Source organism: Hydra vulgaris, chromosome 12 (assembly GCF_038396675.1).
Source record: "Hydra vulgaris chromosome 12, alternate assembly HydraT2T_AEP".
Classification (NCBI taxonomy): domain Eukaryota; kingdom Metazoa; phylum Cnidaria; class Hydrozoa; order Anthoathecata; family Hydridae; genus Hydra; species Hydra vulgaris.
In genome coordinates, this window is record NC_088931.1 from 34,572,454 (window position 1) to 34,644,542 (window position 72,089).

General features: G+C 28.0%; 4 protein-coding genes across 4 annotated transcripts; 1 reads left to right on the top strand and 3 right to left on the bottom strand.

The window, feature by feature from the left end:
- Positions 1-21,366: 21,366 nt before the first annotated feature.
- LOC100209785 (neprilysin-4) lies at positions 21,367-35,371 on the bottom strand. The gene is made up of 16 exons (XM_065813037.1): positions 34,638-35,371; positions 34,452-34,505; positions 32,711-32,845; positions 32,345-32,425; positions 32,115-32,245; positions 31,676-31,898; positions 31,201-31,299; positions 30,791-30,868; positions 29,978-30,140; positions 29,840-29,894; positions 29,564-29,631; positions 29,241-29,371; positions 28,574-28,639; positions 22,411-22,503; positions 21,994-22,070; positions 21,367-21,739 (listed from the first exon to the last, which is right to left on the bottom strand). Exons 1-16 carry the CDS (start codon positions 35,214-35,216, stop codon positions 21,622-21,624), a joined length of 2,151 nt encoding a protein of 716 aa, XP_065669109.1. The 5' UTR covers positions 35,217-35,371; the 3' UTR covers positions 21,367-21,621.
- A 1,845-nt stretch (positions 35,372-37,216) lies between these two features.
- LOC136088078 (uncharacterized) lies at positions 37,217-39,594 on the top strand. The gene is made up of 2 exons (XM_065811734.1): positions 37,217-37,453; positions 37,703-39,594. Exons 1-2 carry the CDS (start codon positions 37,217-37,219, stop codon positions 39,167-39,169), a joined length of 1,704 nt encoding a protein of 567 aa, XP_065667806.1. The 3' UTR covers positions 39,170-39,594.
- A 6,476-nt stretch (positions 39,595-46,070) lies between these two features.
- On the bottom strand, positions 46,071-49,737 carry LOC105844045 (protein boule-like). Its single transcript, XM_065811147.1, has 5 exons — positions 49,592-49,737; positions 49,349-49,441; positions 49,011-49,254; positions 48,042-48,286; positions 46,071-46,932 (listed from the first exon to the last, which is right to left on the bottom strand). The coding sequence occupies exons 1-5, from the start codon at positions 49,610-49,612 to the stop codon at positions 46,816-46,818; spliced, it is 720 nt and encodes a 239-aa protein (XP_065667219.1). The 5' UTR covers positions 49,613-49,737; the 3' UTR covers positions 46,071-46,815.
- An 11,075-nt stretch (positions 49,738-60,812) lies between these two features.
- LOC100213259 (uncharacterized) lies at positions 60,813-65,227 on the bottom strand. Its single transcript, XM_065813038.1, has 4 exons — positions 64,468-65,227; positions 64,171-64,287; positions 63,855-64,064; positions 60,813-63,607 (listed from the first exon to the last, which is right to left on the bottom strand). Exons 1-4 carry the CDS (start codon positions 65,144-65,146, stop codon positions 61,635-61,637), a joined length of 2,979 nt encoding a protein of 992 aa, XP_065669110.1. The 5' UTR covers positions 65,147-65,227; the 3' UTR covers positions 60,813-61,634.
- Between the last annotated feature and the right edge of the window lie 6,862 nt (positions 65,228-72,089).

Sequence of the window (72,089 nt, forward strand, 5' to 3'; positions counted from 1 at the left end):
GAAAGAATCGAACTGTCTTATTTCTATATTATTTAAAGTATTCTTAGAGCTATCGAAATTGAATGCAAAAAAGTCGAAACCAAAAGCAACGGTGTCGAAATTGAATGAAGCATTATCGAAATATACTGGTACAATGTCAAAATTGAATTATACGTTCTCGAAATGAAGTGGGAAACCTTGTAATGTAAAGAGCTTTTTTGTTAGTTGAGTTGCTTAGCTTTACTTTTGAGATAAGAACATGTAACGCAGTTTCACATGAATAATCATTCATGAATTATTCATGCGAAACTGCGTTGGTCATCATTGAATAAATCATTTTGTTCAAAGTATCCAGTTACTCTTTTAGCAATTGTTCATTCTAACACTTTTGTTAGTGGAGATAATATAATAAGTTAGCGGAGATACTATTGTAATACTTAGATAACTATTGATATCATGAATTTCGCCTTTTTGTTTATAAAGTGGCTTAATACTACCAATTCTGAAGTCATCTGGAATACTACCTGTTTCTAGACATTTGTTGAGCATAATCATTAATGGATCAGTGATTAAATCATATGAATTTTAAATAATTTTCGTTGGATCATCTGAATAACCACAGCTGCTTTTTTCTTTTAAGTTTTTAATCGCATCAATGATTTCATATTTATTAATAGAAAGAAATGAGAAATTTAATTATTTCTTTAATCTTATTAGCTATTTTAAGATTATTGAAAAGTTAATAAAGTTATAAAAATCATTAAGTACACAATTGTCCTCAAATTTAAATTCAACTAAGTATACTTTTTTTTCATAGACTTTACGATAAAGAAAATATTCCATTAAAACTTCCTGGTCTTTATATTGGCAACTCTAAAATAATTAGAGAGTCATCATTAAAGCTTTTATGAGTGATACTTGACGAAAACTTGACATAAAGAACACATAAGAACGATAGAAGATAAAATTTCAAAAAATATTGGCATACTATACAAAGCTAAGCCATTTTAAACCAAAACTACTTCAAAATCTTATATTTCTCCATCATACATTAGATTAACTATGCAAATATTGCATAGTGCAACGCTATTGTAAGTAAAGTAAAAAAATTGCTAAGTAAACAAAAACACCCTGTCAGAATTATTTCAAGTGCAGATTCACACATTTTTAAGAACTATTTAAAAATCATCACATACTCAATGTTTTCCAGTTAAACCTTTATCAAATTCTTATGTTTATGCACAAACTTCAGAATAAAGTAACTCCTATAATATTTAATACACTTTTCAAAAAAATTAATTACATTTACCCTACAAGATTTTCTAATTACAAATATGAGCAGCCTAAAATGCACTATTTTGTTACTAAATTTTCTGTTGCCACCAAATTATGAAACACTTAATTAAATAACCAGCTGAAAATTTGTTTTTCACTTTCTCTATTCAAACAAAAACTCAAACGAAATCTTCTTAACGATGGTAATGAATTAAATTTAAATTTTTTTTTTTTTTTTTTCCAAGTTTTTTTTTTTTTTTTTTTTATTTTTAAAAACTATCTTATTAACTTGTCTCTAATTAAAATTTTCTCTAAATTATCCTAATAACTTATCTTTAGTTTTTAGGTGTGTTTATTTAATTTATTTTTTTTTCAAGGTTTTCTTTTGGATTATAGATTAGTAACTGATCTTAACAAACTTGTAAATATTTTTAAATAATTTTTAAATGGTACAAAGTAATTGTATGTTTACCTTTTAATGGCTGTACACGCTTGCTGATGAAAGCACGTTGAGGCGTAGTGATAAGGCAAATATTGTCTTCTTCAAGCCCCGGTCAATAAGATTTTATTTATGTAACACTGCATTGTATTCTTTTTTTTAATTACGAAATAAATAAATAAATATTTTCAAATTTATGATAAAAAGTTTTGTTAAATAATAGGTAGTTGTATTTAATAAAACTTTTAATGAAACTTATTTTTTCAATCTAAAATATTTAAAGCGGATAGTGAAGTTATAGATGTGGTTTCGAAAATAAATTTTTAAATATGGACAATTCCATTTTTAACTTACGCTACACGCACAACAACTTTATCAACTATTTGCTTATTTAAACTGTAAATTAAACTTTTAGCTATTTTGTATGAAAATTGTTAGTCTAAAGAATAAAATAGGCTAAAAAGTTTTGAGACTGGTCGAAAGAGGGTAAACTTATTAATGAAAACGCCACTTAACTTACGTTACACGGAAAACTAGATAAAAAATTGCTTCAACTTTTAGGTCAGATTTCTGCAAATCAGTAAAGCGGTTTGTATTAGAAACTTTCACAAGATGTTAAGAATTCTATGCCAATTTAAAAAATTTATAAAATTTTATCAGAGGTAAGAAAAATAAACTAGTTTTTTTTGATACTATATCTCTAACTTACGTTACATCACTTACGTTACCTTGCGATTATTATCGTGGATTTTTTACTTCCATTATTTCGTTATTCAAAACTTTAAATGCAAAAACGTAACATTTAATATTCTTTCGCATATATTATTTAAAAACTTAAGTTTTTTAACTAAATTTTAAAGAAAACAAAACTTTGTCATGTTTATGTTAATTTACGTTACGTGAAAATTGCAAAAGTTCATTCGTTATTTTCTTAAAATATATATATTTTATAAAGTATAAAACCTGACCAGCAACAATTTGAACGTGATAGCCCCATTTTCACGCTAATTTAATTCCGATTATGCAAGTAAATTCAGGGCTAGAATAACATTTTACAATGATACCTTCTTTATCATGCGACAATGAGGAAAACCGTAACTTTTGGAGGCATAAAAAATACTTAAATAAATTAATTTTAGTATTAAAGATGTATCTTAAACAAACTTTCATGTGTCTGCATCAATATATATATTTATATATACATATATATATATATATATATATATATATATATATATATATATATATATATATATATATATATATATATAATATATATAATATATTATGGCAACAAACATACCTTGCGCTAGTAAAACAGTTACCCTCATTTTCTTTGTGTCAATAAAAGTGCCTGTTGTTTTTCTGAGAAGTTGTGCATATTATATTATTTTTACACCATAAAATATTATATTTACATCATATTTTTCAGACCTTCATTTTGCGGATTAAGCAATATTTGATTTTAGTATTAAAGATATATGCTATCAGCGTTATTTTATCAAGTGAAAACTACTTTTGATATCAACATAACCTAATAAACAAACAATCAAACTTTATTCGTTCTAAAAACTACATTCTGGTTAAAATATAAAGCTAAGAATATAAATTTCTATCTTGTTATATTTATGTATATCTGGTGATGGTTTTCACAGTGCAAATATCCAAAAAAAAACCCAGCAGATAGACTGAGCTGTGACAACTGTAAAGAAAATGTACCACGGAAAATGCATCTTCGACAATTTTTGTGAGGGTGCGGTTGTGCCTCACAATGGGGGCACAACCGTTTTTTCACTAAGGGTAATTTTTTGTGTAATAACATTTTCAAAAACCGTTTTATTTTTAGTTGTTACAATCCAAGGCTTATTAATTTGATTATTGCGATTAATGCTATTAATGTGATTATTAAAATAAACAGTAAAAAATACACATTTCCTTTTTATTTTCATATAATATTAATCTTAACGTTGCGAGGACGGTTATGCCCCCACTTTCCCTTTATATAAAACTATGTATATATTATTTATTTCAAGTTACCAGAATGATTATTTTTAATTGCCATATTACTTATTTTTATAAACCAGATTAACTATTTTTAATTGCTAAAATTATCCATTTTTAATACCCAAATAGTGAAATGTCATCAAACTATAAAATGTCTAATACAAACAATAAATGGTATTTAAATGAAAATTTACCACTAAAAATTGCAAAGACTCTAGGACTTAAACAAACTTTAGTCTATTCAATTATTGAAGAATAAATAAAAGCGGTTTGCCGATAGAACGGCAGTTAAATGGTTGTTCTAGAAACAAAAAATTAACAGACGAATCCAAGATACTAATCAATAATTGGATTAATAATAATTGTGAAATAACTCTTAGTGAAATTAAGCAAAGACGTTTTGAACAAATGTTCATTTCGGTCATTCTACTATAGAGAGATGAACACTTTGTCTTCTATAAATGATATTATAACTATTCTTTATTGTTAAAGTAGCCTATAGCCTATAGTCTATAGCCTATAGCCTATAGTCTATAGTCTATAGCCATTCGATGGGAATTAGAAGAGTAGGTTCTTTAGCTGGAAAGAGGGACACGCAAACAGTAACAAAAATTTTATTTTATTTGTCTAGTATTAGCACAATTTGCTGGTAATGAAATTGTTAGAGTTATTTTAATTTTAGAAAAATTTCTTTTTCATAAGTTTTCTGTTGTTCGAGATAAAATAGTACGTTCTGGGCATTCTTTTATGTTTTTACCTTCATATTCTCTCTTTTTAAATCCTATTGAGAACATGCTTTCCGAATAGAAACTGTTTATAAGAAAATGTTTATCTGAAGAGGAACTGTTTTAACATTTTCAAAATGGTGCATTAAATGTTATTTGCACCAATTGCAATAAATATTTTGGGCACATTTAAGTTTATGATTCCGTGCTTAAGAAGAGAACTAATTATGGCTAAATAATTTGATATTTGTTTTGCTTTTTTTTTATAGGGTTTCTCATCTCATTTTGACACTGTATCACCTCATTTCAACATTGTATCATTCAATTTTGACAGTATATTGATACATTTCGACACTGTATCACCTCATTACAACATTGTACCTTTCGATTTTGATAGTATATTGATACATTTTTACACTGTTGCATCAAATTTCGACAATTTGAAAACATATTTTAAATAAAAATTTTCAAACTTATGATGAAAATTCATGTTAAATAATAATGGGTTGTGTTTAGTCGGGGCAATAAAATAATTAATGTGGTCATTTTTTTAATTCTAAAATATTTAAAGTGGATACTGAAATCATGGATGTGGTTTTAAATACATATGTGAAATGATTTATGTGGATATTAGTTATTTCAAGTTACCATAATAATTGTTTTTAATTGCCATATTCATTACTTCCAAATGCCCCCCCCTCCCCCAAAAAGAAAAAAAAAATTCACGTTTCGGAAAATATCTCAGCAATAATAAATTGTTATCAAGCTATAAAGTCATTTTTTTATCTAGAAAACAAAAATATTTTTATTATCCAAAATATTTGTCTTTAACATACAGTCAGAGTTCCTAGTAAAAGTTTAAACATCAATATCAAAATTTATAAATAGCAATGCTGAATCAAACAATCAACAATGAAAACCGTTCATGGATAATTGAATTTTACCATCAGAATTTGCATATATTCTTGGGTTTAAACGAACTGCTAATCAGATATTAAAAAATATAAAAATGGTTTGCCGAAAGAACGGCAATTAAATGGTACTTCTAAAAACAAAAAACTAATTGAAAAACCGAAGATACTAATCAAAATTGCGGAATAGTTCTTAAGGAAATTAAACAAATCTTTTTGAACAAAAATCCATTTCACTACTCATTCTACAATAGCAAGATGCATTGTTAGTTTTAATTATACTTTGAAACGTGTTCACGATTTTCATGAGAGAAGAAATTCTCAAGACGTTATTGATAAAAGAGCTATTTATACACAAAGATTCATGAAAATTTTGTCTTATATAAATGACAATAAAGTATGCATTATTCTTTTATTTTTTTATATGCGTTAGTCTTTTAATGCAAATTAGAAGGGAACGTTCTTTAGCTGGAAAAAAAGCCACGCAAACAGAGATCAATATACGGTCCATAAAAATATATCCGGTCCATGAAATGAGCAAAAGTGGAACTTTGAAATATGAAACACAAACAAGAGCATTTAATACAGAGATTTTTATTTTATTCGACTATTATTATCACAATTAGTTGGTAATGAAATTGCTAGAGCTATCCTAATTTTAGAAAATATTCGTTTTTATAAGGCTGCTATTGTTCAAGATAAAATAATACGTGCTGTGCATTCTTTGATGTTTTTATCTCCACATGTTCCCTTTTTAAATCCTTTTGAAAATAGAAACTTTTTCTAAATGAAAGCAATTTATCAAAATATGTTCGTCTGGAACTGAAGAGGAACTAATTGAAAATATGAAAAACGAAATTGAAAGTTACTAGCAGCTACTTATTACTAGTAACTAATTGTGTAAATAAGTAATAAGCAATATTTTTGATTTCTTCTAACTTAAAACTTGAAAAATTATACATTACAAGTTGTTATTAAAAATTTAAATAAATTTGTAAAATAGTTTGAAAAATTTTGACCTATGGTTACTAAAAGTTAATCAAAGAGCTGACCAACTAGGTGATACACTTTGAAAGAAAGATTAAGTTATCAATAAATTCAAAAAAAAGAATAGACAAACTTGAAACAAATAAAGGCAAAAACCAAATAGAAGATATCAACATTAATATTCCTAATGTACAGAATTTATAAAGCCAAATGGTATCAAGCAATAAGAATAGCATAGCAAAGAATTTCAAGCAGCTATTGCTGTAGCAGTAACTAAAAACAACGAAGAAAAAAAAAATCGTGAGACCAATATTATAATAACTGGAATCACGCCCATTTAAATGTAACAAATGACGAAGAAACAACCTTTTAAATCTTAAGCTGCCTTGAAATTGGCAAAGAACAAGTTAAAAAAAACTACACGATTAATAAAAAAAGGCAACCAAACTCATACCAATACAAATTTGATAAAAGTTGAGTTCCACTCAGCAAAAACAGTTATCACTGCTTCAGCAAAAGCAGTTATCACAGCAACAGTTACCACAGCAACAGTTACCACAGCAACAGTTACCACAGCAACAGTTATCACTGCTTCAGCAAAAGCAAAAGTTCTAAAAGATTACTCTCCAATATTTTTATAAATAAAGATTTAACAAAAAAAGAAAGAATACATGACAAAAATCTTAGAAAAAAAGAAATGACCTTAATGACAAACTCAAATACACACTTGACAGAAATATTAAGCTTAGATATGACGTTGATTTAAATCATGAAAATTAAAAATATTACTATGGCATAAGGGATCAACAATTGAAAAAAATATATAATAAGTAATGACTCTATTTTGTGCCGTCATTTAATTACTCAAATAAGCTTAACATTAACAACACAACACCAACTAATTATACCAATAAACTAAATGATAATGATCTTTTATTTATTCAACCTGAAACTTTTGATACAGAAAAAGTGACTTCAGTTAAAAATGTCTTTAATAATAGTAGCAACATTCACACAATTTACAACTTAGATAACCTTATTCTCTCTTTTAATTTTCAAAGAAAAAAATACTATTGATTTTGCATTTAGATATAAATTCAATAAAGTCAAATACATCACAGAAATCAAACCAATATTAGATTTAAGTTTGATAGATATGATAACGCTTAATGAAACCAAACTGAACAATACATAGCTAAATAAAGAGTTTCTTTCAAATAATTATAAGACTAAGCGTAGAGACAAAAAAAAACAGCATTAAAGGAGGTGGCATTCTCATCAACATAAAAAAAAAAACTTGAAAGTTTTATTTTTGAATAGCAGTTTTGAATATGAGATTATTCATTTCCAAGTGATGCGCAACAAATTGAAAAATAATTTTATCTGCTGCTATAAGCCACCAAATATTAATTCTCAATACTTTAAAAACTATGTAGAAAGCTTGTTATTAAACCTCAACCGAAATGAACCAGTATTTATAATCGGTGATCTAAATCATGATCTCAGCTCCCAAATGTGGAATGCAACTTAATAAATTTTTTACTAATAACAACTTAAAAAATAATGTCTATAAACCTACTAGAGTTACAACTAAATTTGATAAAAAAAGAACCGAAAAATTTTAAAAACTCAAAAGACTTTTATGATTACTACTCAAAATCAAAATTAAATCTTTGAAGATATTCCTTTTCCTTTTAAGATATTCCCTTTCCTTTGAAGATTTTCTCTTTGCTTTGAAGATATTCCCTTTGCTTTGAAGATATTCCCTTTGCTTTGAAGATATTCCCTTTGCTTTGAAGATATTCCCTTTTACTTTGAAGATATTCCTTTTGCTTTGAAGATATTCTCTTTGCTTTGAAGATATTCCCGTTGCTTTAAAGATATTCCCTTTCCTATGAAGATATTCCTTTTCTTGATTATATACTTTACAACAACAACAAGACCTTCTTAAACGTTGAAAAGTCATTATTTTTCAACAAATTCTTAAGTACATTCAAATCTAGTTTTAAACATGCAACAGAAACCAAGCGTAACTTTTTTAACAGAAACCAAACGTAACTTTATACGGGGCTGCACTATATAGTGCAGGCTTGTAACTTTCTAGAAATCCTTAATGATATCTAAAATATTATTAAAAAAAGCTACACTGCTGAAACTTACCCGGTGGAAAAAAGATCGCTAGATAATACAAGACGTGTTTAAAATGTTTAAAACATGTGTTACAACGTATTTTATACGTCTTAATCGCGTCTTTTACCCAAACGTAGCAACTAGCTAGCTAATACTAGCTAGTCGCTAGCTCACCCCCAGGTATATTTTCTGAGGAGTTAAAATTTATTTATCTAGTTACTAAAATTGCTTTTTTTTGTTCGGAGCGTGATTACGCCTCAAACTTAAGTTTGATTAATTTATTCTTTGATAACATTACTAGTGTATACCATTTTTTGTTTACAAAATATTTATATAGAATAGAATTAAATGAAAGTAAATTGGATATTGACAGTTTTATTTTTTATGAAAATATATGACAAAACAATTTCAAGTTTCCGTACGCGATTTTTCGGAAATGTCCGTCATCAATTAGTTTGTTTTCAAAAAAACATCAAAAATCTAATTTGTAATTTTAACATAGAAAACAAAAGTTTTTCAAATTGTTTGATTCTTATATTTTTGTATTTAGCGTTTTAAAAACTTTATCTAAATATTTATTCAAACATATAGATTCTTAACCTTAAAAAATTATAATTTTTTTCGAGAAGAATCCAATCTTATGGGAAAGATCTAGGAAAATGCAATCTATGCAGTAAGTCTTTTATAGTCTTGTCATTAGTTGTACTAAAAAATCTTTGATATGTTTTTTAACGCAAAAACAAAATAGTATTTACTTAAACAATTTATCTTAATATTAACGTTACTTGCTGTTTACATTTAGAAGATCTGAACGAAAAATAACTTTTCTTTCTTTTATACTTTCTTTAGTTTTTTGTATATTTTTATTTTGAATCTGAAAGTTATTTCCAGGGCTGTGGAGTCGGAATCGGATTCAGAGTTGCAGAGTCGGAACCACGACATTTTTAGCTTAGTCTGAGTCACTAAACAAAATTGCGACTTCGACTCCAATAGTCAAACTTCTCGGTATTGCGCGGTCATGTACAAAATATTTAACGTTCGAAGAATTCACGGCTGCTCCAAATTCAAAGAATTTAAAGCAGCCGCGGCGCAGTGGGAGCGCACTTGCCTCAAAAACAATAGATCCGTGGTTCAAACTCCACCTCTGGGAAAGTTTTGCGACATCGGTTAGGAAGGAGACATGAACTTCCAATTAAATACTCATCCGCGGTGCTCTGTGATAAGATCTTAAGGACTTTTTGGGGCACCTAAATAAAAGAAAAAAGAAAATTTTTTTTTTATCTACTTGGCAAAGAATCTTTTTTTTCTTTGGAGTCGGAGTTGAAGTCGGAGTCGTACTCTGAAAATTTCAACTATTGGAGTCGGAGTTGATACTTTTTTTTTACGACTCAAAAACCTCTGGTTATTTCTATAAAAATGCACACTCACATCAATTTAAAGGTTTTTTTCGCGTCATTTTTTTTCATTTGATCTAATTTTGTATTTGTAATTGTACCTGGTAAAATATACTGCTATATACGGATATTATTGTTTAATGCAATGGGATTTAAAGTGCAATAAATAACATAAATACATCTTGTAAGTCGTTACAAGCATGATATTGCAGTGATATAACAAAATAGTCCAAAGTTTCCTTGATTGAAATTATAAAGTTTTCTTTATACTAAATCAGTAATAAAATCAAAAGGTTGAAAAATAGTTCAGGCGCAAATTAAATATAGATAATTACAATCATAAACATCAAAAGTAGTATTTTACTTAGTGATTTTTAATTAATAAAAAAAAAAATGTCATAATAGTTCAAGCACTTGTACAACTTATTATTTGTAGAACATTTTTTTTTTAATTTTATTTAGGTGCCCCAAGAAGTCCTTACGGTCTTATCACAGAGCACCACGGATGAGCATTTAATTGAAAGTTCACACCTCCTTCCAAACCGATATCGCAAAACTTGCCCAGAGGTGGAGATTAAACCACGGATTCTTTGTTTCTGAGAAAAGTACGTTACCACTGCTTATAAATTTTATTTTACTCGAACAATTTTAATCCTATTATAGGTCTTGAATGAATTGTTTCCTGTTGTACTATTTAGAACTATTGTTTCAGACTTAACTAACCTTTGTAGGGGTGAGTATGCATTCTTGATCCTAAATTCCAGGAAGCTTTAAGTTATTTACTAACTCCTAAAATAATAAAAACTAAAAAACTAATATAGATTATAAATATATATAAACTATATAACTATATATAAACAAGATATAAACTGTATAAATAAACTAGAATAAACAAGATATAAACTATAATAAATAATACAACATATATAAACAATATATAAACTATATAAACTATATATAAACAAGTATAAATAAATATATATAAACTTAAATTGGTTTTATAATTTTATATTTTTTTATTTGGTTTGTTTTTTCCCCCTGGATTTTAGAATCAAAGATGCATACTCTTTCCTACAATTGAAAACATTGCTGATGTTTTACTGAGTAGATCAAGTTAGTAAAATAACAGTTTTAAAGGCTCCAAAACTATTAATGCTAATCGTCTAGTGCAAAAGTATATTACAAAAAGTACGTTCAAAAAAGCTTTACTTGACTTTTTTAATCAGAACAAAACTCGCCTTCCTGAACCAAACTCCTAATTCAAGTCTAGTTATTATATTATCTGATGTAACTACTTGGTGCCATAAGGAAGACCAGAGCTAGTTTTTTTGTTTTTACTCTTTAAGATCTTCTTCACATTTTTTTTAAATATCTAATAGTCGTTTTAATGATTATGAATTTTAACTTGCATTTATTTTCTCAACAGCAACTATTGAAAAAAAAACAATTCGACTGGAAAAAAAAAACTGGATGGAAGTTGTAAATCAATTGTCAATGAAATCTTAACCAATAACTTTTTTTTAGATTTACTACATTTTTTGTAAAGTAAAATGGAAGCAATGTACCAACAGTTATGTTTTTGTTCAAGAAACACATTATTACCGATATCTCCAATGCGCATTTCCGATAAGAAAACACGAAGTAATGCTTACTTCAGTACCCCTCGAATTAAATCGGAATTGTACGGAAAACATTCACTTTGCTATCTAGGTTCATTAATTTGGAGCTTGGTCCAAATAGACGTTTCTTACTCAACTAACATAATATGTTAAAAAAAAAAAAATAAAGCAATTAAATGCCTATGCAAAATATGTGATAAGTAAAAGAAAGAAAAATCATGATAAGAAAGAAAGACAAAAAAAATTTAAACAGTTATTATAATTAGAACAAATTTACACGTGGTAGCCATTGTCACTATTATCGGTTTATATAGTTCAGTACTTTACTGTGACTTAGTTTATATAATATCTTTGTAAAATCTACCAATGTTTTTAGTTTTTAAAAATTAAGTTAAATAAATAAATTCCCATTTAAGCTATATTTCTCAATCTGAGAATGTTTAAGGCTTAAGAGCATAGTGTTTTATTATGGTTTTTTTGGCCCCGAATAATGTACACCCGATAGTGCCAAAAGTTCAATAACACGAAGAAAAAAACGCAACAATAAATATGTTTTGTAAAAAAAGATCAAAATCTACTAATTATTTTGGCTTTCTTTGCGGTCAATTGTATCTCACTATAAAGCTCTCAACCCAGTTTTAGCTTGGTTTTACATTTTTGAATAGTGTCTTTAATTGTTTTAATAAAAAAGGTTCTTGAACCAGATTTGTTACTTCATCTGCTAAACGACTCTATTTCATTTTTGGAATGTAATGGAATTTTCGGAGTCTTTGTTTTCAATTTTCAAAATTCGATTTTTGGCATTGTTGCCAAATGACGTCAGGTTTAGAGGTCGATGGATTTTTTTCAAGAGTGGTATAGCATGATAGGTGGGTTGCGGTATTGGTTCCGTATTTTTTATTTTTCGGTTAATTGAATTATTTGAATAAGTGTACTATAAGAAAAGTTATAAGTTATTTAAGTTGCTTTTAATAAATCTACTGACAAAATAAACTTAATAATCATCAAAAATGGCGGTATGAATAACACCATCAACTTTAGTATAAATGAGATTAAAAAACAAAAGTATTTACAAAGTTGTGTTAGGCATCACACAATGCAATTTTCCAGCATACATCAGAGAAAAAATCATTTGCGTGAAGTTAACAAAAGAATAGTATTATCAAAGTTACGGTTTAAATTTGATTCCAAAACCATAGGAAAATATTTTAATACCACGTTGCTGGAATATAAATAAAATTATAAAAAAATTAAAAACAAGTTCAAAAGTTGTACAAAAAAATATTTTCTTCTGATAACAAAATGAAGCTATTTAGATAATAAAATAGCTGAGCACACAATTGTGTGTATAATACTGTGTATTAAGTGTCTGTATCAGTTGAGCAGTTTTTTACTTTACATGAATAAAAAATTAATTTATTAGTGGGTGGTACCAATCAGGGGCGGGTCCAAACCATTTAGTAAAGAGGCAGGGAGGGGCAATTTTTAGGGTTTTCTTTGATTTGGTGGATCCAAATCATGTAGTATTTACATTAGGTTTGTTTAAAAAAGTGAAAATGTTGCTAAACTATATTAAGACATAAAACATATTCTTTACACTTTTTTATTCATATAAATGTGAGTGTGTGTACCTTAAAAGTAAAAATATCTCAGAGTAGTTCAGTTACGGAACTTTAGAAGAAACTGAGAAAAAAAAAAAAATTTAAACACATGCACTCTTTCAAAAACACATACAATTCTGCAATTGCCCTGGTAAGAAAAATTAGTAAAAATATACTTTAACTTGTATACATTACTTTCATGAGAAAAAAACGTTTGGTTTTGTTTTTTTGAAAAGAAGATCTACTGGTTATGCATTGTTTAGAAACCTACATGCAAACTTAGTCGAATGTCTCAAGTTTAGTAAAAAGTATTTTCAGAAAAACCACTTGTTTTTTTCTTCTACAATGTGCTTTCCACAAAGCAGACAGTCATATTAAAAGTCAGAGAATTACAATGACTTATTTTTTATTTATTAAACATTTTTAAAAAAAGTAGAAATCTACACCTGACACTTCCGAAATTTTTAGAGATATATAGTTTGGCATTTTTCTTTTATTTTAGGCATAAAACCAGTATATGTTTCGAATCTTTTGGTTTTGTGAAAAAGTCGTATTTTTTTGACACCCTAATTATCTTGTTTTATTCTTATTCCATTCTACTCTTATCCATTCATTACCCATTCATTCCATATCCTATCCAATATATATTTAAAAAATGCATTTTTCAGCTCGAGAAAAGTTGAGCTGTTTCTTCCAGATTTCTGCTTCAACTCTTTTTTTCAACAAGAAATTATTTTTATCCTAACAGAGGCAGAACTAGTGTCCTGGTCTTATTAAGTAGGTTTTGGTGTCTATATCAGCGGGTGAGCTTCCTGTAAAGAAGGTTAGAAGTCCACCTAGCTTCATCAGCTAAAGGTTCTTGGGACACGATTTTTTTCGGGAATTGCATCTAAAGTAATTATTTAGCTTTTAAATGTCTTTAAAGCAATTTGAAACGAATAAATGTGTCAATAAATTAAACTTTTTTCATTTTCTCAATAAAATTTTTTTTTGTTTTTAACTTTTTGTTATAAAATAATTAACATTTATAATTTTATAAACTATTTTAGTATAGTAGTTATAGATTACAGAACATAAGATCTACAAATTGTTTTGTAGATCTTATATTCTGTAATCTATAACTACTAATAACCGGATCATTTGATCCACCCGTATTAAATACGAGTCGTTTAAAGGTACTGGTTTTAAATTTTTATAAAACAATTAGTTTAGTTTTCTTGTATCTGGAGCGGTTTTATCGGAAGAATGTCTTTAATTCAGTGAATTTCATTAGTGTCTTTAATTCCTTTTTTCTCGGAGAAATGACCTTTTAAGACTTGAACATTTAGTGAAAAAAATTTTGATTTTATTTCGAGTAAAACTGTATGTTTAAGATTGTTCTATTTAAAAAATTTTGTTTAAAATAAAAAAAACAGATTTAACTGTCCTATGAGTAATCATAAAAATAAACATTGTCAAAAGTACGAACTTTAAGTAGAATGTATAAGAACTTTGTTTAAAGACCCTTTAAAACAATTTGTTTAAAGTTTGAAACAACTAACCTAATGACCATAATTTTTTTATCCTCGGTTTTTAACAATATAACAACCAGTTTTAAAATAAAAATATATACACAAACATGCATTAAAATAAAATAAAAAAAAACTGACATGTTCAGTAATAGTTGATATAATATATTTTTTACGATAGTGCAAAAATTTGTTAACATAGAGATATTATTAACATAAGAATATAAGTTATTGCAAAAAAAATAAATTTTTTGCTAAACTGTCTGTTATGCAACAATGTATATTTGCTTGATTTTTTCATTTTGCAAGGATAAAAGGTTCTAATTCTCTAAACATGTTCGAACCGTAGATTACAACCAATTAGGAGAAGATTGCCTAACATGATTATTTTTCTAAGATAGTATAACCTTCATTGGGAGACTACTGATTTTTTTATAAATGTTTTTGGATAAGTATTTATATAAAATCAACAGTGTTATCTATTTTTATTTAGTAATTAATTGATATTCTCTTCTTTTTTTTTATTGATTAAAAAATTTAGCACCAGCGTTAGAAATTTTTATTATCAAACATTTTTCAATTACGTCAGAACGTAACAAGATGTGTATGTGAGATGGGGGCGCATTGATCGCCAGTGCAGTATAATCTTTTAGCTTTTACTCGTTTATTTTTGCCTTATTTTGACTGAGATTGCAATTTAATTAACCATCATCCTACCCTTTATTGATTAATCGTAATATTTTTGATAAGATCAACTTCTGCGTTAAGAAAATAGAAAATACAGTTTTTCATTATGAAAAGTGATTTTTTGAAAGTAGTAAAAAAATTTAAATAAATTTTTAATTGGATTTCCATATGACTTTTCAACCATTTTATTTTAAACTTATATGTGTTAAGTGTATAATAAATTTATTTTTTTAAGTTGGTTACAATATTTACCGAAGTTATTGGTATCAATATATCAACTATACCTATTGGAGCACAATGATCCTTGACTATGTGGGGCTCATTGATCGGAGGATCAATGTGCCCCATATAACTTATATTAAAAGTTTACAATTAGTTTACATAATATTAGTATGTAAAATACTTTTTTTAAACAAATGTTCTATTTTAAACTTTTTTTAAATTTTCAGATTTTTAAATGGTTAGGTATAGAAATAAAAACAGACAGAGTTGCTATACCATGTGATACAATGAAAGCAGCTGTTAATGAAGTTTTAGAGGGCAGACCAGTGAATGTTGTAGCTCGCAAGTTTAACATAAATCGAATGACTTTAAAAAAAATATTGTCATAAAAAGAACCTTAATCCAAATAAATCTTTTAAACCTAATTACAACAATAAACAAGTTTTTACTGCAGAAGATGAGAAAAGTTTATCAAATTATTTACTACAATTAACGGGTGATGCGGAAGTTATCGGACAAAATAAAAACGTCAATAACTTATTTATAAATAAAAAAACAAACTGCTATTATTTTTTTTTTATATAAAGCATTTATTTTTTAATAAAAATATATTATTTTTTATATGAAAAAACACCACCATTTGCAATTGATCTCAATTTTGCTCTGACGCCTTTCATATGCGACTGTAAAAAGTTTAAATCAATTTCTTGTAGTTTTAGTTTAATGCGATCAATCAAAACTTGCTCTGTTGAAGCTTGCCAATCTCCCTCGTAAACCTTCTGTGCCAAATGTCCCCAAAAATTTTCAATTGGTCGTGCTTGAGGCACATTTGGGGGATTGGATTCTTTATCAAAGTAATAGACATATTGGTCCATCCAATTTAGAGAATCTTTAGAATAATGAGAACTTGCTAAATCTGGCCAAAATAAATAGTTAAAGTCTCCATGATTCTTGTGAATAAATGGAGGAAGTCGTTTTTCTAAACATTCACTAATATAGATTGATGAATTGATCGCTACAGCCTTGGAAGTGCGAAACAATGGCTCGGACATACGACGGTCAGATATGGCTATCCACAATTTTTTTGGAAATTTCTCTTTTCCTATAAAACGAACACATTCTGGGCATGTCTTTTTGTTGTTTGTGTAGTATCCAGAATTTCCAGGCATGTTGTCCCCTGCAAAACAAAAGTATTTTTCGTCATCGATGACTAGAAGCGATTTTGTGTTATAGAGTTGGTTAACTAGTTTCCTGCTTCTTTTCTTTGCCTTTATTTGTTGTTCTATAGTGTATTTTGGAGTCTTTTCACGTTTTCTATATTTAATATTCATTTTTTTTTAACTGACGACCAATTGTCGATTGATTTACACCGAATTTAATACCTATTTTTCTCTGACTGACCCCTTTTTGATTGTTGACAAGTCTCGTTAATTCGGCTTTCTTTTCTCTAGTCCAGGATGTCGGACGACCAGGGTGCTTTCTATCAGAAAACGATTGAACAGTTTCAAGTCTTTTTAGGTTATCATATATTGTACTTCGAGCAAATCCTTCCTTTTCAAAATGATTTACGATTTTTTTTTAATATAAATTAGGTTTATTTACAAAAAACATTTTTAGTCGCTTTCGAAAAGATTCTGGCTCAGCTGCATTTAACCTCATTTTAAATAATTGTGTTTCAAATAATAAAGTTTATATTTTATAGAACGTTTATGCCTACGCATAAAAGCACAAAAACTAATGATTATGCTCAAATAATGAAATTAGGATTTGTCCGATAACTTCTGCATCATCCGTTAGTCAACACAATTATTGGCATATGAGTTTGCTGTAAAAAAAATAATAAGATCTGCCCATCATCATGGATTAAAAATAAATTTGTAGGGATTGATTTGTTTCAAGGTTTTATAAAAAGACAACCAGAGTTGTCTTTATGAACATCTTTATGAAGCAACTTGTTTTACTCGATCAACTGCCTTTAACCGACATACTGTAGGAGAATTTTTTCAAAATCTAAAAGCAGTAAGAAGTCGATATAAATTTGATCCTTATTGCATATATAACGATGATGAAACTGGTTTAACAACGGTACAAAAGTCAGTAAAAGTGTTAGCAGGTAAAGGAAGCAAACATGTCGGAAGAATCACATCTGCAGAGGAACATTAATAACTGTATGTTGTGCTTCAAATGTAATCGGAAACTCTATTATACTATATAAACTTTTTTTTTTCCTAGGGCCAAATTTCATGATTACATGATAAATGAAAGTCCTCCTAGATGCGTGGGGTTTGCAAATCCTTCTGGTTAGATAAATTCAGACATTGTTACAGAATGGATAAAACATTTTGTGAGATATTCAAACTGCTCTCATGAATCTCCAGTTTTTTTACTTCTGGACAGCCATAAAAGTCATATTTTTGTTAAAGCTGTGGATCTTGCAATTCAACATGGAATTACTATGCTATGTTTTCCTCCCCATTACACCGATAAATTACAACCATTGGATAGAACTGGTTTCGGACCATTAAAAAGGTTTTACAATGCTGCGTGTGACAATTAGATGGTCACAAATTCAAGACCTATGACCATTTACGATATTGTTTCAATAGTTTGCGAACCATATACAAAAGCTTTCTCGTCATCTAATATACAGAGAGGATTTCAAGCAACTGGTATTGAACCATTTAATCCAGAAATTTTTGAAGACGATGAATATTAACCATCATCAGTTACACATCGTGCTGTTCCAAATTCAGTAAACACGATTCTTGTGGAACCTGAAATGACTGTAGCACATGTTGATGGCATGGAGCCTGAAATACCTGTAGTACATCATGAAACAAGTTTTTTGAACAAAGTGTTGCCAAACATTGCTTCATTACTCTCACCTGAAGTTTTGAAACCTTACCCGAAAGCATTTGCTAGAAAAAGAAATGTTAAAAGTAGGCAACTAATAACAAGGATTTTAACTGATACTCCAATTAGAAATTAAATTCGTTTGTCAGAAGAAAAGAAAACCTTAAAACAAATCAACCAACAAAAGAAACTCATCACAAAAAATAAAAAAAGGGGAGCAGGTAAAAACTACTTGCTTAGGAATAAAAAACAATTTAAAGTAAAAGCAGCTTCGCGACTAGACTTTGACAAATGATGATAATATAAAAAGATAATTATTTAAACTTTAATCCTAATAAAAGTCTTGTATGAAACTTACATATTCTTTGTAAACTTTAAAAAACTTGAAACTTTAAAAAGCTATATGTTAGAAGTATATAACGGGCTTATTTTCATAGGTAAAATTGTGGTCATTCTTCTAAAAAATATTTATTCAAATGAAAACTTTGTACACTGGTGTGTAGGTTGTAATACCTGTCAGGTATTATGTAATGATATATATTTTTTTATAATTTTTTCTTTTTTTTAGATGTACTATATAATATACACTAATACCCAATCAACTAAAGCATTTGTAGCACTTAGGTATGACAGTATTAAACATGTAAATAATGTTACTCATATAAGATCAAAGCGCCCCAAGTTGGATATCATAGTACCCCTTTGCATGGGGTACGTTGATCTTTTGTAAGGGTTGTTGTAATGTTGAAATATATCATGTTCATCAATTTTTTTTTATTAAAACATTTATGTTTACTTAAAGACAGATTACTCTAGTTTAGTTTAGTAATTAATAAGCTTTTATGTCTACATTTGACTCGATATCTCGACTACTCGATATCTCGAACTTTTGTGTATCCCGAACTTTATTTCCGGTCCCTTGCGCTTATTTGAGCCAAAATCCTCCCGATATCTCGAACTCTCTATACCTTGAACTTTTTTCCCGGTCCCCTGAGAGTTTTAGATACCTAGAGTCAACTGTATATCGGGTTGTTTGCATTTTACAAAATGCTGCTACAGCAGTTAATGCGCCCCCATCTCCCCTAAAGTATGTTTAAATACATTTAATTCATTGGATTATATGAGAAAAAAATATTAGCTGTTATAATGCTATTTAAATTATGACAGTCGTGGATGAAGTTGCTAAAGATGATATGTTTCGAGACGCCTAAGATGAGATGCATTTTATCTTTACGAAGAGTGCAAATTTGTTAGAGATATTCTCTACTCAAGCAAAAAAAATTAAAAAAAGAAGCTTTTTTAGAGAAAAGATTTATTAGTATTTTGATTGAATAATACTTCTTAATGTTATGATCATGATATTTACTTTTTTACTTAGTACAGTCTTTAAAGAGATCGCGTTATTTAGATATTCCACAATAAAATTTTAATGAAGTTTCGTAGGAGTTTCAAATGAAATTTTAATGGAGGAAGCAATTTTAAAGGCTAAAAATGGTAGGCAAATTTGTTAGAGATATTCTCAACTCAAGCAAAAAAAATTAAAAAAAGAAGCTTTTTTAGAGAAAAGATTTATTAGTATTTTGATTGAATAATACTTCTTAATGTTATGATCATGATATTTACTTTTTTACTTAGTACAGTCTTTAAAGAGATCGCGTTATTTAGATATTCCACAATAAAATTTTAATGAAGTTTCGTAGGAGTTTCAAATGAAATTTTAATGGAGGAAGCAATTTTAAAGGCTAAAAATGGTTGTCTGTGATCAAGTAAAGCCAGAAAAGTGTATAATGTGCCATGCTCGACTCTTTTTCTTTGTATAAATGGCGTAAATAAGTTTTCATCTAAAAAGCACTTTGACAGGTTTTATAACACTTTTGATGAAGAGTTGGAGGAAGAGTTACTGACATATATAAGGATCATTTAGGAAAGATCTTTTGGTTTTTCTTTAATGGATTTTCGACGCTTAGCCTATCAATTTACTGATAAAATTGGCATGCAGCACAGGTTCAACAATGAAAAATAATTGGCAGAAAAAAAGTGACTATATACATTTTTTCAACGTCATCATAGTATTACTCAAACCTGAAGCAACATCTTATGCACAAGCATGTGAGTTCAACCGTCCAGAATATGTAGTTGGGACAAATCTGGTATGAAAACCGCTTAGCAACAATTGATAAAAACCCATGCTATAAATGAAAAGCTTCAAGTCTTACCAATGCAGAACATGATAAAAATTTAACTGTTGTTTGTACTGTTAATGCAGTGGGAAACTACGTTCCTCCATTTTTTATTTTCCCAAGAAAAAGAATGATTCTTTTTTTAGGGACAATGCTCTACCATGGTCTGTTTTGTCGGTTACAGCAGCTCCAGTTAAAAAGAAAAAGGGTAAAAAAAAAAAAATAGTAGAAAAGGCTCACAAATATTGAAACCAACATCATACAAACAAAAATTACTTGAAAATCAGAATGCAAAAGAAAAAATTGCATCAATTATAAGAAAGTTACTAAAAGTCAAAGTATCAAAAAAAAAAGTTAAATTACCAGCTGAACCAAATAATTATTCTGTTAAGATTATCAGCTGATCCAAGCAATTATTGTGGTAAAAGCGTTATTTCAGTTTTTACAAAAATAGTGAAACTTTATATTGTTAACCTGTCGACAAATAAAAGATCCTCATTAGTTTTTAGTTAAGTTTTACTTAAAATAATTTAACTGTATATTCCACTTTTACTTCATTAAAATTGTTATAAGCTTTAAGTTTAATAAAAAAATAAAATGAAAACACTAAAAAGTATAAAACGTTGGAAAAATTTTTTAATCAATAAAATAGTATTCATTTTTTATCATAAATGAATATTGATTTATAATTAATTCTATTTTGTGACCCAGGTTGATACGCTTTTAACAAAAAGTATTTGTTTGAAAATGGGATTTAACGAGCGATTTTAACCTGAATATTAGAAACTTGAAACAAAATACTTGTCAACAATCAAACTTGTCAACAATTATATCTATTAAATGATTAAACCGTTTTTATCAACTCTTTATTCTAAAATATTTTATTTACAAAATAGTTGTAGTAAATTTTATTAAAAAACTTTTGTTCAATAATAATTATAACGGTGTGTATATACTAATATTTATAAGTGTAAATTAATAATTTTTTTAGAAAATAAAATTAATTGATTGAAATAGTTTGAATATATTATAACATGAAGTTGACCTATTACATAATTAGTAATTAATAACCACGTGATTAGACATTTGTATAGTAAAACAAAACTTCTACCATACAACACATTTTGTTTCAGGATCCATTTTCATTCTGGTGCCGTCTTTGACTTTTTTTCTGCATTGAAATGCTTCTGCAAATTCTTCTAAATTTGACAACGTTCCGATCACTCTGAATTAATATATACATATACATATATATATATATATATATATATATATATATATATATATATATATATATATATATATATAATATATATATATATATATATATATATATATATATATATTTATATATATATGTATATATTTATATATATATATATACTTATATTATATACTTATATATATATATATATATATATATATATATATATATATATATATAACAATAATAATTTCTATAGTTGTTTATAATTTTACCTGAATTTTGAGGGAGAATGAATCTCGCTCAACGTTGCTATATATTCTGTTTTAGGTCTAACGTTGGCACAGTATTCCTAAATAAAATCATATTATTGTCTCAACATTTTTCATAAAAACTGAAAAAAAAATTAAGGTTTAGAGTCATATAAACCTCGAAAAAGGTTGTTGCCAGAAGATCTTCTAAACTTAATAAAAAGCTTATCTGAACTAAACTAGCATTTGTTCGATGAACAGATGATTTCTCTTATCATAGTAAAATAATTCATAGTAAAAATAAATCATAGTAAAAAAATTCTGTTATCATAGTAAAATTACCTAATTACTCTGATTCTGCTTTGTTTGATTGAAAAAAAAAAAAAAATTTCACAAAAAAACTATCTGTACCAAAATAACATTACCTAAACTAAATATTACCTGTGCATATCCAATAAAAAATAGTTGCTCGTTATTGTACGGAAGGTTTGGTAGAATATCGTCTGTACTCCCATTTAAAAATTCTTTGTATGCCTAAACATTAATTTAGTCAAAATAGTAAACATAAAAAAGGAAGTAAAAATTAAAATTTTTTTATGTATTTAAGAAGCTTGAACATGAATTGGTTTGTTTTTTTTTTAAATTTACTTTGGCTCTTAAATTAGTTCTTAAATTTAAGCATTGCAATAAGTTTAAGGAAAGAAAAGTTTATTAGCATATCGGCCACTATAATTGATGACATCTGCACTTGTGGCGTTCTCAACGCCGTTAATGCAAGTTTCTCAAACTTTTTTGTCTTGTTTGTTCTCAGTGATAACAAACATATTTTTTCCGGTCTGCAACACTTGTTTATAAACAATATAATATGTTAAGTTTTAAAAGATATGTTAAGTTTAAACAATATCTATATATATATATACTGTTTAAAACTTAACATATCTTTTGCGATGGAGTATGAAAATATTTATATATATTTTCTACAAAAAAATAATATATATATATATATATATATATATATATATATATATATATATATATATATATATATATATATATATATATATATATATATATTCAAATAAAATGTATATAATAATCTATGGTAATTTAAAGACCTGAATTTGAGTTCAATAGTTTTATGGCATTATAAAATAGGGGTGGCTCACATCACAGTTATGTTTGAATTTTGAGCTTAGACTTTTAAATAAACCTTAAGAGCTTTAACTTTAAAAGTCTTACTAGTCGTATGTCGATTTGTGTGTTCTTCACACTCATACTAATAAAAACTTTCATATAAAATGGAAAAAACTGGTTTTAAACTTGAAATAACTAATTTTTTTCGACCTTTAAAATGTTTGCAGACATAAGACTGGTTAGAAAATAAACATATAACTTAAAACTTGTTTGAAAAAGTTGTTTTCTCATTTTTTATTTAGTTAATATAGTTGTTTTCTCATTTTCTCATGTTTTATCTTCATTGAGAGCAGCACTATTTTATACCAAAATATGGTTCATCAACTAGAAAGCAAAATTTTATATCGAAACTTGAGTAATTAAAAAAAAAAATTAACTTTGTTTGATTTTAGACAAACTAAAGCGCTAGGAGAGAAAAATAAAATTTTTTTTTTAAATTATTCGGGCTAAAAAAATGCAGTGAAACATAACCTTTTTATAAAAAAACGCAAAATTCGTGTATTTTCCAGTACATGCATTAACTGCGTTGAGTTTGCTGAATTTGTATTTTAAACCAATCGTAGATTTATATTTTTTATAACTTTTTGTTGTAATTCATGTCAAGCTTAATAAACCGTCGCACTAAGCGTCGCATTCCTACTAAAAAAGAAAATAGGTAAATAATCCGAGAATCATTTAATATTTTAAAATAATTTTTACACAGGATGTCATGTATATATATTTTAGCGCATATTTAAAAAAAATTCAAACATTAGAAAAAACTGGAGTTTTTTTCTTACTTTTTGGATTAATTTAGTTTACTGGTAATAAAGAGTTGTAAACCGATAGTACTCTATATTGAACATTGAAGCATGTTTATTTATTAAAACACTTTGTTTTTTTTCACTACAATAAAAAAAGGTTTTAGGCAAATATTTTGAGTCGCTTCTCTAAACAGTTCAAACTTTTAAAAATGAATTGAAGTAATCTTTTACTACTGAGGTTGCTAGAATATTTTATAAAAAGTCGATTTGTTGCATAAAATTTGTATTAAATAAAAACCTCGTAAAATTTTTGTTGACTTTTTTTACGTTTTTAATTGATTAATAATTTTTAATTGACATTTTTAATTGATTGGTGTATCAATTTTTGTTTGATTAATATACCAATATATATCTTAATTGATTAATATAACATATCTTTTTTGATTGAATAATATATCATATAATGAATAATATATTAGTTGATAATATATAAATAGAATGCAAAAGATTGGTTTTTATCATAAGCAATTCACAAATTTATCTAAAACATATTTTTTTAATCCTAAAATTCCCTCATATATAAGATAAATATTAAAATTTTAAATTGCAGTTACTAATCTAATTCCGTAAAAAAATTTAAAATGTTAAAAATTGAAAAAAATCTTTTAGAAATGTTAAAATCGTATTTTCGCTTAATGACGTATAGTGACGCTTAGTGTGCACAGTGGGCCAGTGACTGGACAAAAGTATAAAAACCAAAGTCAGAATTTTAATATGTTATATTTTATCTTATAAATTTTGCGTATAGTTAACAAAATACTTTTTTTTATTGCTACATCTTGCTTTAATACTTAAATATTTTGAAGCTTATATATGTTTTCTTTAATAATTTCATAAACCTGGCTGTCACTAGGCGCCACTTCGGTTTTCTTTCACATTTGAACATCTCTTACCAAACAAAAAATTTGTAATGTATATATATATATATATATATATATATATATATATATATATATATATATATATATATATATATATATATATATATATATATATATATATATATATATATATATATATATATGTATATCATCGTGTATATATATATATATATATATATATATATATGTATATATATATATATGTATATCATCGTATATATATATATATATATAAATATATATATATATATATATATATATATATATATATATATGTATATATATATATGTAAATATATATATGTATATATATATATGTATATCATCGTATATATATATATATATATATATATATATATATATATATATATATTGCATATATATGTATATATATATATATATATTGCATATATATGTATATACGATATATATACATATATATATATATATATATATATATATATATATATATATATATATATATATATATATATATATATATTGTATATATATGTATATATATATATTGCATATATATGTATATACGATATATATAAACCGCTATGCGTTACTAATATTTTTGGATGCTTTTATTTAAAATAAGTTTATATATTTATTTATTTTTTTTTAAAAAAACAAAAAAATGTTATCGATTTTCGGCAGAATGAGAATAAAAATGCAAAATACAAAAGACAAAGAAAACAAACAGAAAAAAAGAAGTTTTTAATTTTTTAATTTTATTTCAATACACATTAATATAAGTAGGTACACGATTTGCTAAATAGGTAAATTGCTAAATAGGTAATATATATTTGTTCGAGTGTTGATAAATAAGCCTATTATTTGTTTTTGTGTTTTTGTTATTGCTGTTGTTTTTGAGTTATTTAGAGTTTTTTGAGTTATTAGAGTTTACATTGGTTTCGGAACAAAGTTAGTTTTATACATAGTTTTAAATGTTTAATTAATGAAGAACAGTAAAAATAAACAACTCCCCAGATCTACATTACCATTTGAAGATTCATCTTCAAAAACAAAGAAGAGAAAAGTTGCAAATTTGTCAGCTTCAAATTCTTGTGAGCTGTTGTTTGCTAGTGGCACACACCTGTGGAAATAAGGTAGAAGAAAAGATGCTTAGATAGTAATAAAGTTGACGGATAACAAAGATGCTAAACTAGATCATTCTGATAATGCGTCTGAAGAAGCGTTGGCTCTTTTGTAAGATAATGAGATAAGCAAATTTCAATATATGCGCTTAAGAAACAATGCAAAAAGCAAAAAAAGTAATTTAAAAAGTATCCAGCATAAAATGATGTACGTGAGGGTAAAAGAGAGGTGTTTGCCAAGTCGTGAATCATAGACAGCAACAGATTACTCTGCAGTAGTAAGCGACCGGGGCCAGGACCGAAGCTAGGTTTAATAACACATAGCCATGACTAGGGCCAGGTTTATGATCAGGGCTGCATTAATATAGATAGATCCTATAAAAATGTTATTTTTAATTAGAATTTTTGATATGAATTTTATTTAAAAACAATATTTTATATGATCAATCAATTTTAATGCAGCCCCGGCCGGTTTTATGACCGGGGTTGCATTTATATTGATAGATCCTATAAAAGTATTTTTTTAATTATAACTCATATCATAAGTTTTAATTAAAAGTAAAATTTTTATTGGATCTATCAATATTAATGCAGCACTGATCATAAACTCATCCCCGGTTGTTGCTGTGTTATCAAACCTGGGCCCCGGTCATAGCCCCGGTCGCTTACTTCTGTGCAGGCATCAATTTCCAAGCATTGGTAGATCATACTGTGCTGCGGCTGTTGGAAGTACAACATGATTTAAGTTATTAATTCATTTGTTTTTGATAGGCTAATTCTGCGGTCAAAGGTAGGTTTTGATGGGTAAACTGGGTAAAACATTTATACACAAGTTACTGATGAACTAGAAAACATAAGTTTCGTCCAAAAAGCAAGTTTGCTTTTTACCTGCTTTGAACAACTTGAATTAACAAGATTCTCTGGTCGATTGGAGAAGATTGTTTGGAGAAATCCACATCCGTTATCAACATTAAACTACCGAATTGTGCAGTTTAGGTTTGTAAAGGAGACAACTGATGTAATGAATGCAGAGCATCAATTTCTTGAAAACGCTTTTGGAAACTTGACTACAACTGATGTGCCTAATTATGAAAACTTAACTGTTCTTCACATAGTTGATGTTACTATGATAGGTAGAAAAGTTGCCACTGCGGTATCTACAGCTACTAATTTAGTTCAGTGCTGCTCAGTTTGTGGTTCAACACCAAGTCAAATGAACCACCTTAATATCGTTTGCAGTTTGCCATAAACTCCAACCGAATTGAAGTATGGCTTGTCAATACTTTAAGCACGGATTCGTAGCATGGAGGGTTTGTTTAAAGTCAGCTACAAAGCTGAAGTGAAGAAATGGGCATCAAGGTCAGATGCAGACAAAGAAAAAGTTAAAGCTGTAAAGAATTGAATTCAATCTAGGTTCAGAAATGAAGTTGGGCTGGTGGTTGATATCCCTAAGTTTGGTGGTTCTGGATCATCAAATAATGGCAGTACTGCCCGACGTTTCTTCAGAAATGCTGAACAAACAGCAACAATTAGCAATGTTGATGAGCGTTTAATTAAAAGGATATATGTTTCGCTGATATATTAAAAGACTATTGCTTAGAAACAGCACAGCTATTTATACAACTTTATCCCTGGTACTACATGCCACAGAGTTTGCACAAAAACTAGATACATGGATGGCAGGTTGTTGATCAGATGGTGTTGCCAATTGGGATGATGAGTGAAGGGGCCTTAGAAGCACAAATTAAAGACTTTAAAAAGTTTCGTAAATTTTTTTAAAGGAAGTGTTTGCTTTCGAAGACAAACGAAGACCTTTCAAGGCGTTTTAAGTGCTCATCCGATCCAGTTATCAGTGCTTTACAATCACCTAAGCACCCTAAAAAAGAAAACTTTCCAGGTGGTTTGGTGCAAGTCTTAAAAGAAAGCTTCTCTTTTATTTTGTAATTTCGCCTGAATTATATTGTTCATAAGTATTTCGTATTTTCAAATATATAGACCTACAACTAGCTAAGCTTGTACTACTTGAAGCATACATTGTCAAAGATTTTTGAAGACTGTGAATGCATGGGAATAATAATACCCATACAAAATTGAAAATATCTGTTTACGCAACCAAAAAATTTAGAACCAAAAAGTATACTTTCATTGCAGGATCGAATTACAAAATCCTTTCTTGCGCCGAAAGTTTTAGAACCGAATTTTACAACCGAAAAATTTGGATCGAATTACAAAATCCTCTCTTTTTTTATTTTAATTTAAAAACTTTATTTCACGTTTTTCTGTCGAAAATTTGATCGAAATATTTTCGGTTCTAAAATATTTATGACATTTCGATTGATAATTCGATCAAAATTTTTTCGGTTCTAAGTACAATTATGACTTTCGATCGAAAATTCGAATTATTTCGGCTCTAACTTTTTTCGTGAATATTTTCGGTTGTGTAATAAATTTCTCATATTCGGTTCTGAATTGAAATTTACGATTCGGTTGAATCATAGGACGCCATAATAACTATGTCTTGTATATTATTCATAAAATTTATATAAGTTTAAGTCATATAAGAGCACTTAAAAACAAGTTAGTGATATTTACTCGTTTTGTTTTATTTGTTATTTATATTTACCCCAAAAGAGATTTTTGTTCCACCATTGTCTGCAATGTTTTCACCTAGAGTCAGTCTACCACTTATCTAAATAAAACAACTTTTTACAATTAATTTTAGTTACAAGCAAATATTTGATAAATGATAATATCTTATCATTGTTTAAATATAAAGTAAATCGTGAAAGTGAATTTGTAAAAAGTAAGCATTTTTTTTTAGAGCAACCTTTACAGATCCACCATAACATTCTATAGTACGTGAGTTATTTTTGACTACAATGATTTTATCCATTTCCATTCTTTTCTTTAACCGTTTTAAAGTATTCTATGATTGTTTCATGACTGAAGCAAAAATAAATTTAAGCAGGAATGTTGGATTTACGTTCGTTTTATTATTGATATATTTTTCAATTGTCTTACTTGAAACAGTATATTAACTTGAGAAGAAAAAAAAGTTGTTTTATTCAAGGTTTTCAAAACGAACGTTAATCAAGCATTCCTGCTTCAACTTAACCATAGCAATCATAAAATACCTTAACTTATGGATAAGAAGAAACATTGTTATTAGTCAATAACTCGTGTATTATAAAATATTAAAGTAAATCAATTAGGTTGTTCATAAAAAGTTAAATACAAAAAAGAAATGCGAATAATTTAGTAAAAATAAAATATGACATAAAAAAACTTACTCTATATAAGTCTTGAACTTTATATTGGCTATATTGCTTTTCAATACAATTTGCTTTTTTATTAAACTCCCTCAAACTCTCTCTAGTCCACCATTCTTTCACTATATCTCCATTTTTATCAAACTTACGACCTTTAAAATTAAACATAACAGTTGTGGTTTTTGAAAATTATTATTATTTAAAGAAAAATACATTAATAATAATTAAACTTATTTAAGTATAAATAGATAACTATTGTAGTATTGAATTGTTTTTTATTTTTTAAGATATTGATACTTTTTTCGACTAGTTATATTATTTAAACAAAGTTATTTTTTCATCACCTGTGTTATCAAATCCGTGTGTAAGCTCATGACCAATAATTGAACCGATAGCCCCATAGCTAAGTGATCTATAAAAAGATAATGAATCATGATACCTACCATAGAATACAAAGAGAAATACATCATGAAACGCAACACAAGACGAAAAATTAAAAGATTTTGTTTTACAATACTCAGTAACATTAAATCCAAAATAAGTATTTTTAAGATTAAAACAAGCTTTATACCCTTAATAGCAGTTTACAAAATTTTTAATAAATCCTCTAACTCACTCACCTGGGTACTTCGCCAGTATAAAAAAATGGTGGTTGCAATATTCCGGCAGGTATAACTAATAAGTTTAAAAAAAACTGTTAGTTAATTTATAATCGTTTGTCGCCTTTATAATTCAAAAAGTGCAAAATAGCGCAATACCTATTTCATTTTCATAAAACTGATACATTGCATTAATTGTTTGTGGAAACATTGGCCACTTGGATTTATCAACTGGTTTTCTTAGTTTATTAAATAATCTGTAACGAATCCATTTGTCTACACTCAAATTGTTATCAAAAAATGTTTCACCATTTATTGTGAGCTAAAATCAATAAGATAAAATTTAAAAAAACGCTTAAAAATGGAGCCTAAAATTGCAAAGTGTGATAAATAAAAAATGTTAGTTTTTAAGACGTCTACTTAAAAAAATAGTTAACACCTTCCATAAAACTTGAGTTTCTCAAAGACAATTTTTTTCGAAGAAAAATTTTTTGCTGTTGAGAAACTCATACTTTACATTTGAAATATATCAGCAATAGTGGCGATATTTTTTGGTTTTTGAGATTAACTTTTAGACATGGAAAAATCTAAACTTAGTTATTTTTGCGCTTATATCAAATGAGAATGTCTTGCCAAAAACTACAGTATTTGTAGTCTGAAATAAACAAATCCCACAACCGTTGCAAGGTGAAAAAAAAATAATAATGAAAACTTTTTTTATCCTTTTTGTTTTATATGTATATGACAGACATTGCGACTTTTAAGTTATTGATAAGAGGATCAAAATTTAATGCACTGCGTTTTACACCAAAACAGCTTGATATTCAGGAACGATGAAAATGTTTCATCAATAAATAGTGGGCTCCCAACACAGCTCTCGCTATCTGAGAGCTTATGTACTGAGAGCGTTACAAACAAGCTACATTTCAATTTTTTAAAACATTCAATAAAATTTATATACATTAGACTTACGTTTTGAAACCGTTTATTTAGTTCTTTTGGATTTTTTATATATGATGCATATCCAACTTTAGCCACTAAAGCATCTACCTAAATGTTTTATACACTAAATTAATTAAAAGCTTAGATTTGATTTAAAGTTACTATAGAACAAAAAAAATTGTTCATGCGCTTAACTTTTTATCTTATCATTTTAAAATTATATTTGATAAAATAAAAATTGAAAAGCTTGTAATTATTTTATAAACTTCTCTATTATATGACTACCTATGATTTAGTTAAAAAAAAAATTTAATTTAAATCTTAATAAAATAATGACAAATTAATAATTTACGTTATATTGATAAAAAAGGTGAAACGGAATAAAATTAAGAGTGTCATATTTATGAGTTATCGCAAAGTTAAGAAATACGTAACGATACCTTCTGGTCAACCCCTTCTCTTGTTAAATTGTCTATCCATGAATGGTCCTGAATTCTTTTTTTAAAAGACTGCATAATTTCTTTAATCATAATATCGGTCTAACCATTTAAAAAAATAAATAATAATAATATTCATTCTGACAAATTGATTTGGATTAACTATTTAAATCTTAAATTATTAATTAATCTTAAATCAGAATATTTACAGCGATAGTTCTATTACCAATTGTAATTATATCATCAATCATAATTACATTAGGTAATTACCAATTGTAAATATATCACCAATCGTAATTACATCACTTAATTACCAATTTTAAAATTGTAATTATATTATCAATAGTAATTACATTAAGAGTCATAATTATATTAACTGACACTATTTTTTCTTATTAACGTAATGTTTTTTAATTAATCTTATTTCTCAAAATTGTTAACTGTTTAAGGGTTTTGAAATGTTTTTGAAAGAATATACCTTAATTTTAGTGTTATCACTGAAGTATTTTTCAACATACAGAGTACCAATCGGTACACCCATATTGTCGTTCGTTACGGTGGTACAAATCCTCCAACGTGGTTCGTTGTCTTCAACGCCGGTCATTTTTCTATTAAATTCAGCACGTGCTTTTCGAAAATCCCTCGATAAAAAACTAATTTTATCTCGAAGCATTTGCCAAACAATATACCTTGATAGTAATCTAAAAGTATACGTTATATATAAAAATAGATGGAAAAATATATACATCGTATTGTTGATATTTAAAAATCATATACCTTATATATAATAATCGCATATAATCATAAAAACATATAGTAATTTAAAAGTATACACTTTATGTAAAACTCGAACAAACAGGTTTTTTTACAACATTTTGTTGCTTGAAGCTTAAACTTAATTTAAGCAAAAAACTTACTTTTTGTCTGTTTTTCTTATAAGATTGGCAACGTTATATAAGTATAAAGGCGAAGTAGCCAGAATCACTTCATCTTTTTGAATATTAAAATCTGCGGGAAATATACCTTTTAAGTGTCTCGTCCAATCAAACTAAAAGATATAATGTTGAACTTAGTTATGCAAATTTCTATTAAAATTGAAATTAAAGCTTGTTTTACTTTTAATTTAACACGAAATCAAAACTTGTACTTGTGGGATAATTTTTTTAATAATAGCCAAATCGATTCTTCTAAATGTACCGGCCTGCTTTGCTTCTGCAGGAGTGGTCAGCTAAAAAAGATAATTTAAAAGTAATTATCCAATGGATTTATGTAATTAACAAGTATACATATTATATATAACTTTATTTTCTTCTTCTTCTTAAGAAGAACTAAGAAGAAGAGCATTTAATGAGGAAGATTACGGTGTTGCCTTACCAATGTTGCATAATTTATTTTAAAACTTTGCAGTTCTGAAACTGTTTAATAAAATGAATTCGAATTATGGGTCCCTAGAATAGACTGATATTGGTTTAGTTAATATACAGTTTATTCAAATATATTAAAATCTTTGTACCTTAGCAAGTTTTCTTTCGAATCGGAGTACTTCAAGCATCTGTTTCGTCACGTTTTTATTCGGATCTTTTTCATTGCATGTGTATCCTAGCAATTTTGCTATTTTAACCATATATTCACCATAGTCATCGGTTATCTTTAAATTATAATAAATACGTTACATATGAAATATAGATACTACATAGATATATATTAAAAGACCGTTTCTTAAAGACTTTTGAATAATAAATATATTAGTAGCAGTGGTAATTACAATAATAATAATATATTAATAATAATAATAATAAATGTATTTTTTATTATAGTTATAACGTTTATGAACAATTTTGATTTTAAACGTTCAAACCATTTCAAAAGCAAATTTATTAATCATTTCTTTCATGACAGTATACAATATAGGTAAATAATTAAATACCCTAAATTAATACCCTTATAAAGTGCATGAGGTGAAAAATGTGAAAGAACGTTAAGCCAAAAAATGAACAACGGTTTGTAACATTTGTGTTGAAAATCAAAAACCCTTAAATAACCCAAAAAAAAATCAAAAACGCTTAAAAAAATTATACAAGAAACAAGTATAGTATTTTTAACAAAACTACAAAGCGTTGCATAAAATAGCTGGAGCTTAAATGCTACAGACTCGTAGGAAAATATAAGCTCACTCCAGCAATGAAATTAAAATGTTTATTTTTAGCGAAACAACACCAACACATGTCTGCTGATGTAAGTAAATGCTTATTTGATTGGTGTTGCAACAGTGTGACTGATTAAGACATTTAAAATAAATTTTGTATTACATTTTTTTGTAATTTTTTTGTATTACATTTTATATTATTTACATTTATTTACATTTTATTTTCATATTTTTTTGTATTCCATTTGTTTGTTTTTTTTGTTTTGTTTTTGTTTTTTTAAATGAATTCCGTATCAAAATGTTGATAGATAGCTAATTGTATTTTTTGCGTTTATAGCGTACGCGATAGTGTAAACTAGCATGAATATTCTAAAGCATTTCTATGCTAGCTTCAACCACCCACGAAATCTTTTAAAACACTTAGCAAATTTAATTGAACATAGGTTATCTACCAATTCTTCAAGCAAAAAATTTTTCAAAACACTGCTCTTATTTGTAAAAAAGCATTAGAAAAATATGGATTTTACAACAATGACAAATATCCTCCAAATCTGAACCCTCCTAATGCTAAAAAAAAAAAGAAATATTAGATGATTTAATTCTCCTTTCAGCAAAAACGTAGTAACCGAAAAAGTTACGTTGGACCCCTTTTCTTAAACTTAATTGACATAGGATTTTAACAGAAAATACATCTAGTATTACATGGTCTATATAAAAATGAGTTTCTATCTATAGCAACGTCACAAACTGCCCATTAATATATGCTTCCAAAAACATCAAAAAGTATACTACATATTTTAACTGAATTTTTTAGCTTTATATTATAACCCTACATTTGTGTTAGAAAGATATTTTTCTCAAAAAAACATCCGTTTCTAACATAACAAACATCCGCTTCTTACATAATAAACACCCGCTTTTTACACAAAAAATATCCGCTTTTTACACAAAAATATCAACAATAAAATTCTTGGAACTATAATGTTTGTCTATTAGAGATCAAAATTTAAATTTTCCTTGCTATGCTCTTTTGATTATTTAACACTTAATTTATGTATTTTATACACTTTGAAAGGAATTTTAACGAGTTTTAAACTAATGGACTTACATTGGCATGCTTAAAGTAAATCTCTCTCTGAAGACTTAGCCCTGATTGATCAATCTAAAAAGAAACCAAAAAAAAAAAAAGATTTACAATTAATAGAGTATAATTTGCATTTGTTATAATTGAAAAAAATTTTTGTTACGTTTATTTTCAATTTAAAACTTTTATTTATTTATTTTTTAGTTATACCTTTATAAGATGCTTTGTTGAATTTAAATGATCATTTGTAACCTCAACTGAAAAAAATGGAGGTGCAGGATAAAATGTTTTCTGTAAGTGGATTAAAGTATCGTATACGTTCCAGTCTTTAGATTTTTCTTGCCACTCGGTATTATCGCAAACTGACCAACCACCTATTGAAGATATAAAATCTAGTGCCGGTTTTGCTTTTAAGCGTTCTAACGTTTCGTTATCCATACACGATTTATAAAATAAACGTGTCTTGTTAAAAGCCTCGCTTTCGTTACTCTTTGGTTCCTCTTCGAGCAACTTATGTATTTCATTTTCTATCTCTTTTGTAAGAATTGTAAACGAAGTAATTTCATTTTCACTAGATGGTATTTTATGGTTTTTTTTCCATCCACCGCACGCAAAGTTATAAAAGTCATTACAAGGCTCTTCGGTTTCATTAAGAGATGCTTTTATAGTTGCAGAAAGCTCGTTGCATTCCTTTGATGTGCATACATTATTTGGTATGTTCTTACATACATTAAATGGAATACAACAAGCTAATAAAAAAAAAAAAACTTTAAATGTAAAAATCATCATTGCATTAGGACGTGTGTCCCTATTTTTATTCCATTATAAAACAATTTATTTTTCTGTTTAGTTCCAAACAAAGTTATTTTCTTCGTTTAGCCCCGTTTGCCACTATACGCCTGACTGAACATGAAATGCTAAAACCTTTTGATTGAAGCGAGTTTGTATTATGCTTATACAAAGACGCTGGTATACTTCAGCTGTATATTATTAAACTACATTTAATATTAATTAATGCTTTGTAATCCAATGAAAATTAAAATTAAAAATAATAATAAAACTTTAATAATAAATAAAAAAAATTCAGTACTTCTGCCTTCAAAAATTTTTAAATGCTTAAATCACCATTTTGATTTTTGAACTAATTAAAAATAATTTTTTTTAGAAATAATGTAGACTTTATGTTAGACATTGTTTATGATATTTAATAAATATTCTTAACCATTGATGGTTATATAAAAAAATATTCAGCTTAAAATAGGTGCACAAAATGGTTGTCTTGTGCCAAAGATTTTGATGTTCAAACTAAAACAATTTATTTAATAAAACGTAATGATAAAAATTTGTATAAATTTATTATTATAGATAAGTTATTTAGATAAGGTAATCAATAATATAAAAATAATAAGGTAATCAATAATATAAAAAAATAAGGTAATCAATAATATAAAAAAATAAGATAATCAATAATATAAAAAAGAAATAGTAATAATAAGTAAAATAATATAAAAAATTAAACAAGATTGTTATAAATAAACCCAAAAAACTCTTTTTAAATAAATAAATTATTTTATAAATCAAATAAGCCGTTTCGTGTCGTACATCATTTAATATCTCACCAACACGTTACTCTATCTGCATATATCAATTATTCTTCTTCTTCCTCTTCTTCTTCTTCTTCTTCTTCTTATTATTATTATTATTATTATTATTATTATTATTGTTATTATTATTATTGTCGTTGTTGTTATTATTGTTATTATCACTATTATTATTATGAGTAATATTGTTAAACGTATTATTATTTTTAATTGAATACTTAAGTTGCACCGTTCTTTTTTGTTTTAGCCCAGTTTCTCAATATGTCAATTTGACCAGCATTTTGGATGGATTTGAAAGAAGCACAATGCTACTGGATTTCTATAAAAGAAACTCCTGATCAAAATGTTGAAGACAAAAATTTTGAAAAATCTCAAAATGTTACAAACACCAAAATAAGGTGTTGCTCTCTTATCTATTTTTCTTCTAAGTTGAAAAATGGTGGAGTTCGAAAGAGAGACTGGCTTATTTATTCACCATCCGCAGGAAAAATATTTTGTTTCTTCAGCAAGCTTTTTCAAGATTCAGACGACAATTTTAGAACTGGATTCAACGAACAGACACGAACAAAGCAAGCAGCATTCTGATGCAGTCCAGTCCTATTTTGGAAAAATCACAATAAAAGGAAAAATTTATATTCCTTTAAAACAGCAGTTGAAGGATGAAAAGCGTTACTGGAGACAAGCTCTAAGTTGTTGAATGCTTGAATTTTTTTGCAGTCGAGGTCTAGCTCTTAGCGGTGATTCAAGAGAAATAGGTGTTTTCAGTAATGGAAATTTTCTCGGGCCCTTGGAGTTCATAGCAAAATTTGACCTTTGCTAAACACATAAAAGACAGAAGAAATCAGGGCAGAGGTATAGTTTCATACATTTCATCAACAATTTATAAGGGAATTGTATTCTTAATAGCAAAAAAGTTTTCACAATGAACCACAGTGACCGCCAGGTTTGAAGTCTCCCCACATCAGATTTTTTTTTATAAATATTTAGTTGTATATATGAAAATAAATATTTGGTTAGTAAAAACCTCTAGGGGAATGGAAAAATGTATGAAAATCAAAGAATAAAAATTATAATTTTATGTTAAAAAACATCCGCCATTTTCAGAAAAAAAGGCTATAATTTGCTAATCAAATATCGGCGTAGTTTGATTTTAGACATACTCTGGTACACAACGACAATTTTTATTAAATGGCGGTCAACAATCTATGTACTGTTTGTTTTAAAATCTTTGGTAAAAAGTCAGCAAAGCTTCATAAAATATCTAAAGCTATTGAAGAAAAAATAAAAACTTTTATTTGGGATAGCTATGATCAAAATTTAGCAAACCATCCTAAAGTTATTTGCAGCAATTGTTATAAAAACCTTTATTGTTTGGAAAAAAACGATACAAAATACCTTGATAAGTGGCTAAAGCAAATTTCTCAGGTTAGTTGATAAAATTAATAAAAAACTATATTTAAGACTTAGTGTTTAATTAAATAAAGTTGTTTTATTTTTTATTAATTTTAAAAAAAGAAAGAGCTGTGTCTCAATGAACTTTGATAAACTTGAAAAAAAAAAAAACATTTAAACAGCTTGTTTTAGGAACTAATATGTCATCGATGTGTTTATTTTTATTGTGTTATATTTTTTATATTACTAATTTATATAGCTTTAGATTTTTTTTTTGATTAGATAAACCGTCAAGATATCAGAAGAACTTCAGATGTTTCAGAAATATCAAAAGATATTAACATAATTACTTCTGAGTTAAATGAAGATAAAAATGAAAGGATGTGCTTAAAATGTTATGGAGTTGTTAAGTCAGGCATTATTCATCTTTGTAGTGATGTTCAAGCTGTGAAAAATTTAGTTAATGCAGCATATGCATTGGGATCAGCAAGTGCAGAACGTGTCGCTTCAAGTATTTTAAAAACAAAAATGGAAAAGGAAAATATTTTTAGAGGTGAAAAATTCACAATTGCTACTTATGGGAAACCATTAACTATTGTTGCCGGAACTACTGACAATAAATGTGACCGTGCTAATTTTAGTCAAGTATCTTTTGGAACAATCATTGAGCTTATAAAATGTTTAGAACTATCTCAGTGTAAAACCAAAAAAATGTGTTCTATATTTAGAAAAAGTCTTGGCTTTCAAAGTAGCATTGAAGGAAATATTGTTAAAAAATTAGAGGCTTTAAAAGCAGAAATGAATGAATATTTTTCATGTAAAGAAGAAGAATTTGTTGAAGCTGGTGATATAGTAAATAAATCAATGGTTTATATTAAAGATATTGATGAATTTATACATGATATAATCACTGAAAGGAATATTGACCCTCTTTCTACAATTGTAAGAGTTGCTGTGGATTCTGGTCAAGGTTTTTTAAAGGTCACTATGAATGTTTTTAATCCGCATGATAAAACTACCAACCAACCTGACCTTGATGACTCTGGAGTTAAGCGTTGTTTTATTGTTGCTATTGTAGAAGGAGTGTCTGAACACAATGGAAATCTTAGAAAATTAGTTGATACTCTTAATCTTCAAAATATTAAGTATTCTGTTGCATTTGATTTAAAGTGTGCAAACTCAATGTTTGGCATTACAAGCCATGCTGGAAAATATAGTTGTTTGTGGTGTGAAGGAGAGAGTCTTTTGGATGGTGGAGAAAAACGAACTCTTGGTTCCCTCGATTATCATTACAGTAAATACACAGAAGCTGGAAAACCAAAATCAAAGATGGCTGATTATAAAAATGTTATTAATCCAAGATTATTATATCTTAAAGAGGATCCAGACACAATTATTGAAAATTTAGTTCCAGTACCTGAGTTGCATACATTAATCGGAATAGTTACAACTTTTGGAAAACTTTTATCAAAACTATGGCCTGGCTTTGAAAAGTGGTTAAACTCAAATTACATATTTTTCAGAGGTTACCATGGCATTGGATTTGATGGCAACAATGCCAACAGACTTTTAGATAAGTTAGATGTTCTTTCTCGTGATATTGCTGATCAAGGAAAGCTTGATTTACTACCAGTAATTGAATGTTTAAGAAAGTTTCAATCAATGAAGCAAGCCACCTTTGGAGAAAAAGTTGGTGATATTGAATCTGTTGTTTTCGAATTCAAGATGTCTTATGCTAATTTAAGGTAATATATTAATACTTACTTTGAAAACATTTCTTTGAATATACCGTGGAAAGTTCATATTGCAGTTAACCATATTGTACCATTTCTAAAAAGTACCAATACTGATAATGGGCTTGGAATTTACTCTGAACAAGCAGGTGAATCTGTTCATCATGAGTTTAAAAAGACATGGAATAAATATAAGAGACGACAAAGCCACCCAGACTATGCTAAACGGTTAAAGTCAAGTGTTGTGGAATTTTCAACATTTAATAAATAGTTAACAAGTTTACTGATCAATTTAATATATTTTGCTACACAACTATGTCAAAATTATTATTTACAAAGTATTTTAATAGCATTAAAAATACTTTTAATTGAGTATTGATAAAATAGAATGCTATTTTTGTATTTCAAAGCTTAGTCAAGATATTTTTCACATTAAATGCATTTTGTTGTTGTTTTTATACCTACATTCTTTTTCTTTGTAATCTGTTATATAAATGTTCTAACACTTTTTTAATGCCTTTATATTATGGGAGTACACAAGTACAGAGTAAAAATTAGGTTTCTTCATGAAATAATGTGAAATATATGAACTTCAATAAGGTTAACGGTGTACCACCCCTCCCCTTTTATCTAAAGTTTAGATGTGTAAAAATTTTATTCTAGCCATTCCTATGGAGGTTCTTAATACCTTTACTTAACTTATATACTATGTTACTTCTTAATAAGAAAAAAAAATTGGATGTGGGGAGACTTCAAACCTGGCGGTTATTGTGGTTTACAGTGTTTTGGCCTCCATTGGTACCGAAATTGTAGTGCTAAATACTTTTCACTGGTTGTTGACTCATTAATTGACACTGCACACTGTGACCAACTTGCAATAATCGTTCTATATGTGAGCAAGGAAGCTGTTGTGGAAGAAAGATTTATTGAGTTTGAATCTTTATTTGGACATAGCGGAAAGGCTATGGCAGATGCTGCCAAGAAAAAATTAGATGAGCTTAGCTTAAACATTAACGATGCTCGTGATCAGTCATGCGACAATGCATCTAATTTGTTTGGAAAATACAAAGACTTGCAAGCACAACTGAAAAATGAGAACGCAAACATTGAATTTATTCCTTGTGCAGAACATTCTCTAAATTTAGTTGGCGTAAATGCTGCTGACAGCTGTGATGCTGCATCCGATTTCTTTGGGTTTCTCCAATGCCCCTATAATTTCTGTACTTCTTCAACTCATAGATAGCAGATAGTTTGTTCTGGTCTCGTAAGTGGTGCTGGAAAGGATAGGAAAGTTACCATTAAAAGCCTGGGTGGGACAAGGTGGTCAGCAAGAGCCATTTCTACTAAAGTTTTACATTCAAATTACAATATTCTTGAGACATGATAATCAATTATTCTAGATAAAAATGAAAAACTATAGGATAAAACTCCAGGTTTGGCTCTTGGTGTTTGATTGCTTAAATCTCTTTTGGAATGTGTGACATCAGTTCGTGAAAATGTTTCGACACTCAAGAAAGTGCTAGAAGGTTCTCAAGCATTATTCCTAATCAGTACAAGCATGAAAATTCAATAAAGAAGTTTAATAAAAATAGCGAGAATGAAAAGGTACTTAGTGGCAGTGACGAATTTAAAACAAATATTTTTTCCCAATCATAGACAAGTTGAAAATATGCTTGAAAGAAAGACTTTTTGCTTACGAGTCTGCAGAGAGAAAGTTTGGTTTTCTAACTAGTTTTGAGACCATGGTCGCTCCTGTCATTGTTGCTGCTGCCAAATCCTTATGTACTATTTATTCTTCAGACTTAAATACAAAATTCCCTGATGAAATTATCCAGTTTTCCAAGTTCATGGCAAATGAGAAAAATATACCAGCACTTGAATGTTTATAAGCAGTTCGTAGGAATAAGTTAGAATCAGTTTTTCTCAATGTTAACATTGCATATCGAATTTTACTTACACTTCCTATAACCAATTGTAGTGCAGAGAGAGCATTTTCAAAAATAACAATATAGTTAAAAATGATCTCCGTTCTTCGATGTTAAATGATCGCTTAAATTTTCTTTGTTTAATGACAATTGAAAGAACACTGTAAAAAATATAAATTTTCAAATTATCGTAATTGATTTTGCAAATGTAAAAGCAAGAAAAGTTTCTCTATAAACAAAAAAATTAGATGTTTTTTTTGCATTCATTTAAAAATACATTGTTTTAGGAATGAGGCTGCAAAATTTTTTTTAGCTCCCGGCCCCCAAGACCCTTAATCTGGCATTGCATAAAATTAAACAAATACGTTTTTAAAAAAAAAAAAAAGAAATGACTTTTCTCTGAGAAAATCTAAAATATTATATTGCTGAACCATAATAAATCTTAAAAATATTATATTGCTAAACCATAATAAATCTTAATAATATTATATTGCTAAACCATAATAAATCTTAATAATATTATATTGCTAAACCATAATAAATCTTAAAAATATTATATTGCTAAACCATAATAAATCTTAAAAATATTATATTGCTAAACCATAATAAATCTTAAAAATGGATTTTGTCAAATAAACAGTTTTACAGCTTAACATGTTTTTCATTTTCTCAAGAAATAGGGTAGGGTGGAGCAAGATGACCCGTGGGGCAAGAAGTCTTTTTGCTTATGTGAGAGCATCATAGAACGGTAATGCTTTATCCCTCTATAATACTATTCATAAAGTTAAAACAAAATCGTGGAATAAAAAATGTTTTTAATATTGCTGGTAAGTGAGGTTTAAATCAGTTTATTACTTTTTGGAGTATTATGTTAGTAAGTTGCTTCTAATTTTGAATGTTTATTGGATTGGCAATACTTATGCGATTAAGGTAAGAAATGTGTTGTTTTATAGAGAATTTATCCCACAATAATATATAGTCAAGAAATTTTATAACTTAGCAATAAAATTAATTTTATTTGTATTAAACTTGCACTCACTACAGATGAGGCAAGATGTCCTCGGTTACGTGGGGTAAGATGCCCTCAAAGGGCTTCTTGCGTCATGGTTTTACGGAATTTCTACCATTTTTAAGCTTGGTTTCCAATGGTTGTAGAAATGTCGTACAACAGTTGTACAACAATAATGCTTTATAATGGAAACATTTTCTTGCGTAAGTTGCACAACTTAACGTCGGTTGTACAACAAAATTTATGTTGTAAAACAAAGGTTGCGGAAATAGAATCAAACCAATCTCAGCAACAATTGTTGTACAACAAAGACGCACAACTGTTGCACAACATTTCTACAACTATTGGAAACCAAGCTTTAAAGTGTGTTTAGAACATAAAAACGTTTACTAATTTAGTTATTGACAATGTTTATATGTTGGTTTATATGTTGATAACTATTATACATATTTATAAATAGCTTTTTAAGTAATTTTATATATTAAGTAAATGTTATAATGTATATGCTAAGTAAAATGAAGCTGTATCACATGCTATTGCTGCAATTCAGTACATATTTGTAAAACTTTTACAAATATGCATCGCATTCAGCTGAATGAAGTTGTATTAATACAACTTCATATATTATTACATGCGCATAATACAATTTTTAGTAAAAGGAGCTGTGTTTAGCATGCAACATCATATTAATAATTGCAACATCGTGTTATTGTTAATAATCTTGAGTAATTTTGTATGTACATGTAACTTTAGTAAGTTCTTATTTAACTCAAAAAGAGTTAATTTATAGATGTTATGTAATGTATAAAATAATAATGTATTGAATAATTGTATAATACTGTGTACGTATTTGTATGTTTATATAATTAAAATTTTAAGGCTTTAATATTTTTTTAGATACATATTTAAATATTACAAATAATGGTGAGAAATTATGTGCGAAAAACACAGAGAGGCGCAACAAACGATAGAATAAAGTCAGCATTAGATGTAATAAAGATGGACTGCAGTCTAAAGAATATTGCATCAGAATTTAGTATTAATAAAAAAACATTATAACGTCATCGAGATGGAAAAGTAAAAGTAGCTGGTGGTTTGTCTCTGGGTGGAAAATTTCCTGTTTTTAGTAAAGAATTTGAATTAAAGATTGTTACACAAGTTCAGATTATGGAAACAGCATTATTTGGCTTGACAACAATTGATGTGCGTCGCCTAGCATATGATTTTACTAAACAAATGGGAGTCGATAATCCTTTTAATAAAGAGTCAAAAACGACAGGAGTGGATTGGCTGCGAGGATTCATGTCTCGCAATCCACAACTTTCTATTCGAACTCCACAAGCCACCAGTATAAGCAGAGACATTGGCTTCAATAAACCAAAAGTAAATCAGTTTTTTTCAGTATACAAGTCATTATTTGAGGAACATAATTTTTTAGTCAAACAGCTCTGGAATATGGATGAAACTGGAATCACAAATATCCATAAGCCAGGAAAAATAATTGCAACGAAAGGCAAACAATAAGTTTTGAAAATAACTAGTGGAGAAAGAGCTGCTACTGTGACAGTTGTGTGTGCAATGAGTGCAAGTGGCACTTATGTCCCACCCTTATTTATATTTCCCCGTGAGCGAATGACTGATAGGCTGGCTGTTGGTGCACCTTCAGGCTCAATTATTAGAGTTAGCTCCAATGGATGGACTGATTCGTCTTTATTCATTGAATGGTTAACACATTTTGTTGCTATGATTCATGCATCTAAAACTAATGAGCAATTAATTGTACTTGATGGTCATCACAAACACTTGAGGCCATTAACTTTTGTCGTGACAATGGGATCCATCTCATAACTCTTCCACCTCATTGTACACACAAGATGCAACCTTTAGATCGTACATTTTTTAAACCATTGAAAGTTGGCTACAATACAGCAGCAAGCAACTGGATGTTATCACATCAGGGGCGTAGAATTTCATTTTTTGACATGGCAGGTATTTTTGCAACTGCCTACAACTTTACTGCAAACATTGACAAAGCAATCAATGGTTTTAGATGTTCTGGTTTATACCCAATAAACGACCTTATTTTTAATGATGAAGCCTTTGAAACAGCTTTGCTCACTAATGAAGCTGACCCATTGAAAATCTGTCAACAATCTAGTGAATTGCCTAATTTGCCTCTTGTTGCACCTATACAGTTGGCAAATGTCATGAGCACAACAACTACTGCTGCAAAATTGAAGGCTGTTGATGATGCAGTTTTGCCAATTGTTGATGAGTATCTTGGCCTTAATTCTCCCTTAAATATTTTGGAAAAGATTTCTCCGCGTCCCAAAACTCCTGTTTTAAGACAACGAAAGAGAAAGACAGAGTCAGCTGAAAACCTTAATTCTTCACCTTTCAAGAAGCGACTAGAAGAGCATGAAAACAATGTAAAAAAAAGCAACAAGCAGTCATATTGCGTAAAGAAAAAGCTGCACTTAATAAGGTGATCAAGCAAAAAATGAAATCATTAAATTTGCAGACAAAAAAGGTGAAAAAGCCTGAAAAGCAGAAAGCAGAAAGACCTAATGGCATAAAGAAACAAATGAAAAGGAAGAAAGATATGGTTTCTGCCTCTGATAGTTTTATCACTGATACAACTCTATGCACCATATGCTCTTGTCCATACAATGTGCCACCATTTGATGATTGGACACAATGTAGTAAATGTACATCATGGTACCACTTTTCATGTGGTCCAGATGATTCAGACTTATGCTACTACTGTGAATCATAATCATGTATATGTTATTTGAACATTTATGTTAGTGATATAAATTAAAAAAATTATTTATCTTCAAGACAGTTGCATAGAATATTTGCAGTGTTTATATTTCAGTTATTTTAATAAAATGTAAAGAGTTTTTATAAAGAACTATTAATAGCTTTTATTTTAACTGATAGTTATTTTTAACAACTGTTTTAAAGGTTTGGGGCAAGATGCACTCTTTGGAGCATCTTGCCCCACGGCTGGGGCAAGATGTCTCCTTGCACAATTATTAGTTTTTTTAATTTTAAAAAAATCACCAGTAAAAAAGTAGTTATTTTATCTTACCAATATCTTCTCTTATAAGTAAACTTTGATATTAAAAAGAAAAATTACAAGAAAATGTAAAAGTATTTGTTATATACGCTAAAGTTTGTTAAGGGGGGCATCTTGCCCCACCCTACCCTATAAACCCATCTCAAAAAAATCACAAAAAAAGCTAACCCCAGGCCAACATAAAAACTTTTTCTAATTCAATTGATCATGGTAGTATTCAATAATTTTTTTCGTGGTAACTCTAAAACTTTTTAATATATCGAAAGTTTTGCTAGTTTTAAAGTCTTAAGGTTTTCAATAACCAAAAAAAAAAGTATTTTTTTAAATACTAAAGTATTAGTTTCAAACGAAGCTTATATATTAACTTAGTAACTATTTTGGTAACAAAATTATAACTTTATGGCGTATCTATTTTTACGGATATGTGTGTTGCTTTTTGTTAATGTTAGAAGGCCTAATCATTCAAATAAAATTGAGAAAGTAATGACACATTTCTTTAAACGTTTTACAGTTTTCCAATTAAACTGAATAAATAAATACCCAAAAAGTTTATTTTTTCATTTTAGTTGTTGAGACTAAAAGTTTAAGCTGTTGGGTAATGATTTCTAAATATGAATATTGTTTCGTTCTCTAATTAGATGAAATTACCCCAGTGGGCACTAAACGTGTTTAAAACGTCTAAAACACGTATTAAAATTGATAAGTATTAATTGGGATTGGGTCGTTTATTGAATAACCCAATATTATTCTATCAATTTAAGCAGGTTATATAAAAGCAAAATTAATTTGTCTCGTAAAACCTTTTGAAAGCAAATGAAACCAAAAAGATAAAAAAGAACTCGTCGTTTGATTGATGCGAAGCATTAATCTAAATAAACAGTAAGGTAAGAAAAACTCATGATTATTAGTGAAAAAATTAATTATGAATTTTATACAATTCACACAAGAACAACGTTGTTAAACCGTTGTTGATAAATCCAATAAAGTTTCTACCCCAGTGTACATGAGTCGTCCGTGGAACGTCCGTCGGACGTCTTACGGACGTCTGGACGTCCGGGAGACGTCAAACGGACGACCTTCAGACAACGCGAGCCCACTGGGACAGTGCCAAAATAATAAAAATTACAGAATAATACGTTGAAATATTAAATTAATTTCTTATAATAATCTATTTATTTTATCTTTTAATAAAATATTATTATATAAAACTATTTATTGTTAAGTCTGCAGTCTCATTTTATCTACGCTATCTTAACAAAATGTCAAAATTATTAAAAATAGTTTATTTATGATATGCTCTAACAAAAAGAAAAAGAAAAAAAAATTTTCAAAATGTATTAAAAAATAAAAACATGAAAAAGATAAGAAAAACAAAGATAAATACTTGAATTAAGTAAACATTTTTCTTTTTCTATATATTTATATATGTTTTTTTCTTCTACTATAATAAATATCATGTTCATATATCTCTACCGCTAATATATATGTACAAACACAATCTCTTTAAAAAGTTGATTTTATAATTTGAAAGTTGCTTTAAAAACGTTCTTTAAAAGAAGCAATTTGCAAAAAATTGCAGATACTTTTCAAATGGCTTCTATTTGCAGAAATATATTTTCATAAAAAATGATGACATTATTAACAGCTTATAAATTGTTGTTCAAATATATTTGCAAATAATCGGGTTGAATAAATTGCGGAACATTGATAAAAGGTCGAGAACTTATTGGAAAGTACTCTGGTAACGGCATTCTGCATGCATACTAAAACATAAGTGAAAAAATATATATTTTTTTAATTTAAACTTTTTAAAAATAAGTACAAAAGGTATTGCGACAGCAGTTTTTGGTGGCTGAGCAAACTTTGAGCTTTACGTTTATTCTCTTGTTAAAATAAAGAGGTTAAAAACTTCATTTAGTCATAACTTGCAAACACTTAAGTATTATTACTTTAAAATCTGCAATACAAACTTGGTTAAAATATTTAAAAAAAGTAAAACTCATTGCACTCCCATTTAGGATTAAGCCAATTTTATAGATTTTTTTTTCTACACTCCAATCACTGCAATATTTTCAGAATATCTTCATTTGGAATAAACATAAACATACTGATTTTCAAAGCCTGCTTTATGTTTAAAAGTCACAATATCAAACATTAAAAAACATTCTTGCAAATCCCTGGAGGTTATCTAATTAGTATGTTAACTTTTAGATTAAAAATTCGATTTTTATCAATTGAGTAATATATAACAATAGATTTTTAAATATCTTAAAATAAAGTTTAAAATATGTTAGTTCGAATTTTTGCTTTTTAAATCTTGGAAACATTTTGAAAAACAATGCTAACCTGTATCGATGCTTTGATACTTTATGGATGTTCAAAATTATAGTTTTTTATTATTTAATATATTTTGCTGTTTGTAAAGTAAGAGAAATATGAGCCATTTATTTTAAAAGTGGCATAAGTCACTTTGCTTTAAACAGAGATTTTTAAAGGTCTGTATTTTAACATGTTTAAAAATATTGTTGCCAACTTTTGAGAAGATTTACTTGTATTTGTTGTAGGATAGTTTAATTTTATTAGTATAAACAATTTCGTGTAGTCATTGTTAGTAATAACTTGATTTTTTTGAAAAGGTGACCTATGCCACTTTCAAAATAAACGGCTCATAATTCGCAAAAAAACCTTTACATAAAAAAGAGGATTCGTAAATACTCGCAGTATTAAAGAACAATGTGTGTTTTATATGTAAAGAATATATAATATATAGAATATAAATTAAATGTAAAGACACTAAAAAATTAAATCAAATAGGCATTTTTAATATTTGCAATTAAAAAAGAAACAATAAAAGTAAGCTTATATTTCTTACTTTGCAATTAGTTGGAGATGAAAAAATGTCTGTTGTATTTTGACCAATCGAATGCATAGAAATTATCGAATGTTGCGTACGAGCAGGAGAAGGTGGTGGTGTTAATGGAGAAAACATTGCAGATGAAGAAATAATCATTGGAATATTTGTTTTTAGCATAGAATTGTCGTTTACCAATTGCAAACTTTCATCGGTAAATAGTTGTAGCTTTCTTGAACTTGATCTGATGGAATTGTTTTTTGATACTAAAAATATTACATGGATTTAATTTAGAGTATTACAATAACATGCGCGGCTCCATGATTTTTGGTGTTAATGATGCTTTGAATAACAGTGGCGCACCTAATACTCTAAATAGAATTCATACAATAGACGTGCGCTTACACTCATTTTAAATAGGGGTAATTTAAAAAAAGAAATAAAAATATAAATAAAAAAAAAGACGAGGATTTTGTTTTTCTTAAAAAATATAAACTAAAATAGTTATTTAAACAAAGTCATCACTTCATAAAATTAGTTGTTAATTGGTTTTTGTTTTGGACTTTGTAAAACTATACTTAGAAAGAATCGGCTTCAAATATGTTTCAAAAAAAAGAAAATTAATAATAAAAATGGTTAAAAAAAAAAAGAAAAAAAAAAGGTTTACAAAATCAGTTTGATCACAAAAACAAAGTTAACGGAGTGTTTGGTAAAAGAAAGCGGTATCAAAAGACCGCACCTAGTATTTCATTACAAGAAAAGTTTCAACGCTTAAGCAATGATTAAACCACAACATATTTGACTGATTAAGTCTTGAAACTTAATAATTATAAAGATTATAAATAGCATGTTAGATTTTCGGGAAAATCTTTCTATTTAAAAACAAACAAACTGTAATGTGAAGAAGTTTAACTTTGAAAAAGCACCTAATTTTGATGGAAAAAATGGATCATAAAAATGGGTTTAAATGGATATAAGGTGCATTTATACCTCTTAATTGTTCTGAAACTTTATCAAACTGAGATGCACTTCTTTGAACAGCTTTTCTTAGTCGTAGTTTTCTCCCATTCATGCGAACAGTTTTTGTTGCAATAAGTCTATCGCTTACAGATTTATCTTCAAATGTTACAAAACCATACCCTTTGCATTCTGCCGTTATTCTGTCTGTTACTATACGCACATCTTTAACATTGCCAAACTCAGAAAAAAATATGTTTAGCTCTTTTTCGGTTACCTAGTAAATACCGTTTCAGACTTTATAAAAGGTAGTCTGTTTATAGTTGTTTCAATACCAAACGTCTTTTCAATTTTTTATTATGTTAACTTACCTTAGATGGTATTCCACCAATAAATAACTTGTTCGTTGTCTCTCCTTTTCCTTCAGATGCAATAAAACAATATACCGTCGTTCCATTAAAGGTCTAAAAAGCAATACTCAATTAAAAGGATTTATTAACAAATATAGAAAAAAAGAATTTTTTGATTACATTTATAAAACCATTATTTTAAATAAATTTTTTTAATTTATGTTGAATTTTTACTATTGGTATATCTTTATTAGTAAGACAAACCTTTAAAATAGGTCTTTCCATTGCTTCTCAACTAATGTTCATCAAAGAATTCTTTATTTATTATGACTGTTTTATTTATATATATATATAAATATATTGTCTGTGAATATAACAATAGACATAAACCTTCGTGCGTCTTTTGACAAATCTTCTAAGCATTTGTTATTATTTTTTAATAGGTTGTATAAATCTCAGACGCAATTAGTTATATCCGTTTTTGGTTCCCATAGGATACTGAAATATGAATATATTTCTTTTTATTAAACATTTTATAGGAAAAAAAAATTACACTTATTTCACATGTTTTAAATTTCATTTTAAACTTGACTGATTCTAAACTAAAACCATTGATTCTAAACTAAAAACATTGGATGCTATTTATCAATTAACACTCAAACAAAAAATTGAAGAAAATTTATTAAATAAATGAGATGACGCACATTGATTATTTTCATAATTTAATTTAAGCAACTTTAATTTTCACATTCCCCAATGAATGAAACTTCTTAGCAAGTAAAATTTATAAATGGTTTATTAAAAATATGTTTTTTATTATTCAATATATTTATGAAAATCGTATAGTGTTCCAGAACCAAGCACGATAAAAATAAGGGCATATAAGATTCACATTAATTTATTTATTTATTTTTTTTGCAAACAAAGCCTTTCTTTGTTAGAACTCTAGTGTTTCTTATTTTGATTATTTTTCAAAAATGTAAAATCAGCAATTTTAATGTTTTTGAAAAATAATCAAAATGAGAAACTATAGAGTAAAACCGGTTTAAACGATATCATTCCGCACACTGATTGAAATTATCAAGTAAAACATTTCTACCAAATATTACAAAGACTCAAAATGTAAAAATTTAGATAAACAAAATTTTTCATCGGTGATCAAACTTCCGAATGAGAATGGTATATGTTTTACACGCTAGCATGCAATCGCTGGTTTCCAGTACAATCGCTTATTTCTACTTATTAAAAACAACCTAAATCATAAGGCATTAGTAATCACACAAACATTTAATCCACCATCACCATCTTTACCAGTCTCCGCAGCACCTTTACTGTCTTGCTCATTTACAGCTTCATCATCTTAAACAGCCGTCGAAGCACCTACTCCAACTACACACCGATTACCATTTTTATCAACTACGTCTGTTTCGAGTTTTGATAGGTGTCAAGCATGTGTTAAGCGTTGCAAAAACAGTATTGAGATGGACTTGAAGCAACGTTTTCAAGCCAAGCTAAATTTTCAATTTCATGTTAAGTAATTGAAGCTGTGCAACATGTCATAATTTGACGGAAAATGTATTAAAAAGAAAACATGATCGAGTTGCTCAAACGAAAAGTTGAAGAAAAAGCTACAAAGGAAGCTGTTAAAGTTGTTAAATTTAACGCAAAGGACTCTTTATGCCAAGCACTTAAATGCCTGAGCAAAACAATGCTGAGCAGCCAAAGCAAATAATGAAGAACAGGCACCTGCAGCCAAATGTAATGATAAAAAAGTAAGTTTAAAAAAATTCAATGTTTTCTCCAGTGAGCGGTTTTATCAGAACGTCGCCTAAAACCGCACAATGTTTTTTTTTTTTACATTTAATATTTTCAATAACTTGATTACCTATTTTTTTTAATTATATTTATATAATCTTTTGTAGTTTTTTATTACTTATCCAATGAAGAAAAATTAAAAAATAAAATAGTTATTTAGCTTTTATTGATTAGTGTGATTGATATGTGATTTTAGCGATTGGTTTAACTCTTATTATCTATTATATATAATGTCCTGAAAGTTTTTAAAATTTATGATAGAAAAAAGAATGGTCTTTGATTTGAGATACAAGTGACTTCACTCGGTTTTAAGACTGGTACCACCCATGCTGTTTTACGTTTATTAGGAAAAATTTCTTGCTTAAAAGATAGGTTAACAATATTATAAGCAGGATTAATAAATAAGATATCAATTTAATTAATTATCCCTGATGTCATTAACTCCTAGGCTTTGGTTTCGCTTTAATAAGTACGACGCATTTTAATGCACAGGTCATCAAATAGAAACGTCAGTAAAATAGAATTTAAAATATACCATACCGCTAAAAAGATTATAGTAGAAAATATTAAATAAGGAATAACGAGGCATGATGACGAATGGGCAAGATGGATTTTCGTATAACAACGCACCAAAAAAATTTTAAAATGGTAACGAATCTGTATTTATCTTGTATTTTAAAACACCAAATTAATTTAATTTTAGACGCATAAGTTTATTTTTTGTGCTTAAAAAAAATAACTTGGCTTCGGTTATTAATGGATGGTGTCCTTCGGGTTTAACTTTTTTAGGGATACTTAGTTGCGATGCGCATTTATTTTGTGTTACTTTAGCTAGAATTGTTCGTTTTTTATAAAATCGGTGACAGAAAACGCAGAAAAGTCATCTTGCCCAGGTCACGTGACCAAATGACAAATTTATGAATTTTACATTTTAATTTTTGTAAAAAGTTATTTTTCTTGCAAACTAAAAGCTCCTGCCGGCAATGAATTAATAAAAACATAGTCACAAAGAAATAGTGCTTCGTGACTGATAGTTTTGCAATTACTCAGGGTTTTCAAAACGTTTGCCATCTTTCCTATTCTTTCTCTATACTGAAAAAAAGTTATTTAAAACTAATTTTTTTTAGTATGTTTAATACTTTTCAAGTTACTAGCGGTTTGGTATAACTTAAATTCTGTTTTACTGATCTTTATATTTGACAGTTTGGAACAGAGTATACACATTTATAACTAAATGAGTATACACATTTATAACTATTACTTTTCTATTTATTCTGTTTTAAATTTAGATCTTTATTTTTTACATATTTATTCTTGTTACTAACACTATTTATAATCAAACATACTTACCTTGAATCTGTTACCTATGGGTAAAATTTTAAGGTGATACACAACTGATAATAAAGATCAATAAAATTCTTTTATGATAAAGGAAAGGTATATGGACTTAGTTGTTTGCTGTAACTAATACAATCCGTTTGAGTTTTTTGACTACGTTATATTTAATGATATTTAAAATATTAAAAATTTGTAATTTTTTGCAGCAAGCAGACGTGTTTTATTCAGAGGAAATAATTTTTCATAAACTTTTTTTTTTTTTTAATTAAAAAAAAAACAACAACTATAAAATGGATAAAAAAATATTGATGTTCGAAAGAAATCTAACGAATCGGGGAATACAGATGAAACACAAATATCAGCAAATGTCGTACGCGATATTTCCATGAAATGTTTTCAAAACAGCAGAAGGATATCTTTAAGCTTATCAGTGGTAATCTAAAAGTAACTAACGATAAAATAAATGAGCTACTTAATAAAATACATAAAGCAAATTTTCGATTCTTTTTTCTTGCGAAAAAAGAAAACGAAAAGGTAAACATTAAACTTAAAGAAATTACCGAGAGAGTAAGAATCCTAGAAAAGACAAATAAAGATATCGAAGAAAGCCTAACAGTTACTCAAGAGATCCAAGAAAAAAGGTATGCGAATTAGCAAAGAAATTTAAAAACAAAAACAGTATAGGTGAAAAGGAAAAGAATAAATTACAACAGCTAGAAGATAGACTCAGAAAGAATAATCTTCGCATCGACGGGCTTCCCGAACACGATCAAGAAACCTTAAAAAAAATTATTAATTTTATTTGAAAACGAATTAAATATTAAGAACGTTGATATCGAGAGGGCTCACAGAAAATAAAACTAGAACAATTGTTGCTAAAATTCTACATTACAAAGACAAAATAAAAGTACAACATTCATCTAATCGACTTAAAGGATCTGGATGGTCATAAGGAAAAAACTCATAGAAAAAATGAAGATACATGGAAAAAATGGTAAATATTCTTCTATAAAATATGATAAACTTATAGTTAGAGAATTTAGGAAAAATAAAGCGAGTGTTTAATTACTTTATCATTTATATTTCTAGAATGCAAATTCATTTATCAATTTTGCATTTAAATATTAGGAGTTTTTCAAAAAATTTTGAATTATTTAAACAATTTTTATTCGAGGTTAAATTTAATTTTAAAATTATTAGTCTCAGCGAGACATGGTGTACTGATGAATATATCGAGACAAATACAAATTTTCAGCTACCAAATTATAAAGTGATTCATCAGTTTAGAGGATCTGGGAAGAAAGGAGGGGGTTTGTGTGTATTTCTAAGTAATTCTTTATCATACAATGCTAAAATGATTGTGACTCACTATGTGTGGAAATAATAAATAAAACCACAAAAAACATTATCATCCACGTTTTATACAGACCACCTTCTGGCTCAATAAAACAATTCGAAAATCTTATTAAAAACATAATTAAAAATAAATTGAGCAAAAATAAAAGCATTTATTTTGTGATTTTAACCTGGGCATGAGTCAAATACAAATATATATAATTTCTTTAACGTCATATATCAGAAAGGCTATATTCCACTAATTAATAAACCTACAAGAATAACTAGAGAAAGCGCAACAATTATAGATCAAATAATTACTAATGAATTCAAATGAAAAATCAAAGCAGGAATATTTAAATGCGACATTTCAGATTAGTTTCCTGTATCTCATAAAAATGTGATAACATCTATGCACATAAAGTTATAAAAAATACGCGAAATATAAATGAAAAATCCATGAAAAACTTTAATACTCTTTTATAAGATTTAAAATCGGATGACCTCCTTGATATTGAACACACAGATAAGGCATACGATAAGTTTATTGATAAATTACAACAACTTTACAATACGGCTTTTCCTTTAGTTACAAAATGTGTGAAAAAAAAAACATTATTAAATCCATGGATAACGCCTGGAATTATAAAGTCGTCAAAAAAAAAAACGATTATATAACAAGTTTCTCAAAAAAGAATGAAACTAATTACAAAAATTATAAACGTGTTTTTGAGATGGTTATTATAAAGTCAAAGAAATATTACTATACCGAGCATTTAATAAAACATAAAAACGATCCAAAAAATACTTGGAACATAATTAAGGAAGTAATTGGCTCGAAACAAACTGACGGAAATAGTTTTTCTATAAATCTAAACATTGAAAATAAAACTATTACAAATAAATCTTTAATTGCTGAAACACTTAATCAATATTTTGTCAGTGTAGGTTCCACTTTAGCGTCGAAAATAGAAACTACAGAAGTAAACTTTGAGTCATATTTTACTCCTAATAAGACCTCTAAGATGGATAATTATGAAATTACTGAAAAAGAACTCTTAGATGCAGTATATCTTTCAAAACTAAACAAAAGGGCGGGGTATGATAATATTAGTAGTAATGTAATTAAAAAATCGACAGAATACTTAACAATCCCTCTTTTACATATTTTTAATCTATCTTTAAAACTAGGTATTTATCTGGAGAAACTTAAAATTGTGAGGGTCATACCTATTTTCAAATCAGGAGACATTTCTAATCCTGAAAATTACTGACCAATTTCAATTCATCCTTGCTTTTCAAAAATCTTAGAGCGAATTATGTATAACCGAATTTTAACTTTTCTTAATATAAATAATATTCTATATAATAAACAGTTTGGATTTCAGCCCTGGCTGAAATCCAAACTGTTTATTATATAGAATATATTAAATTATATTATATTCAACTGACCATGCCATTATTAATATTGTTCACGATATATTTAAAGCAATTGACGAAAGTAAATTTACCCTCGGAGTTGTTATAGATCTTAGCAAAGCCTTTGATACAGTAGACCATAGCATTTTTATAAAAAAACTTGAAAGTTATGGAATTAAAAGCAAATATTTAGAATGGCTCAAAAGTTATCTAAGCAATAGAAAACAATACATAGCACACGAAGAAGGAAAAACTGATTACTTGACTATAACTTGCGGTGTTCCCCAAGGCTCAATTCTGGTTCCACTGTTATTCCTTATTTATGTAAACGACTTCCATAAGTTTTCAAACATTTTAAATTCAGTTTTATTTGCAGATGACACGAAATTATTTTATTCTAATGGAGATTCAACCTTTTATTTAAAATAGTAAACAAAAAATTTTTAAATATAGCGGAATGGTTTAAGACAAACAAACTGTCCTTAAATTTAAATTCAACTAAGTATACTTTTTTTCATAGAATTCACAATAAAAAAAATATTCCATTAAAACTTCCTGATTTTTATATTGGCAACTCTCAAATAATTAGAGAGTTATCATTAAAGTTTTTAGGAGTGATACTTGACGAAAACCTGACATGAAGAGAACACATAAGAACGTTAGAAGATAAAACTTCAAAAAATATTGGCATTCTATACAAAGCTAAGCAATTATTAAACCAAAACTGTTTAAAAATCTTATATTTCTCCCTCATACATTGTTATATAAACTATGCAAATATTGCAAGGTGCAGCTCTAATGTAAGTAAAGTTAAAAAATTGCTTAGTAGACAAAACACGGTGTCAGAATTATTTCAGGTGCAGGTCGCTTTACACATTCTAAAGAACTATTTAAAAATCATCACATACTTAATGTTTTTCAGTTGAACCTTTATCAAATTCTTATATTTATGTACAAATTTCATGATAACTTCAACACTTTTTAATAAAATTAACCACGAGTATCCTACAAGATTTTCAAATTACAATTATGAGCAACCTAAAATGCACTATTTGGTTACTAAATTTTCTATTGTTATCAGAGGTCCTAAATTATGGAACTCTATATAAAATAACCAGCTAAAAAATTGTTCTTCACTTTCTCTATTCAAACAAAAACTCAAACAAAAACTTCTTAATGATGTTAATGAATTAAATTCTTTTAAAATTCTTTTTTTCGTCTTCTTTTTTTTTTTTTTTAACAACTATCTTATTAACTGGTCTTTAATTTAAATCTTCCTTAAATTCTCCTATTAACTTATTTTTAATTTTTAGGTGTAATAATTATTATTATTTTTTTTTTTATGTTTTTTTTTTACGATTTTCTTTTGATTATAGATTAGTTACTGATCTTAACATACTTGTAAAATTTGTATTTATTTTTTAAATGGTACAAAGTAATTTTATGTTTACATTTTAATGATGAAAGCACGTCGGGGCGTAGTGATAAGTCAAATATTGTCTTCTTTTAGCCCCGGTCATGTAAATTGTATTTATATAAAACGGAATTGTATTCTTTTTTTAATGACGAAATAAAATAAAATAAATAAAATAAAGAAAGTTTTTTGAAAAAAATCAATTTTTTGATTTTTTAAGTATTTTGATTTTATAATCATTCCATCTACATATACAAAAACAATTAATCTTAAAAATGATGTAAAAGTTGATTTAATAGCATTTTAGTAGATGACAGTTAAAAATAAATTCCCTAACAACGCCTTAGCAACAATTCGTTTGATTCTCATCAAAAAAAAAAATCTTAATTTCGATTATTAAAAAAAAAATTGTTTTCAGTTGTGTGCCACCTTAGGGGTGATCCATAAATGATGTCAGTGTTTTTTTTTAATTTTTCGACTCCCCTCCCCCTTTGTCAAACTGTCAATTTTTGGCCGACCCCCTGTTATATATGATGTCATTTTTTGTGTACTCCACCCCTAAAAAACAATAAAATTGCTTAAAAACCATTGATTTTTTTCTGACTAAATTATACATTTATATAATAGTAGATCTCATCAAATTATATTATATAATAGTCGATATCTCATTAAATAATCAACTAAGCAAATAGTATTATATATCTTTATTATAATCTTTCAATGGGTTGTTGAAGTGATCATCGATTGAAACAATAGGTAGTGAATGCTCTCCGCGCTCTAAAGGGATATCGTATTCTTGAGGTACAATCAAATTCGTTGCGTCAACTTCATTTTCATCTACCCATTTAGCAGTTTCCGAACTCTTCTGCAAGGCAATGACTGCCAAAAATTCTGTCTGACGTTTGGCAGCGATACGAACAGGTTGGACCCTTTTGATTAGAGGGAGTGTTATAGCAGAAGAATGAATAGAAGCGTGCCTTTTCAACATAGCTTGAGAGGCAAAGTAAATATTGTACTTTTTACAGATTCTATCAGCTAGGCTAGACTGAATTGATGGACAAAACGCATCATATATGGCGAAATTGGAAATCCTTTGGCAGTACGAGGAAGAATACTTTCAATGTTTGATGCGATGAGCATAAAGACGGATGATGGAAACAATTCTTTTGATCCTTCTGAGACATCTACTGCTTTGAGCCCGTCTCTCGTTTGGTTGACAGGGACAGGTGGCGGAAGAAATCTTGCTCTAATTAGAGTAAAGTAAGAGCCGACAACAATAGTCCGACAACAAGAACAATTTTCACATTTCACAATTTGAGTAAAATATTGACTTGTACGAAGATGATCAGCAATCCAACGTTGATCTTGTAATAAAAGGCTCCTTGACTCTAGCTCTGATTTGTCTGGATCAATATAATCTGCAATGGTTGGATAACCGTTAATTTGTAGATCAGACCAAATATCAGCCAAAACCTGTTCAGCAAAACCAAAGTTCTGTTTTTCTAAATTTTCATCTATTATCCTGCCTGATTTAAAAATAGATGTTGGTTATTATAGGTTAAAAATTATATAAATATTTTTACAAATTAACTTTTGTCAATGTAATTAACTTGAGAATTAAGATGAGTTCTGTAATGTTTGTGCAGAAGAATCACCCCATATAATTCTTTACTTAAAGGTGCCATTCGTCGCTCAGCTCTGTCGAATGCACTGCGGCCTGGAGCGTTCGTCAAGATGAAAAGAGCGTCAAGGTTATTCTTCAAGAAATGGTGAATCTTGATTTCATTTACTTTCTGGTATCTGGGATTTTCGTCAGGTCCTCCATCAACGCTAAACACAACGATATGCTTAACCATATTAGTTTGAGGATCTCTGGTAATAGAGTCGAATTCTTTGATATCCAAGAGCCGCTGATTCATGAGTCAAGTCTAATCCATGAGCGAAGACGGTCGAGGATGCGTGTTTTCCTGATTGAACAGCAATGTAGGTAGATCCAGAATAAGTAACAGCATTTGTTTTTCCGAGACCATCTTTTTTGATCGTAATTCCAGCGTATACAAATGGTATAAGCTTGTGTTTAGCAGCCACGACCCAGTCGTGGTCCGGGAGAGTTATCCGGTATTCCAAATGCATCAACAACAGCACCTATTTTTTGGATGCTGTGATTCCAATTGGCACTCTAGCCTTGTCGTCTTGGCTAATGAAACACACTTCATCTGGCCCTAAAATAGAACAAACTTCTTCCACATATTTTATAGTTGAGCTGCTAAAGAGTCTGTCAACATGTTTTAAATGAGATTCATTCTGAGGACTGATCAATCTAACAGGGACTGTTTTGACGTGCCTTTCGCCTTATTATGTTCCATAACTTCTCGGAAGTAGACAAGCATAGAGGGCGCTCTTGCAAATTGCAAATCCAATTTTGTTCATATTGGATGTCAATTCGTCGAGAGTTTTAATGCTCTAAATAATAAAGAAATATATTTGGATAAAACTAACTTTTTTTACAGAAGACGGGATTTATTTCGTAAATTATATTCAAATCAAATCTTGAAATTAGTTGTTAACATTTTAAAGATATTTACAATAGTGCAAGTACAAATTAAAAGTAAAATTCTAATAAATACAATATTAACAAACATAGTTAAGCAATTATTACCCGAAGAACCTCTTACCGACGCCTTTCAACAGCAGACGAACCATGGAGAGCAATATCCATAATCGCCTTCAAAAGAAGAGGTTGATCTACTTCTAATGACGGTCGACCAGGTTTCTTTCTGATTTTTAGTTTTTCTTTGACTTCTGGATGCTCCAAGCAGATTTCCTCAATTCTAGCTTTTTTCAGTTCTCTAGTTATCTTGTGTTGAGCTTGATCATACTTTTTTTTGGCCAGTTCTTTACATAGATGAGCTAGTTTCTTCTTTTTCAAATCATCCTCTCCAGCTTCAGGAATGAATCCACTTCTCTTTCTAGTGTTCAATCCAGCAACTTCACAATTTAAAGCTGCAATCTCAGAATTGAGTCAATCTTGAGCCACTGTTCTTGCATTTTTTTGATTTTTCGTGGTCAACAAACTCAAAGTTAGTACACTTTATTGATCATCAATAACAGATCGCTCATTGGTGGGCTCAACAAACTGTGAGGAATTCTTGTCTAATTCAAGTGGAGTATACGTAGGGGCAGACTAGTTTGGAGTATTGGCCCAAAATGATAATTGCTTGCTCTTGAACTTCATTGCCTTTTCATTAAATAAGTTGATTAAATACATTACTCTTGATTCAAGATCCTTATGCACCAGTTTCTCTTCTTTTAATGAATTCCATATACTATAAACTTCTTTCTGGATATTAGCCTTTTTTTTTATCGACATGAGCATTTCCATACAAGACCATCAATAAGTTAAGTAATGCAGTTTTATGCATATTTTAATATTGATTTATTAATATTGTTTACATCACAATCAGAATAATGCTTTTGCTTATCGTTAGCGCAAGCTTTTTAAAAGAGTTTCTTCAACCCGCTAGGGAGAAATTAGCGTTTCGAATTTTCAATAGACTTTATGTGTTTGCATTGCATCACGTTTTACAATCAACTAGAGAGCAATTTAATTTCAAAACGACAGTTTAATTTCAAAAAATGACAAATTTACGAGTTTACTTTTATGAGTTTACTTTGAACCACATTTTATAATCCGCTAGGGAGCGAATAACGATTGTGAATTTTATATACAAAGAGTTAATATTTCTAACATAATTTGATTCGCAGTCAAACGGTAATATATTAATAAAACGGTAGTAATTTTTATTTTACGTTAGTAGTTGTTATTTATTTAATGTCTCTGGGAAACTTATTATATTAATTTTTAATATTATATCATAAATAATTTAATAAAATATAATATTAAATTCCCCGCATTTAATATTAATTTCCCCACAAAAAAAAAACATCTTTTCTATACCATTTAGTAGATGTAAATACCGTTAAAATCTGCTCATTAAAACTAAAAAATGATTTAAATTGACATCATTTTGGTCTCAACATCCCCCTCCCCATTGTCAATTAGTGTCAAACTTTCCAGCACTCCCTCCCCCCCCCCCTATTTTTACTGACCATTTATGGATGACCCCATAATGTAACAATAAAAAATAGCAATAACATACTGAGTTTGAGTATCAAAGTTGTAAACCTGTTTTTTTGTAATTATATTTTTTTCAAAATAATTTCAAAATGCTGAGGCGGACGCAAGAATTTTTTTGTTTTTGATATGACGCGTTCAAGCATTAAGAACCATCTAAGTTCAAATGTGTTTATGCCAAATAAGAATGTTATGCATATCTACTTAGGCCAAATATGAACGTTTTGCAAAAAACCTTGGTGGTCAGAGCTTTGGAACAAAAATACAAGTGCAATGTCTAGTCTAAAATTTAGTTGATTTAATTGTTATGGAAGATATCTTTGCTACAGTTAAAAAGGTTTTCCTCGGTTGCATACATGAGGAGTCTTCGAACTGGGTAAAAGGGGCAAGCTGAGTCAGTTAAAATAAATTTAAAAATTTTTTGAAAAATTTTTTCAAGAAAATCCATAAAGCTCAATTTCTTTTGGTTTTTCAAGTAAGCTTTTCAATAAGAGTTACCTTTTGTCTTTTTAAAAAAGCACTTTATCTTAGATTAATGCTAGTTAACTATTAGTGATGCCTAGTGTTGCCTCTTTTTTTGTCTGTTACTACAAGTATAAGTTGGCAGTCCTTGAAAACGATTCAACTTAGTGACATAAATTTTTTTCTGTATAAGAACATTTCAGACATACCAAACAGTCAACTTAAACAACATACAGACTTTTACTTTACATCCACCTGCTGTTAAACTAAAATAAGTCAGGATACATGAGATATCAGATACCATGCTTAGATAATTTTAAGTCATAAAATTAAGAGGTTTGAATCCTTTTAATCAGAGTCTGTAAAAATGTATAAATTTTCTACAACGCTTAGGTTTTATTCGTTTTAACAAATACTAAATCAAAACCAGAGGGTTCTTTTTCTAAAACATCTCTATTATTAGGTGGATTTGTTTCACACCTTTGACAATGCAAAACTCTTGCAATGTTATTATTATTAATTACACGAAATTTATCGTGATTAAGAATATTTGTTGTTGGTAAGTCTTCATTGCTAGCAGTTTTTTCGTTATAAAAACTTCGGTGGCGATATGAAACTACTGGTCCTTTTGAGTCAGATTTTTGTACGCTGTTAGATGCTTCAGCTAACGGACTTTTGTTATATGTAGACTCTGATGAAGTTTCATCAGGAGACACTTTTGAAAAAGTGTGATCGAGGGCATCGTTGACTTTCTTAAACAATGCTTTTCTCTCTTCAGAAATAGGCAAAGTTGATGATTTCGGTTCGTCGTTTTCATTATCATCGGAAAGTAACTTTGTAAGTTGTTTATTTTTTTTTTTCCTTTCAGTAACAATAACTTTTTGAAACGATGGTTGTTTAAATTCTAAATCTCCTTGAAGAACTTTTTCGTTTTCTGAAGTTTCTGCTTCTGTTTCCTTTGGATTAGCAAGACGTTTGTGCGTCTTAAATCGGGATGGTGATTCGTTTAGATTTTCACTTTCATCTTCTTTCATTTCCTCTACTTGTGAAACAGTCAGAGATTTAGGTTCGTTTAGTGGAGTTGGCTTTCTGATTACTTCGGCAACTCTATCTGTTGCTCCGTTTCCTTGGTTTTCGCCAAGAGGTTGAGTTTTTAATTTTTCTTCTTGAAGCCTGAAAAGAATTTTTGAGATTAGTTTTTCATTTTGTTCATCATTATCTGATTGTGGTGTTTGTGGTGGTTCATGCCGTAAAATAAGTTTTTCCGTTGTTAGTTCTCCAGATGGTCTTGATTTCATAACATCATTATTGTTATGCGTTGAATATATTTTTTCGTTAGAAAGTATATAGTTCTGACCAGGTGACAAGGTATCAGCATTTTCTTTAATTAAATTTCCCAGTTTTGAGTAATCATTGGTAACTTTAACTGATGAAATACCATAATTACTTTCACCCGGGCTCTGAATCTGATTAATGCCGGAAGAAAAATCATTGCGGACAGTTTTAGAAACTATTTGTTCTCCATCTTGTTGCATGGGGGAATTGGTCTTGAGATCATTATTTATTATATATTTACCTTGAGCACCTAAGTTACTAATAGTAGCTAATGAAGCTATATTACTTTGGGTACCTTGATTTCCTTGAGTATAAAAGTTAGCGTGGGCGTTTTGAATAACGGGTGGCATGGAGACTTCAGAAATAAATGACGAAGGGCTTTGTGAAATACCGTTGTTAGTAGAACCAGATTTTGAAAAACCTAGATTTGAACCGCCATTAAAGTCACTTGTTGATGATGCACTGTTGATTTGAATTGGAGACGGTTCTAACTTTATTTCTGTTGAAGAGACTTGTGGAGAATTTTTATTTATTTGATTTGAAGTAACTAGGTTTCCTGATGTTGCAGAAATAAATTCAGAGCCAGATAATATGTTTGCCTGTTTGTTATTTTCCACTGGTGAAACATATGTTGTTTGCCTAACTTCTTTAACTACCGGGGTTAATGCGTTTTGCTGAGTGGATGACGGTAAATTAACTTTGTTTTCAACAGAAATTGGTATTGCAGTAGATAATGTGTTGTTTACAACCAAATATCCTTGATTATTGACAGTAGCAAGACGGTTAATGTTAGAAGAGTTTTCACTACTTTTTGCTTTATCTGTCAAAGTTTTGATTATATCATTAAAGCCGTTCATGTTCTTGATTTCTTCCAAACCTTCTTTCCCATTCAAAACAAATACAATATTTTGCGACTTTTTATCTTCTAATACTGATTTGTTGTCCTTTCGTTGCGTTTCATCTTCCATTATTTTAGCGTTTTCTTTTTTATTTAACTTTAGCGGTAAGCCAACTTTTTCTTTATCACCTAAAAAAAAGAGTATTTAAATTCATAAAGCTTCTATAAGTTCCGTTGTTGGTGTTATAACAGGACTTAATTAAATATGGATATATGTAATTATAATTTTATGTATGTATGTATGTATGTATGTATGTATGTATGTATGTATGTATGTATGTATGTATGTATGTATGTATGTATGTATGTATGTATGTATGTATGTATGTATGTATGTATGCATGTATGTATGTATGATTATTTCAACTTTACGCACTTTCCTCTTCTGCAATAGACACGTGCTCCTGGTGATGATAGGGATTTTCGTCGGCTTCACTGTAATTTTTTTTCTTTTTTTTATGATGATGCGCAACTGGTTTTTTAAAACCTTTTTCTTCTTCTTCTTTTTCTTCTTCTTCTTCATCTTCTTCCTCTTCTTCTTTTTCTTTTTTGCGCAATGCTCTGTCTTCTCTTTCTTCCTTTTCGTCTGCAACAATAAATGTACTTTGTTTATTATAATCTTGAACATTTACTTATATTTTTAACAAGTATTTACAATTGAGAAACAGTTTTTTATTAATTTAATTTCGAACCTTTAATTCTGTCTTCTTCGTCGTCATCAGGTTCGTTTTCTGGACCACGTCCTTTATGATAACCTTGAGGTAAAGGGGCAAAAGGGAATGGTCCAATATGATGGTGTGTTGTCACATCTAAAAATTTAAACTCATCTTTAAATTTCATTTATTATTTTTATTTAATTTTTATAACATTTGTTATAAAAATTAAATTAAATATTTAACTTTGTAAAATAGTTTATTTAATTTGTATAAAGTATTAAGGATATACAGTTAAACTAATAACAAATGAAAATTTAAAAAACACTTTGAAACCTTCATCTTCTCCGTCTTCTTTACTTGAATCTTTGTGTTTTTTTGTTTTAGTATCTTCTTTTTCTTCACTCTCATCGCTATCATTTTCATCTTCGTCATCGTCATTTTTGCTATATTCTCCGCCTCTTCCACCAACTAAACTATTACCTCTGCTATGGGGATCACCTTGAACAAGATGTCCATCTTCATCCATGTGAACTCTACCTCCATGAAATGTAAAGCCTAACTTTGACATTAAGTCGTTTGAAAACTTTGTGTGCTCGTTGTGATCTACTCTTTCTCCTCCAAACAGTTTATCGCCTTTTTCTTCATCGTCATGTACACTATCTTTTCTTGGTGATTTTTTAGAGTGTCGTCGATCTTCATCATTACCCCAATTTTCTTCATCATGATATCCTGTGTGAATTCCTTGATGGTTTTCCAAATTTTTTAGTACGGCAGGTTTATTTTCCCTTGATTCCTTATCTCGATCATATGAAAATCCTAATTGTTTTCCAAAAAATCTTTTGTCAATTGTTTCATTTCTGTTAGTTGATGAACTATTTAAAAAATTTATGACATCTCTTGCATGTCCAGTAATAACTTGTTTTTTTTTTGGTCTATGTTTAAAATGTAGTGGAAGGCATTTATGTAACACCAATAGTATATAGAAAATAACAAAAAATAATAATGTTTTCATATTTCATCAAAATTCTTATAATTCAGCGGCATTTTTGTTTCTTACAAAGTGGGCTGAGTTCTAATGTTATTGTCAACAAACATTTTGCTTGACTGAATACGCGCTTTAGTTCTGTACAATTAAATTTAGTCACCATTCTACTGAGTTTTTTAGTTTTTTATTTACGAAAAACTGATATATTGTAAACTGATATATATATATATATATATATATATATATATATATATATATATATATATATATATATATATATATATATATATATATAACAAAAATTTAATAAAATTATATACAATTAAGTAATCATTTAATTTATATAAGTTTAACCTTATCTTAATGAAAAAAGTTATTTTTGTTTAACGTTAAATTAAAATGTTATATAAAAAATAATATTTTACATTAACATAAATTTAAAGTTACATAAATTAGATAACTACATATTTATATATTATTTTTATAAATTTTCAATACGACTCTTGTATTACGGTCTGACATTATATGTATATATATATACATATATATATATATATATATATATATATATATATATATATATATATATATATATATATATATATATATATATATATATATATATATATATATATATATATATATATATATATATATATATATATATATATATATATATATATATATGTATATATATATATATATATATATATATATATATATATATATATATATATATATATATATATATATATATATATATGTATATATATATTAGGGTGGAGCGATTTTGAAAATTTTTGAAATTTGATTTGCCTGAGCAGCAAATCAATATCTTTTGGTGAAAAAAGAACCTTACTCTTTTTTTTTTTAGTTTAGATGAGTTCTTGAGGTTCCTCTTTGGATTCTAAATTTTTGATGGGTCCTAATATTCTTTAAATTTTTTTTTTCTAAACTATATCAACTTGATACTTAAAAGAAGCAAAATAATATGCTGATTTTGAAAATAATATTTGTTTTTATTAAAAAATTAAAATTAAAAAAGTAGAGTTGTTTTTTTCATTAAAAAAACCCCGTCCTTAACAAAACGGGGGTTTTAAGGTATATTTTTGCAAGTATTTTTTTCACTAAAAAATTTTTTTAATAAAATTATTATTTATGAAACAAGCATTTTTTTCTGCTTTTTTTGAGTCCAAGGTTGATATGGTTTAGAAAAAAAAAAATTCAAAAATATTAGGACCTGTCAAGAATTTAAATTCCAAAGAGGACCCTCAAGATCTCATCAAAATCAAAAAATATTTTTTTACTTTTATCTTATAATTAATAGACATTGATTCGTGTCTCAGTAATAATGGTTTTTAAACTCTTTTTTTTTTTGCTATGAAAATCGCTCCACCCTAATATATATATATATATGTATATATATATATATATATATATACATATATATATATATATATATATATATATATATATATATATATATATATATATATATATATATATATATATATATATATATATATATATATATATATATATATATATATATATATATATATATATATATATATATATATATATATATATATATATATATATATATATGACATTCAGGGCCGGTTTAACCACTAGGCGAGCTAGGCGGCCGCCTAGGGCGGCAGGTTTTCTAGGGCGGCACAAAAACTACCAACTTAAAAAAAAAATCAAAAACATTGCCAAAATCTTTTTTAAGTCTCTTTTGAATTAAATTTAAAAGATTTGAAAAAGTAAAACAAAATCGTCATATAAAACAAAAGAATAAACTTTGATACTTTTGTTTTATTTGACGCGATTTTCATTTTATACTTTTTATGCAGAATTAAATTTTGTCGTAATTTATACACTGCAAAGTTTTCCTTACTCATTTATAGAAAATTTTTGCTCGTTTAAGTTTATTGTGAAAAATGTTTTAACTTGCGTGTTAATTCAGAAATAGTAAGAATTTTAATTAAATGTTCTATGATAGCAATTACGAAGTAGTATAGTAACAAATTAACTGATTTATGATTTATGTTTATGTTTTTATACTAATAGAGTGTTATTATTTATATTTATGGAGCTTTAAAAGTTTTAAAATGTAACTTTAAAACTTTTATAAAGAAGTTAAAATAATATTTTAATTTAAAGATATTAAAGAAATAGGTGGTGATCATTTTTATAATTTTTATCAGTTTCCTTCGTTATTTCAATCCACGATGGAAGAATAAAAAAAATTGTCCGCAATATAGTAAACGACGGGCTGCGAAGGAAGAGTTTGTAACAAAACAGGTTGGTTCGCTGTTAAAGTATCTATGTTTGCCGCAGAGAAATGAAAATGGCACAGATGAGTTAAACAATCAAGTTGAAGCAGCCAGGGAAGCGGATGAGATGACAGTATCAGAAGAGTTTGAATTACATTATGTAATGTAATGCGCTTCAGATTCTTTGTGTGTTACGTGTAACACACAAAGAATCTGAAGCGCATAAATTCGATAAATTCTCTAGTCTATATGCTAACTATAGCAATCCAGCTACTTGAATCCTATTTGATGATGAAATGCGACAACTTTGATCAAACACGAACCAAAACAAGTCGATCAGTTTCGCTTTCCTAAGCACAGTATGCAAAGAAAATTTTCAAAAAACCATTTCAACCGCCAGTTTGTCAATGAAGATGAAGTTCTCAGACATTGGCTGCAGTATTCTGTAAGTAATGACTCTGTGTATTGCTTCCACTGCAAACTGTTTACTAGTAGCACAACAGCTGCTTTCTTCCAATGGTTTTACATGATTGGAAAAACATTTCCGCAATTCTGTCAGGGAATGAGAAAAGCAGTGAACATCTAGCAAATTTTCAGTTATGGAAAGAGTTCGAGCTGCAACTGCGAAACAAAAAAACAGTTGAAGCCGAACATTTGCGTCTTTTTAAAAAAGAAGAACAGGATTGGCAGCAAATCTTGAAGCGGCGGATAGCTTTAGTTAGAGTTCTTGGTATACAAAATCTTGCTTTTCGTGGAACACATAAGAAACTGAACACTGCTGATAACGGAAACTTTCTGAAATTTGTGGAATGTTTAGCTTTATTTGACCCACTTATGTTTTTAGCTTTATTTGACCCGTTTGGACCCACGTATGACTGAAACTATCATTAAGCAGTTTGATGCAAACGCTATTTCTAGTTTTAAGTTGGTAGAAAAATTCAAAATAAACTTTTACTTTGCTATTCTTGACACAGCAATACAATTGTTTGAAGAAAGATTTACTCTTATGCAAACAAATTCGTTGTTTGGTTTTCTCTATGATGTTCACAGTTTACAGAGTGTAACTAGCAAAGATGTTATAGAGCATTCCTTGAATCTTGAGAAAGCTTTGCAATATAGAGACTCCAAAGATATCCATGCAATTGATCTATGTAATGAACTGAAATCAATTTCAAGACGAGTTGCAAGGTGTAAATTGCCACTATCTTTACTAAATTTTATATTAAAAAATAATCTAACAGATTGTGTCCTTAACAGTTATAGCTTTATAAACCCTCTTGACACATCCAGTTTCCGTGGCTAGTGGTGAGCGAAGCTTCTTAAAACTCAAACTGATAAAAACATTTTTGAGAACCTCTATGCAGCAAAAAAGACTTGCTGGATTAGCTATTCTGTCAAGTGAACATGATATTGCGAAAAACATTGAACTGACAGAACTTGTTTCTACATTTGCAAAAACAAAAGCGCAAAAAGTGAAGTTTTAAAATTATTTATTAATATATTATAAAGTTACACGAATATACGTTTATTTATGATTATGCATATATTCATCTGAATGTAAATACAAATGTGAAAGTAAGTTGAAGGAGAGGGGTGGAGGGGTGGGGGCGCAGTGTTTCAGATTCGCCTAGGGCGCCAAATACTCTGGCGCCGGCTCTGATGACATTATATATATATATATATATATATATATATATATATATATATATATATATATATATATATATATATATATATATCTGTGTGAAATAAATATTTTTTTCCTAGTGTATATATCGTACAAGGGTCCTCAATTAACAATACCACAGCTGTATATGTTAGTTAGATGAGATAAAATAAAAGTAACTACATAATGCTTACTAATTAAAGTATTATATGTGAAGCAATCGTCAGAAAAAATAGATAACCAATAAAATACAGTTATGTTATATTATAATTTTACCTGATTACTATGCGTAGAAAACTATATTAAAAAAGTATATTCATTATGTCGTTATTTTTTTTTTTATCTACTTTTACTAGAATATTAAGTCTTAAATAAATTTATATAACATAAAAAATTAAACTAAAACTAATCTTCTCGATTTGTTTTTGCTGTTATTGTTATTGCTGTTATCGTTGTTGCTGTTGTTATTGCTGTTATTGATGTTGCTATTATTTTTATACAATTAAGGTTTATTTATGATAAAATTTAGGAACAAATTTACTACAATCGTCTAACGTTTTCTAAGCAGACATCAATTTGTCTCCCTGCGTGTGGTTAAAAAAAATTGCGTTTATAAAAAGTAACTACAAAAACGTATTTTTTAAGAGGTGAAAACAGAAAAAGGTGAAAAGAAAAAGTGCCACAAAGAAAATTTAAGTCCTATATCTCCGCCATCACTTTTGTATCTCCGCCATCATCTATTTTTTCCCACTTTCCCCCATGCACTATAAACTATCAGATAATTTATAAGGAAAAAATGGGTGCTTGCGCAATCTACCAAAAAGACGTTGAAAATTATTAGGGTAGAGCATATCGGGACTAAATTTTTTGAGGCATTATAATGTTGTTTTTGCTGTTATAATTATTATTTTTCAAAAAAGTTTTTAATAAAACATTTTAAATTATTGTGTTTTATTATTGTACAAAAAGTTAACTTTAAAAATACTAAAATGCATTAAAAGTACCAAATTGGATCAGTAAGTTTGCCAAAAACAAAATAAACGTATTTTCTTAATTGGTACAATGGTTAAAGTTTTATCTTGAACTATTGCTAATTTGTTTTATTTATAAAAAGTATATACTTTTCAGACAGTATTTTTTATACTCTTTTAGAATCTGGTTTTTAAAAAATATCTGGAATTGAACTTTTTGAATAGTATTAAATTCAGTAAAATAACTTTTGTGGGGCATATCGGGACAACAAGTTATTTATATAATTGACGATATTATTACCATTTTATTTACAGTTTGACGATTTTATTTTAAACCTAAAATACTATTTTCTTCATTTAGAAAAATTCAAAGAAATTGATATTTTTATAACTTCGATTATTATTAGTGTTTAATGTAAACAACGATGGTAAGATGTTATATATGAAAGATCAATCATCCAAAATGGGATGAAATGCAGTTTTAGCTGTAAGTAAAAAGGAACTTAGAACTCAAAAAGCTGCTAATACATATGGCATATTTAAATTTTCTTTTCATATTGCTTAGAAGCCAGCTCATCAAAAATGTTGCCAAATAGTTTCAGGATATTTTTTGTGTGACTTATGTGATCCATAATATTTTTTGTTTAATTTTAAGTTTATTAGTAGTTACCAATTTAATAATATATACTAATTTTGCCCTACTTAACTTTTCCTAATTTTTTAAGTTATTTAAAAGTACTTTATAATAAATATTTTATAAGAAGTACTGCAGATTCGTTTGAAAAATCTCAATTTACTCTTGCAGTGTTCATAGATCTATCAAAAGTCTTCGATACGATAGATCATGAGATTCTTATTAAAAACGAAAAAATTATGGAATCTGTGGTAATTTTCTAAAATTACTTAAGAGCTATTTAAGCGATCGTAAACAGTATATGCAAATTGATGATCTTCTACTACAAATTTACTAGATATAACATGTGGTGTCCCTCAAAAGTCTATACTAAGACCACTACTTTTTCTCATTTATAATAATGATCTTTATAATGCCTCAAATTTTAAAACAGAAATGTTTGCTGATGACACAAACTTTTTTCTGTCTGGCAATAATATCATAACACTATTGATTGATATGAACATAGATCTAATTAAAATTTCAAAATGGTTCAAGTCAAATAAGTTATCAATTAACATAGAAAAAAGTAAATGGACTCATTTTCATCCAAAATCAAAGAAATATCTTTTGCCAAATGATATGCCTCAAATATATATAGATAATGTTCAAATAAAACAATCAAAAGTTAAGCTTTTTCTTGGTGTTTTTATTAATGAAAATCTTACATGGAAAAATCATATTGAAACCTTGTGCAACAAAGTTTCAAAAATATTGGAGTATTATAGAAGCGAGAAGTTTTGTAAATAAACATGCATTAATTTAACTTTATTACTCACTTATTCAATGCCATCTAAATTATTCAAATACCGCATGGGGTAGAGTTAAAAAAGTCAATTAGATCCTCTTTATCGGCAACAGAAGCAACTGGCACAACTAATAAACTTTAAAGATCGTTTTACTCATGCAAAACCACTTTTATTCGAAATGAGTATTTTTAATAAAAACCAACAAAATGTTTTTTGCTTTATATTTAAATGTAAGTTAAACTTAACTCCTATATCTCTTCAAAATTTATATGCAATTAAGCCCAAAAACAAATATGATCTAAGAAATAACAATTTTATTTATCAACATTATTTGCATACAAATTTTGGAAGGTCTCGGAGCTTTTTTGTGGAACCAAATAGTTTTAAAGAATTTTGACTTTTCCCAAAGTTCGAATTTTTCTACTTTCAAATAAAAATAAACTGAAAAAAGTTATTTTCTCAATAGATAATATTTTCGAGTTTTTCTGATCTCGTTTCTTTTTTATAAATTTTAACTAAATTTAATTTAAAATGTTTGATTTTATTTTATATTGTTTTGTGAAACATTGTTTTATAATTGAGATACCTTATCTTATTTGTATGTAGGTTTTCTTAAACGGTATTTACAT

Excerpts from the sequence above, each read along its gene's own strand:
- LOC100209785 (XM_065813037.1), bottom strand. The coding sequence starts at position 35,216 with ATGATGATTTTTACATTTAAAGTTTTTTTTTTTTTATTAGCTTGTTGT. Across the intron at positions 32,426-32,710 it reads TCGAAAGAAAACTTGCTAAG|CTGACCACTCCTGCAGAAGC; the intron begins GTACAAAGATTT and ends TATCTTTTTTAG. Across the intron at positions 32,246-32,344 it reads TTAAAAAAATTATCCCACAA|TTTGATTGGACGAGACACTT; the intron begins GTACAAGTTTTG and ends TATATCTTTTAG.
- LOC136088078 (XM_065811734.1), top strand. The coding sequence starts at position 37,217 with ATGGCGGTCAACAATCTATGTACTGTTTGTTTTAAAATCTTTGGTAAA. Across the intron at positions 37,454-37,702 it reads GGCTAAAGCAAATTTCTCAG|ATAAACCGTCAAGATATCAG; the intron begins GTTAGTTGATAA and ends TTTTTTGATTAG.
- LOC105844045 (XM_065811147.1), bottom strand. The coding sequence starts at position 49,612 with ATGGAAAGACCTATTTTAAAG. Across the intron at positions 49,442-49,591 it reads TGGAAAGACCTATTTTAAAG|ACCTTTAATGGAACGACGGT; the intron begins GTTTGTCTTACT and ends ATTGCTTTTTAG. Across the intron at positions 48,287-49,010 it reads AGTTTCAGAACAATTAAGAG|TATCAAAAAACAATTCCATC; the intron begins GTATAAATGCAC and ends TAATATTTTTAG.
- LOC100213259 (XM_065813038.1), bottom strand. The coding sequence starts at position 65,146 with ATGAAAACATTATTATTTTTTGTTATTTTCTATATACTATTGGTGTTA. Across the intron at positions 64,288-64,467 it reads AGAAGACGGAGAAGATGAAG|ATGTGACAACACACCATCAT; the intron begins GTTTCAAAGTGT and ends TTAAATTTTTAG. Across the intron at positions 64,065-64,170 it reads CGAAGAAGACAGAATTAAAG|ACGAAAAGGAAGAAAGAGAA; the intron begins GTTCGAAATTAA and ends TTATTGTTGCAG.